At 34.3% G+C, this 69,893-nt stretch overlaps 7 protein-coding genes, 1 long non-coding RNA gene and 1 other non-coding gene across 21 annotated transcripts; 5 read left to right on the top strand and 4 right to left on the bottom strand.

Moving 5' to 3' along the window:
- Nucleotides 1-831: 831 nt before the first annotated feature.
- Nucleotides 832-1,968, bottom strand: LOC118039735 (uncharacterized). The gene has a single exon (XM_035046523.2). It carries the CDS (start codon nucleotides 1,644-1,646, stop codon nucleotides 957-959), a length of 690 nt encoding a protein of 229 aa, XP_034902414.1. The 5' UTR covers nucleotides 1,647-1,968; the 3' UTR covers nucleotides 832-956.
- Nucleotides 1,969-5,570: 3,602 nt separating this feature from the next.
- TRNAY-GUA (transfer RNA tyrosine (anticodon GUA)) lies at nucleotides 5,571-5,654 on the bottom strand. The gene is given in 2 exon segments: nucleotides 5,571-5,606; nucleotides 5,618-5,654. It is a non-coding gene; the product is annotated as a tRNA-Tyr (tRNA).
- Nucleotides 5,655-8,243: 2,589 nt separating this feature from the next.
- Nucleotides 8,244-10,081, top strand: LOC118039736 (small ribosomal subunit protein eS25). The gene is made up of 3 exons (XM_035046524.2): nucleotides 8,244-8,403; nucleotides 8,506-8,715; nucleotides 9,821-10,081. The coding sequence occupies exons 1-3, from the start codon at nucleotides 8,401-8,403 to the stop codon at nucleotides 9,932-9,934; spliced, it is 327 nt and encodes a 108-aa protein (XP_034902415.1). The 5' UTR covers nucleotides 8,244-8,400; the 3' UTR covers nucleotides 9,935-10,081.
- Nucleotides 10,082-14,289: 4,208 nt separating this feature from the next.
- LOC118039737 (glucose-1-phosphate adenylyltransferase large subunit 1) lies at nucleotides 14,290-19,216 on the top strand. Of its 2 annotated transcripts, none has more exons than XM_035046525.2 (15): nucleotides 14,290-14,435; nucleotides 14,835-15,070; nucleotides 15,270-15,392; nucleotides 15,480-15,650; nucleotides 16,133-16,225; nucleotides 16,342-16,425; nucleotides 16,513-16,568; nucleotides 16,669-16,762; nucleotides 17,070-17,255; nucleotides 17,525-17,605; nucleotides 18,008-18,094; nucleotides 18,176-18,280; nucleotides 18,376-18,482; nucleotides 18,635-18,695; nucleotides 18,800-19,216. In XM_035046525.2, the coding sequence occupies exons 1-15, from the start codon at nucleotides 14,324-14,326 to the stop codon at nucleotides 18,899-18,901; spliced, it is 1,698 nt and encodes a 565-aa protein (XP_034902416.1). In that variant the 5' UTR covers nucleotides 14,290-14,323; the 3' UTR covers nucleotides 18,902-19,216. The 2 variants fall into 2 exon arrangements, with proteins under 2 accessions (XP_034902416.1, XP_034902417.1); XM_035046526.2 differs by having other exon boundaries at nucleotides 14,309-14,435; nucleotides 14,722-15,070.
- Nucleotides 19,217-25,327: 6,111 nt separating this feature from the next.
- LOC118039738 (uncharacterized) lies at nucleotides 25,328-29,422 on the bottom strand. 6 transcript variants are annotated; one of them, XM_035046531.2, is made up of 5 exons: nucleotides 29,141-29,418; nucleotides 27,174-28,729; nucleotides 26,950-26,975; nucleotides 26,193-26,535; nucleotides 25,328-26,105 (listed from the first exon to the last, which is right to left on the bottom strand). In XM_035046531.2, the coding sequence occupies exons 2-5, from the start codon at nucleotides 28,591-28,593 to the stop codon at nucleotides 25,801-25,803; spliced, it is 2,094 nt and encodes a 697-aa protein (XP_034902422.1). In that variant the 5' UTR covers nucleotides 28,594-28,729; nucleotides 29,141-29,418; the 3' UTR covers nucleotides 25,328-25,800. The 6 variants fall into 6 exon arrangements, with proteins under 6 accessions (XP_034902422.1, XP_034902421.1, XP_034902419.1 ...); XM_035046533.2 differs by having other exon boundaries at nucleotides 25,929-26,100; nucleotides 29,141-29,420; XM_035046530.2 differs by having other exon boundaries at nucleotides 25,328-26,535; nucleotides 27,207-28,729; nucleotides 29,141-29,422.
- A 13,423-nt stretch (nucleotides 29,423-42,845) lies between these two features.
- On the top strand, nucleotides 42,846-45,612 carry LOC118039740 (protein RER1A). 2 transcript variants are annotated; one of them, XM_035046535.2, is made up of 4 exons: nucleotides 42,846-43,205; nucleotides 44,015-44,384; nucleotides 44,783-44,963; nucleotides 45,117-45,612. In XM_035046535.2, exons 2-4 carry the CDS (start codon nucleotides 44,035-44,037, stop codon nucleotides 45,168-45,170), a joined length of 585 nt encoding a protein of 194 aa, XP_034902426.1. In that variant the 5' UTR covers nucleotides 42,846-43,205; nucleotides 44,015-44,034; the 3' UTR covers nucleotides 45,171-45,612. The 2 variants fall into 2 exon arrangements, with proteins under 2 accessions (XP_034902426.1, XP_034902427.1); XM_035046536.2 differs by having other exon boundaries at nucleotides 44,012-44,384.
- Nucleotides 45,613-45,746: 134 nt separating this feature from the next.
- Nucleotides 45,747-48,885, top strand: LOC118039741 (protein RER1A). Of its 3 annotated transcripts, none has more exons than XM_073408886.1 (4): nucleotides 45,747-46,211; nucleotides 47,245-47,612; nucleotides 48,018-48,198; nucleotides 48,294-48,885. In XM_073408886.1, the coding sequence occupies exons 2-4, from the start codon at nucleotides 47,263-47,265 to the stop codon at nucleotides 48,345-48,347; spliced, it is 585 nt and encodes a 194-aa protein (XP_073264987.1). In that variant the 5' UTR covers nucleotides 45,747-46,211; nucleotides 47,245-47,262; the 3' UTR covers nucleotides 48,348-48,885. The 3 variants fall into 3 exon arrangements, with proteins under 3 accessions (XP_073264987.1, XP_034902428.1, XP_073264986.1); XM_035046537.2 differs by having other exon boundaries at nucleotides 45,747-46,486; XM_073408885.1 differs by having other exon boundaries at nucleotides 45,747-47,612.
- Nucleotides 48,886-54,790: 5,905 nt separating this feature from the next.
- On the top strand, nucleotides 54,791-57,785 carry LOC118039742 (uncharacterized). 4 transcript variants are annotated; one of them, XR_012169654.1, is made up of 6 exons: nucleotides 54,791-55,437; nucleotides 55,671-55,781; nucleotides 55,881-55,927; nucleotides 56,277-56,594; nucleotides 56,694-56,776; nucleotides 57,056-57,785. It is a non-coding gene; the product is annotated as an uncharacterized lncRNA (long non-coding RNA). The 4 variants fall into 4 exon arrangements; XR_012169652.1 differs by having other exon boundaries at nucleotides 56,277-56,776; nucleotides 57,056-57,784; XR_012169653.1 differs by lacking the exon at nucleotides 57,056-57,785 and having other exon boundaries at nucleotides 56,694-56,990.
- An 8,154-nt stretch (nucleotides 57,786-65,939) lies between these two features.
- On the bottom strand, nucleotides 65,940-67,183 carry LOC118039799 (phenylcoumaran benzylic ether reductase POP1). The gene is made up of 3 exons (XM_035046594.1): nucleotides 67,016-67,183; nucleotides 66,469-66,603; nucleotides 65,940-66,128 (listed from the first exon to the last, which is right to left on the bottom strand). Exons 1-3 carry the CDS (start codon nucleotides 67,181-67,183, stop codon nucleotides 65,940-65,942), a joined length of 492 nt encoding a protein of 163 aa, XP_034902485.1.
- Between the last annotated feature and the right edge of the window lie 2,710 nt (nucleotides 67,184-69,893).

Below are 69,893 nucleotides of genomic sequence, written 5' to 3'. Positions count from 1 at the left end.
TTAGTTACATTTGACGTCTTAGATTCTAATTTCTCCACATCTTTTAGACGTGTAAAGTCTTATAGAGATCCACTATATTTTCATCAAATATTAATATGGATGTAAATGATATTTATCCTCTATTAAATGCTATCAAAGTAAAATTATATTTTATATCTTTTTCTTCATAAAATGATAAGACTTATGACCTAGAAATACACAATGAAACTTTTATAATAAATGTTTATAATTTTCATTATGCATTGTATATATATATTTTAAGAGTATCTCTCTTTAGAATATCATTATATTTTCTCATTGTAAAAAAATAATTATTTAAAATTAAAAGAGATATTTTACATACTAACCACAAGTAATTTTAATTTACTAACTATCAATCAAAGAAAATCAATGTTGATTATCTAATTCAATAGCGTTATTTATAGACTATTTAGATTCTTCGGATATAATAAGTGAGGGATGAAAGATAAAGATGCCATTATTCAACATGGAAGGCCTCATAAGTGAAAAATAGAACAGCTTTGTTATCTTTCCTTTAGCCCTTGTTATGATCCTTGTTGAAAAATTCAAGACTAGAATCAAAGCATATTTTTGTCAGAATTTCGAGTGTAAATCTTCCAATTATGCCGTATCCATCCTACATCAAGAACATAAAAAAGTCTTTACACATCAGGGAATTCTTATCCGCATACAGACTTTAATCCATTCCTGAGGTCAGACTTGGCATCTAATTGACACTGCTGGAATTGCAAGAATTATCTTAGATCAGAGCTTGTACCTATTCTATTCAAGAAAATGTGAAGCACAAAGCTGTAAATAGTAATTCACACAGAAAAAACTAACAGGTAAATTTACTCTGCACTTGTGATTTAGCATTGTACACGCACCTATAGACTTATAGATGTGCAAACAAAAAGGGCAAAAAAGGATCTTGAATTTTTCTTAAACCACAGTTTTTACTCTAAGACATAAGAGTTCTCTTCATCTATTCGAAACCTCTTTTGCCTAGCAATGAAAGCCTCAATCGTGCATCGAAACTCCTCGTTGCTCATTTTATCCTCAGGGCATGGCCTTTTCTCCAATTCCTCATCGGAATCGATGCTTTTCCTGCATCCCTCCGTTGCTGACCGCCTCAGTTCCCGGCAAGGCTTGTTACTGTTTGGCCTATTCAATCTCTCAGATTGACTCCTGTGATATTTCTTGCTTTCTAAAGAAGTTGAATTATCCTCAGTGACTTTGTGCTCAGCATAGGTGACCTGTTTCTCTCTACATTCAGCTTCATAATGATGAGTTCCCTGGCTCTTTTCACTCTTTTCAACGAACTCTTCATAAAGGTCAGTGCTTGAATTCTTTCCATTAGAATCTTGACACGAAAACTGGCCTGACTTTGCAAAGAGAGTGATGACTATCACGTTCCCAAGAACGAACACGAACCGAGGACTTACAAGGGTGACTGTTAAGTCCTTGAAATACTCACTGGAGTTCCTGACAGCAACTGGGAGTTGAATGGAAAACCTGGAAATCAAGGCAAGAACAAGGCCTATTTCTATTAGCCTGAACAAACTTGCAATCTTTTGAATCTTCCTATGCTTCTTGATTGCGTTCACCTTCTCAATCTTGATGTTGGTGATGTTGAATGAATCCATTTGCGGAGTCGAGAATTGAAAGCAATAGCAAGGTAGCAGAGGAAATGGAGGATTAAGGGTTTTCACTCAAAAGAGAAGTGGTAAACAAGCAAAGCCTTGGTAGCAGCCATTTCTCTGTGTTGAGACAAGATGGAGACTACCATAGTTACAGTAGACAGTGAAGGTATTATGCTGCCAAGGAGCATGGAAGCAGATAGACAGAAAACAGTAAAAATAATAGGAACAGGGGAAACAGAGTAGCTCTGTTTTTCCCTTTTTTCTCAATCTACTTGTCAGCTAGAAAATCTTGCTCCTCTTGTTAAAACCGTTTAGTTGTTTAGGTAGGCCATTTATAGTCAGTGAAATATGTGAGACATAGTTTTTATTTTTTTCCCATTTTATATCCAATCTTGCTTTATTTTATTGTTTCTTTTAATTTTTGTTTTCTCTAGGAAAAGTATATATTCCATCTTTTTCTTTATTCGAAATGTGCAAGTTGTGGGATTTTCCACACCATTATTGCTCCTTTTTTCTTACCTTATTATTCCCACCTCCCTTGAATTTCATTCACCAAGCTTTAGATTTTACATTAAATAAATAAATCTGACACTTGCACTAGTAGAACACTCTCTTCAACTTCGGTGGAAAGTTATTCCACCCAAAATACCCACATTCTTTTAGAATATCCGATGAACAGGCTAGAAGAGCAGCCTTGCATTGCACAAACCATTTTCATTACCTCCTCGTCAAGATGTCTATAGAATTTAAGAATACATCAGCAATATTGTATGATAGAATACCATCCAGTTTCATCTATTCGCCAAAAACATCCTCATTTTCGCTAAAAACATCCTCATTTCAACATGTTCAGGTCCTATTTTGCCAAGATAAAAAGAAAAAGAAAAAAAGGAGCTCCTGGTGCTTGTTGAGGATGTTTTATTGAAGAAATTCTATGGAAATAGTGAAAGAAAGGTAGAGCAAGAAACTCCCTTGTAAATTCAAAACAGGAAACATGAAAGTTCTTTTTACATGATAGACAAAGGATCTGGTAATCTGGTAGATTGAATCTCTTCCAGGAGAATGACTTGATTGTCTCTGTAACAACAACACTAGTTTGTAGAATGTTAGGTAAAAAGTTTGGGACATGGCAGATTCAGACAGAAACCGTTTGGAAAGCAGGCCCGTTCCTTCCTCGCTAAGAAAAAGCTGCTTTCTCTCTCTTTGTCTCCATTATTTTATGAACTTTCTTCACCTTTAACTAGCACTCTGTTACGGAACCCCCCTGTTCTCCGAGACAAGACCCGCCACAGCCAATTATAGAGAGCTTGACGAGCCCTCTTTTTCCTTGCACGTTACATTCATCACGGTAGCGTGGCATTTTGATATGTTCTTGTGGGTTAGCTTCAATCTCTCTCTCTCTCTCTGTCAAAATCAGAACTCATTGTGTTTCTCTCTTGTTGTTGTTTGATTTGAGGCCATAATGATTCAGGAGGCATCAACGGTTCTTATCTTTTTCTTTTCCTTCTTTTACAAATAAAGTGAAACTGTTTTTTCTTCTTTGAATCCACTAACTGCAATAAACAGGCCCAAACCTCAAAAACTTTGAAAGTAATAAATTTTTTTAATATACTAATATAAAAAAAAATATTATTCTAACACATTTGAAAAATATTTTAAAATAATCATTACCATAATATTATATAATCTCGCTCCTAAGCACCAAGCTACAGCCAGTTTATAAAATGGGTCGTCACTGTTTTTTTTTTTTTTTAATGGAAACATAAGTTTATATGAACTTTCTCTACGTGAACAAAATCATGCATTTTTATTTTTAATATAATTTTTTTTTTATTCAATGTTGCTTTTGTATAAAGCAAGCGGAGTTCTATGGGACATTATGAATTTATCAAAGAGGGCAACAATTTCATCAAAGAAAATGGGATGACATTACAACAAAAATAATTGTATTTTCGTTTCAGGACTTTTCTTGATTTTGGATTTGAATTCCCCTGTAAATAAATATTAATTACAAACAATTTAAGAAAAAATAAGTATAAGTTTTTCTATTAAAATAGAATTGTGATTATTAAAGCAAAGAGAAAATTTTTAATCTAGTATGAGCATCTTTGTTTCTTTTTTTTATAGACCTTCGAGTACTTCCTTTTATTATAAGAAAAATGTTAGCTTGTTCAATCAGAATAAAATATTTTAGATTTGTGGTCTCATTAAAATAAAATATTTATAATTCATTTAAAAATGTTTGAGTTTAGTGCTTGGCTGAGTATAAAAAAAGAATTCTTAGCCCTTATTTTATATTGTGTTTCAAATAAAAATTAAATAAATTTTTTTTTATATTTTTAAATTAAAAAAAAACTTTACAAAATAACTGCTACAACTCTTCTGCACCCACCTTCTCATTGACACGAAACCATGTTTGTAAAATCTAGCTTGGGGAATTGATATCTATCCTGATCATCTTTATTTATTTATTATTATTATTATTATTATTATTGGATAAATGAATGAATAGTCCTAATCACCTTTATTTGACATAAAACTTGCCTTTGCTGCCCAGAAACGACGTGCCTCAAAAGGACCAAGCGGGAGTTTCCTTTCCTTTTCTTTTTTCCTTCATGAGATTGGTCCAAGTTTGTCTTATTAGAATAAAAAAAAAAGTAAATAAATAAATAATAAGAGGAAAAGTTTTTTTTTTTTTTAAAAAAAAAAACCACCTGACAGCCAAGTAAAATAATTGATTATTGGGGTTCACTTTAACTTAAAATGGGCCTAGATCTCTGGGCTCCATATGCTCTATTATTTAGAGCGTAACAAAGAAAGAGACAACAATAGCGGATCGAGCAAACAATAATAATATTATTTATAAGGGGTTTAAAAATATATTAAAATAATATTTTTTTATTTTTTAAAATTTATTTTTGATATAACACATAAAATGATTTTAAAAAAACAAAAAAAAATAATTTGAAGTTAAAATTTTTTTAAAACACAAAAAAAACAATAGAATCTGAGTTTTTATTAAATTGAAGATGGAGACGTGGCCACTAACAAATAAATCGAAATGGAAGGGGATCCTTGGAGCTCAAAGCAAGGAACTTCGAATCCCAAGCATAATCTTTCTTTTTACGATGTTAACAAAGCAAACTTTTCTTGCTTGTAAAGGTTTCGGAGTAGACGAGGCATCAAAATAAACTCGAAGCTCGCTTTGCTCTCTTAATTAATTGATTCCCAAGTCTTGTCATCTTTTTCAAGTGGATGTAACATCCACCTTCCTTTTTTTTTTGGCTATTTTTTTATTTAAAAATATTTTTTTATATTATTTTAATATATTAATATCAAAAATAATTTTAAAAATAAAAAAGTTATTATTCTAATATAGTTTTAAATAAAAAATATTCTCCCATTTTAATATCAATGCTGTACATACGAGTGGAGGCTGTTTCAGTGACACGGGGGCTAAAGATTCGGCCTATATTTTTGTGACACAAATGTTACAAATTTCTTGACATCAGTAGCTATGTGATATATGACGTCACTTGAAGAAATAAAAAAGAGGAAGAAGTTAATATGCCCTTAGTTTGGTTCCACGCCCACAACATCAACCACGTTGGATTCGGTGATTGATGAGATGGATTCCACTTGTTGTGTTTCTTCCTCAATTTTATTCCTTAGCCAAGTTTTTTTTTTTTTTTTTTTTCCTTTTCTTTTAAGACCCACCACCCTCTGTGTGCGTGTGTAATGGGCCTGGAACTTACGGTGTTACTAATTGAACCAGGGTGGGCTGAGTATATTTTTGGTCCATGATTGATTCATGAGCCCAATCTTTCTGTGGGGCCCAAAGTAGAAGCATATGGCTGGGCCGATGAAGTAAATGCTCATTAGGAAAAACTCTCCAGGCCTAAAAGGAAAAGCCTAGCAAAAGGAACATCCGACCTGCCGGATTCGAACCAGCGACCTAAGGATTACAGCTACTACTACAGTCCTCCGCTCTACCAACTGAGCTAAGGTCGGTTCTTGCAAAGGCTTGCCTTTAATTATATTTGAATCATACCTGGGTTCAGGATTGGATTACGAGTATATTGTTTACTTTGGCCTGTAGAGCAGTATTTTAACAAAATTGCGAGGTTTCATTATTGATTATTAGGGAATGGACATGTTGTTGGAAGGGCTTGTCGACGATTTTTATGTAATTATCAATATTTGCAGGATATATTCTAGCTCCTCCATTTCATCAATATTTGCCAGAGATATTCATGCGTGTTAACCTGTGACAAGTACTTCATTCCATTGACGACGCTTTTCGCTCTTTTGACATCGGGAGAGATAAGGTTTCCCTGCTCACTCTTTTCTAACTTCTAATCTTATTATTATTATTATCATAATCATACAAGAACCAATCGCCCCTGCCCACAATGAAACAGTGCCAATTTCTAGCTACATATACCAAGATAAAGTTTGTTTTCCACACAAAAACAACAAAAAGAATGGCCAAGTCGCTCTCCATCCTTACAACCTTAGTCAATAAACACTAAGGTAATGGATAGTGAGCGATACCAACATATGAAGCTTTCGGTTTTCAGAGACCGTGCTTAAGATCAAGTGATCATATGGTGCTATTGGGGCTCATCTGGAGAGACATGCTGGAGCCTGGAGAGCTGGGAAATGTGGAGGAGCGGATAGTTGAGAAATTGCAGCACAGTAGTAGTTGAAGATATATGGAGTGGAACTGGTTGTGTGCACTGGAGTGTCACCTGAGCATAACAAGGTCCGTAGGCTAAACATTCAAGTGTAGCTGATTTTGTGGCATGATTTGATCATCTGGCAGCTGGTTTGTAGAAAATGGGAGTAGACTTGAAGTGTTTGTATGAGCAGTCTGGTGAGATAAAAAGGATGGTAAGGAAGAGATTTCTAGTTTAGGAGGAGCTTGGAGAGAGGACTCTTTGTTGGTATGGAAACAAAGATTCGTAAAAAAATGACATTACGTGAGACATAAATTTTCCACGTGGCCAAATCAAGGCATTTGTATCTGTGGTGAGATAAATTGTAATAAAGAAGATGCAAGTTTTGGACCAAAAATCAATTTTATGCTTATTATAAGCTCCCAAGTTTGGCCATCAAGGATAACCGAAAACACCCATGAACATGTTATTAGGTTTCTTATTATAAGCTATTTCAAATGGTGATTTACCGTTGAGTGTTTTTCAAGGAAGATTGTTAATAATACAAGTTGCAATTAAAAATACATCTTCCTAATATGATTTTGACAAATGGGAGTGAGCAAGGTTAAGCCCGTTTCAACTCCATTTGTGATTTTAGGTTCAAATCTTATGGTTGTTCATATGATAACTATTAAAGATTTATGTGATCGTTAATTTTAAGGCTTGTAGAATTAGTCAAGATGCGTACAAACTTGATCCTGACACTCACGTTAAAAAAAAAAAAAAACCCTTTAATTTTAGAATTATAATATCGTTTAATATATTTTTGAGATTGAAGAAAGATATTCTCAATATAAAATTTTAATTTTTTTAAAAAATACTCATATTAATCTAGAAATATATCTAAAAAACAAATATCATAACAAGATCCATGGCTAGAAATAATAGAACTTGGTCTCCAGACATCATAATAAATTAATTCAAGTTTAGAAACAAAATGAATAGAAGAATAAAAATATAAATTGTGGCTTTTAGCCATCTCACCGGGATAAATAATTTGTCTATTATTAAAACCATCAAGGAAATTATCATGGCTAAGCACACATTGATTATGAGTATATTGTTACTTTGGCCTGTTGAGTAGTATTTTAACAAAAAAAGAAAAAAAAATTCAATTTTTTTAATTTAATTGATTTTTCAGGTTTTTTCTCACTCCAGTTGGCCTTCTGTGTTTATCAACCTTAACTTCCATGATAAATTAAATACCAATGTGTGGCATGTGGCGAGCAAATTTACTCAGATGCAGCTGGAAGATTAGGCTAATTTCATGTTCAAGGTGCACTAATAAAAATTCGATTACATTATTATTTTGGTAGTTTTAAAAGTATAGTAAGAATTACTTTTCAAGATATTTTTTGTTTAGAAATACATAAAAATAAGATATATTTTTTAAAAAATTTATTTTTAACATAAAAAAATTAAAAATTAATTTTAAATAAAAAAAATTAAAAAATTTATAAAATACGATTTCGACTACAATAACAAATGTCCAGCCTGTTCTTCTTGTTGATTTTTTTTTTTTTAGAATAGCTAGATAGCTTCTTTTGCAAAATAATGTTTTCTGTGTATGAGAAGATTGCTGAGGAAAATATTAAATCATATTTTTAACGATTTTTTATAAATTTAATTTTTTAATGTTATTTTTTTTTAAATATCATTTTATTAAAAAATATTTTCAAAAAAATATTTTACAGATTAACAAACACGCTCAGAAAGTGTTTTTGAAATAACACTTTCCAAGCAGTATTCACTGATACGGGCCCAAATATTATTGGGCTTGGGCTTGTCATTAGAGTAAACATATGCGGAGCTTTTCAACAAAACAGTCCTTTAAGCGTAGCTTGAAACAAACCCATTAGGCAAAATGAAATCCTACGTCGTCGTTTCTAATTCAGCTAACAATCCAAGAAACCCTAGATATATACTTGCTGCATAACAGCAACGCACGCAAAACGCCTACCTGATTTCCCTCACCACTTCCCTGCAGCAGCAGCAGCCTCTTCCCCCCTCCCTCGCCTAACACCGCATCAACAGATCCAATGGTAACCCTCTATTTCTCTACAAAATTATTCAAATCTCAACAACAATACGTTTCTCTTTACAAACCCAATTGAACTAACTTTTTTTTTCTTTGGTTTGTGTAGGCACCGAAGAAGGAGAAGGCACCGCCACCATCATCGAAGCCAGCAAAATCAGGTGGAGGGAAGCAAAAGAAGAAGAAGTGGAGCAAGGGAAAGCAAAAGGAGAAAGTCAACAACATGGTTCTCTTTGATCAGGCTACTTATGATAAGCTTCTCTCTGAAGCTCCCAAGTACAAGCTTATCACCCCTTCTGTCCTCTCCGACCGTATGAGGGTACAGTATTTCACTACGTTTTTCTCGAAAGCTTACGTCCTTTCCGTATTCTTAGTCACATCAAATCGTTGTTTTTGTGTTTACGATTATCTTAGGACATTTTAGTTACTGGGTTTACGACTAGGTGTATAGCACTAACGTATGCGTTATGCTAATTTCACTGAAATCTGTCTTGTCCGGGAGGATCTTAACCATTGAAATTATGTCGAGAAGAATTCATGTAAAATTAGCATTATTTCATATCTACTCTCACCAAAACATTTGCTCTGAGCAGTGTGATGCGCGGGTCCGTTTGGATTGTCGTCGATTAGGTGTTTAGGTCCGTTTTTATTCTCATTATTGTAACATTGTTCCTGGTGTTGTTTTATTTAGTTCTGACAATTGGATGAGCGTATTGGTTAGCCTATGTGTAGCGTATATCATGTATATTTTTTGTGTTTTGGTTGTATTTGAGATTTAGATGAGTGTGCAATTCTGTGCCTCAAAAGTTTCTGTTCTGTGGTTATAGTATTATTTTTTCCGTAATGGTGTCAAGATCTGTAAACTATTATTATACATGCCTTGGAATATTCTCATTGGTGAAAGTACATCAAGTTTGGTTGCTGATCAAGTAATGTGTCTGTCTACCTTGGTCTATTGGTATGGACTACGAGACTTTTGGCTGCATAATTATAGGTGCACCATGATCCTTCTTATCAACAGTAGGATCAGGATTCAAACCCAAGTTATTAGGTACCTTGCCAAGTGCTTTGGTCAGTTTAATACCTAACACTGATCAGTCATACATTGATGCGCACTGTCTGGTACTTTTTACAATAGAGTTCAGGCTACAAGCTAGGTATCATTGTATATTCTTATCATTTTGACTCTTGAGGTTCATGTTTAAAGGTATTTGTGTAAAAATAACATCGACCATAGAGTAACAACTGCTGTATGCTTGATATGATATAATTGTGGCCTTGTGTATTCTACTTGGGCATTGTTTTCTTAAATGTATTTTATTAGCATGCCAAGTATTAAGTATGAATGTCTAACCCTGCTTTCATGTTTTATTTAATTTTGTCCACATGTTTCATTTGATTTTGTATTTTAATGTACCTTGCAGATTAGTGGATCACTTGCGAGGAAGGCAATTAGGGAACTGATGGCTAGAGGTTCTATTAGGATGGTCTCTTCTCATGCAAGCCAGCAGATTTACACCAGGGCAACCAACACCTAGGTGTCTTATTGTATTTGGGGTTATTTAGTTTTCAGTAGCATGTTGCTGAGCTTCACTGCTATTACTTTTTATTCATGTGACTGTGATAACAATCTTTAGAAGGTTCCTATCTTTTGTGTTGAATGAATTTTTTCAGAGTTCTTGAGATGTTGGTTTTGCATCTTTAGATTATTTTCTCCCATGCGTTATGCACTTGTTGTTCCACTGGTTTTGGTCTTCTGTGCATGGCATTGCATTCTGCTGCCCTTCTTTTTCAGTTTTTTGGCTGTTTGTGGAAGTAGGTTGCGCTGCTAGTTTAGAAGTTAATGTTTTGATCAAGAGACAAGCTTTTTCTTTGGTGTTTGGTAAGCTGCTCAAGAAACGTATGTTCATTTGCCAATCTGCAGTTTAGAGAGTTTCATGGTTTTGAATATTCAGTTATGGAGGGTAGCAGAAAGGGTTTCGCTAGTTGTGACTAGTAGAATAGTATTTGTTGCCTCTCCCTCCAAGGTTTTATTAGTTTAACTATTATGAGACCAGAATTCGCTGCATTAACCAATACTGACGTAGATTGACGATGTCAAGTAAAACAAGACTTGCAAAAGCTGCTTCCTAAAAGAGGTGGGATTGCAAAATTACCCAATGGATAGATGGGATGGTATGAGGATTATTTTCCAATTACATAAATAGAAAACAGGGATGGGGCTCGGCAGCATCTTTCCTGTCCCATTGAGAAACTCATCTCTCCCGTTTCTGGTATTTCATGAAGTATATTTGTTCAACAATGATCTTTTAACGTGGATTTGTTGCAATGTAACTTTATATTTCGATCATTTGTATTCAATCAATTAATTATGTTGTAGTAAAATTTAATAAATCAATTATATTATTGCATTGTATTAACAATTGATTGTTATATTACCAACAAAAAAAAAAAATTGATTGTTATATTGTAATTCTAATAATGCATATGATTTTTTTAATAGTTAGGATTCTTCTAAGAAGGTGGGGATGAGGAGGTATAATCCGATGATATATGCAACATGGTCCCATATACCCAAATGCCAATATGCCATTCTGCAAAAAGGAAATGGCTCGAGCCACTTAGCATAAAAGTTGACTACTTTTCTTCCTACAAAATGGTCCCTCTTTCATGCATTAATTTCCAATTTCTTTGAGCACATCCCTAATCTCGAGATCTGTGGCATAGGGCAGCTTAGGGATGGTTTGTAAATGACACTTAAACTGAAAAAAATTATCTTTCACATGTTCAACCTTCAGAATTAGCGATTCTTTGTTTTCTGGTTCTTCTATACAGGGCCCCGATGGATTTTCAAGGCAGTTTGTGGACGAGAAAGGAGGGGTCAGGATATAATGTCAATGTCACCCCATAGATCTCAAGTGAGCAGGACTTGTTCTCATAATTCACGAGCATGCCACGTGAAATTTTTCCATCGAGCCTTTATCGTTTAGCTTTTGCTCGTGTGTTCTTGTTTTTGAGTGTTATCTCTTATCAGTCACTGCTGCATGGGACCCGAACAAAATTTGCCCTGGTTCCTTCCTGTCATCAATCCACACCACATCCATGGCGGAACCATTCAGTCATTTGATTCCACCTTTGGAAAATAGGAACGATCAATCAAGCTGATAAACTTTAACCTAGTCTAGCTGGTTTTTCTTTTCCTTGTTCTTGTTCTTGATACAAATACAAAAAGAACAAGGGATCATTTAGCATATATCTCGTGTAACAAAGTAATTATTATCTACATAGAGAATTGGATGAAAATGGATCCGTCTTTTTATTCTCCTTGTGCATAAAATTTGTCATATACTACCATTTTGATTAATGAACATATAAACAACTATTATATTATTATCAACAAAGGATAGTCAAACATAGTAAGCAAATAAGATGAATTGAAAGAAAATTGATGGTCAAGTGTACTATATATGTTTGCTGCTTAAAAGCTAATGACTAAAAAGGTTAAAGTTAAATACAATGTAAATATCTTAATATATCTAGATTTGATAAAATGTCAAGTCCAGATGACATTAGTTTGACTTACTTTTAAACTTAATATTCTTGGGTTCAATTATACACTAGGTCCAAGTGCACACAGATCTAAAGAGGTGTCAGGTCCAACATCCTTACATTTAGCACAATGTATTGGACCCAAAACATGTGGGTCTAGCGAGGTACTAGACCCAACACTCACTAGGTCTAAGTACACGTGGGTCTAGCAAGGTACTAGACCCAATACTCTTGGGTTCAACCACTTGCTAAGCCCACACACATATAGGTTTGAATAGATATCAAACTCAATACTTTTGGGTTTAGCTACACGGTGAGCTCATTTACTTATGAGTTTGGTAAGATGTTAGACTCATCACTCTCGAGTTAGGTCCAAATACATATATAGTTGATAATTTTTTTAGATCTCATGTTGGGTTACAATAATTTGTTTGTTTATCTTTATGTCTTTTAATATATATGATAGAAATATGATAGGTTCTCAAGAGACTCTTACGCACCTAGAGATATAGAGAGAAGTCAATTATTGACTTTTAATATTTTTTTTATTAAAAGACATAAAGATAAACAAACAAATTATTGTAACCCAACATGAGACTCTTATATATTAAATATATGGTATGCTAGTTAGAATAATTATGCTAATAAGGTAGTGTTAATTTTTGTGCACGTCGTATATGAACCCTAGTTGGCTGGGGGAGTCACCAACTTATGGCGACTGATCATCTCATAATACGGAGTGTCATGCTCATTGCGTTTTGATTTTCTGACAAACCTTATCTTATGATATTCTTATTATGGTCTATTTGAGAAACTTTCTTGCAAGAACTTAAAGCCATAGTTGTGTGTGTGTGTGTGTGTGTGTATTCCTTATTATTGTATTACCTTGTGTATGTACATTAATAGTTATCTATTCACCAAGTTGTTGAACTCGCCCTCTCATTATATATCTTTTTCAGACTTATAACTTGTTAGTAGACTGTTTTTATTGGACCTTCATAACCTTTTTTTTTATTGTAATTAGTACTTTTCTTTTATGTCTAGTCAGTGCTCTACAATTATGATATTTGTATTAACTCTTGTATTAAGATACTTAATTTATTTTATGAAATTAGTTATGATATCATGTTGTGTAGAACTTTGTTTTGTTTATACAAGGAAAATATTTGTATGTAAGTTTGGGTTCGCATATGTATAAAACCTTGGATGAGGACCTTGCTTATGCCGGTAATGGATCCGTGAATCGAGTGGTGACAATGACACAATAAAATGATCTAATTTTACTAAGGTTAACTTGTAAAACTCGTGATACGGGTTATGAGACTATGATAACTTTATATAAAACAAATCAAAACAAACGACAAAACTTAATTCATAGTTAACAAGATGTTGAATGATAAGACTGGAAAAAATGTCAATTAAAAAAACAAAAAAAAAAAAACTTGAGTCAACTATGCTAACCTACTAAACCCGTAACATGAGTCAACTATGCTAACCTACTAAACCCGTAACATGAGTCATGAAACTAAAATAACCACAAAGAAAGCAAATCATAACAAATTATAAAGTCCAATCTCCAATAAACTAAATGTTGAATGATGAAATTAAAAAAATTATAGATTAAAAAAAATAAAAGGTGAAAAAAATATTATTCAAGGAAGGGAACAAATAAAATGAAACTGGAACATCTTGACTGGAAGTTGGCCGAGTAATCCAGAATCGATCAACATTCAGAGCGAGATGAAATTTGTTTCAAGTTGTTCTGTTTTTTGAAATCATCAAAGATATTTTAGACACAAACATAACAAAATTGATAACTTTGCTTGAAAAATCATGAATACAGAAAGGCAGAAATGATGGAGGCAACAAACTAAGTGAAAAAAAAAAGGATGTTTGGTAGTGATGACAAAACGATATTTGTCTAAATTTTGAAACCGAGTAATCTAGAATCGATCAACATTCTAAGCGAGATGAGATTTGTTTCGAATTGTTCTGTTTTTTAAAATTATAAAAGATATTTTCAGACAAAACATAACAAAATTGATAACTTTACTTGAAAAATCTTGAATACAGAAAGGTAGAAATGATGAAGGCAACAAACTAAGTGAAAAAAAAAAAGATGTTTGTCAGTGAGACCAAAACGATATCTACCTAAATTTAAAAAAAAAGTTAAAAAAATTATTTATTTTTTTTTAAATTATTTTGATGTAGTAATATCAAAATTATTTTTTTAAAAAAATATATTTTTTTAATATATTTTTAAATAAAAATTATTTTAAAATATAATTTACATCTCTATCTCTAGACAGGCCTCGAGAGCGCAAGGGTCAGGAGAAGAGAGAGAGACCCCATTCAATATTTTTAAGGTATAAAAGAGAATGCAATGCAAGATTTCTCGTGAGGATTCACAAGCCAATGAAGCCATATTAACCACCCGTGTCAGCATCACTTCACGTTCACTCCTATTTCCACCTCCTGATAGCCCACTTGGTGTGTTTTCTAATGTGATCCTTTATGTGTTATTTCAGTCAAAAGTTTGATTCTTTTGCATTTTGCTACTTTAGATTCTCGATTCATGGTAGCATCTGTTATCTGGGTTGCACTTAAAGTTTGTTTTATATTGTTAAACTTGACTGTTTGGTTGCTTAGATTTGGTACTTTATCGATTCCTCTAGTGTGTAAGAGCATGTGACACAACAGTCATTGCATTTTCACCTATTTATAGTTGGTAACTTATCTTACGTGATCTTTACTTTACTTGGTTACTTGGTTTTAGAACCCAGCTTTTATAGGGATTCGTAGGCGGTGCTTTGGTGAGTGAATTAAATACTTATTGATTGTGATCCATCACGCGCGATTATCACTAGTGGGCTGCCTGTGAGAGTGCAGTAATGGATTCTTGCTGTGTGGCTTTGAGGGCTAATACTCATGTGGAAAAAACTAGCAAAGGTGGTTTTAACAATGGAGATAAAGAGTTTTGGGGTGAAAGGATCAGAGGGAGTTTCAATAACAGTGTTTGGGACAATCAGTTTGCAAAAAGCTTGAAAGTTGACAAGAGTGTCAATAAGTTCAAGCCTGGTGTTGCTTTCGCTGTTTTGACATCAAATAATGGCAAAGAGACTGTGGTAAGTTGATTTAATTATATAATCAATTTTTGCATTCCTTGGTCATTCTTTGATATCCTCCATGATCAAAATTTCTTATAATAAGAATAGTATAGCCATCTTAGTTTCTGAATATGAATGATTTTGATTTTTAAACATGTGTGACTTTGATCATAATTTGAAGTATACTCGTCCCTGAACGGTTCCTAATTGATGTTAGACCTTACAACCGCCGCGATTCGGGAGAAGAAAAGCAGACCCAAAAAATGTAGCATCAATCATATTAGGCGGAGGTGCGGGGACTCAGCTATTTCCCCTTACCAGAAGGGCAGCAACTCCAGCTGTAAGAAAATATGTTTGATTCATAGAAGATGATGAGTAAAGATTGTAAGTTTTGAGGTTTAATAATGCAGTTCATTGTATTCTGCAGGTACCAGTTGGAGGGTGCTATAGGCTTATAGACATCCCGATGAGCAACTGCATCAATAGTGGAATAAACAAGATTTTTGTGTTGACGCAGTTCAACTCGGCTTCCCTGAACCGGCACCTTGCGCACACGTATTTCGGAAATGGTATTAACTTTGGAGATGGATTTGTGGAGGTATGATTCCAGTCTTGGTGTGTTTATTATGCCTTCGAATTTCTGATTTCGGAATCGGAAATTGAACTTCCTGCAATACAAAATCCGGGATGCCATATGATATTTTTTCCTATCGTGTAGGTTTTTTGTGCTGGTAAAACTTTATGTAATTGTGACAACATAAACAGCAAGCAATCAAAGTTTACTTGAACTTGGTTTTTTCTAGTAATATAACAATCAAATTCCAGGTTTCCTAATTCACTTGATACGAGAGCAGAAGTTACTTTTGGTAAATTTTCATGTCAATGATCTGATCAGGAGATTGCAGATCATCCAATTCTGGCAGATGAGTTATAAGAAAATCTCAATGATAACATTGACAGCACGTTATTCTAATCGGACTTCTTATATGTCAAGGGATTTAATCAATAAAAATCGCATCAAATTTCTAACATGATTTCTTCATAACGAGGTGTTGAATTGTGAACACATATGATTAACAGGTTTTAGCTGCAACTCAAACGCCTGGGGAAGCAGGAATGAAATGGTTCCAAGGAACAGCAGATGCTGTGAGGCAATTCACATGGGTTTTTGAGGTGAATATGAAAACTTATGAGGAAATTTCATCTGTAAATAACTAATCACACTCCACATTGCTCCAGTCCTTGCTCAAATTGAATTGAAGTCTTACAAATTATGTTGGCTTTTGTAGGATGCCAAGAACAGGAGCATTGAGAATATTCTTATCTTGTCTGGAGATCATCTTTACCGAATGGATTATATGGACTTCGTGCAAGTATGCCATTGTTTCTCTAATGAAATGGACTTTAAATATATTAACATATTCTTAACTCTGGCTTACCTGTTTGCTATGAATCAACAGCATCATGTTGATAGTAATGCTGATATTACAATTTCATGTGTTGCTGTGGGCGAAAGGTCTGTTGAGTCTTTATCTTTGCTTCAAGTGATATTTTTTCTTGGTTTGCTGGTTATGGAAACTTTTGTTTTATAACATTTCATCTTGATTGCTTTGCAGCCGTGCATCAGATTATGGACTGGTTAAAATAGACAGCAAGGGCCAAATTTCCCAATTCACTGAAAAACCGAAGGGTTCAGAATTGAGGGAAATGGTGAGGATTTCAGAATTCTCATGTTTAGACTTACTTTTTTCATAGCATCCTTTGAATCTACACCCACAAGCATGCCCCTCTTATATTCTGGCAAGAATAAGTATCTAGGTGCCTGCCGTGTCTAAATCTCTGGCATTTTCCTCAAGACTGTTAAATAACATCATAATTTCTATATAAAATCTGAAATTTTGATCATCTGGCTTCCTTACGCAATTACCTTATGTTATAGTGATAAAAGTACTATGAAATCCAGATCATACTGAATTACTCCAATTTGAGCATATATATTTTTGTTGATCCTCTGCAGCAAGTGGATACGACTCATCTAGGGTTGTCTCCGCAAGATGCCTTGAAGTCTTCCTATATTGCATCAATGGGGGTCTATGTGTTTAAAACAGATATTTTATTGAAGCTTCTGAGGTGGAGGTATCCCACATCAAATGACTTTGGATCTGAGATCATTCCTGCAGCTGTAATGGAGCACAACGTCCAAGTAAGAGAACTTTTATAGGTTTAAATATTAGTTCTTTTAATATGTTTCTCAATCTGTTTTGACAGAAGGATGATTTGTCAGCCTAGAGCAAAACTTACCGTCCACCTTGCTCCCTTTTTCCTACCATGGAGTATAAGAAGAATAAACAAGCTTATAACGAAGATCTAAAAAACTGAGCTCTTTTCTTGCTCACATTCAATTTGTTTTACTCTATGCAACATGTACGCTTCCTGTAGAAAATATAGTTCTAACATAATATTGCTTCGCAGGCATATATTTTCAAAGACTACTGGGAGGATATAGGAACCATTAAGTCATTTTATGAAGCTAACTTGGCCCTGGCTGAAGAGGTTAGTTTTATAATTATGACTCTTGACATTTTGGAATTAAATTCCATACCACTCTTTTACTTACCATGCGATCGAAAAGGTATATAGATATGTAGCGGATAATGTCATCTGAAGAAAATATGAAATTTTTCTGCAACTTCTTTTGTCTCTCAATGACACCGGGCACCTTTTCTCTTGCCTTTTCGTGGCACTTGCTATTGCTACCATATATATAAGATGAGAAGATATGTGAAGCATTACTGCCTTGCAAAGATTTCTGGCTTCAGATGCAATATAGCCATCTGAGTTTCCATGCTTCAGTAATTTGTAATTAGCTTTACATATTATTTCAAGCATATATGCTTGAATTTCTTTTCACTGAAAAAAGATTCATGTTTTTGATTGACTATATATTTTCTGCAGCCTCCTAAGTTTGAGTTTTATGACCCAAAGACACCCTTCTATACATCTCCTGGATTCCTACCACCAACCAAAATTGATAAATGCCGGGTATGCTGGTGTACATTGAGCTCCAATTTGTGGATTTGATGAATTACTTTCCTTCTGATGTTTTTTGGGTTGATTTTTCAGATTGTAGATGCAATAATTTCCCATGGATGTTTCTTGAGAGAATGCACTGTCCAACACTCTGTGGTCGGCGAACGCTCCCGTTTAGATTATGGCGTTGAGTTAAAGGTGACCCGTCATCTTTTCTTCCATTCTTTACATTTCCTTTTTCCTTTCTGGTTACTTGAGTGAGCTACAACCATCTCTCTTTTTTCTGTCTCCAGGATACCGTGATGCTTGGGGCAGACCACTACCAAACTGAAGCTGAAATTGCCTCTCTTCTGGCAGAGGGCAAAGTCCCAATTGGCGTAGGAAGGAACACAAAAATCAGGTACTGGACTCAATATTGGAAAATAGACTGAAAACTTAAACGAAATATATGGATGCCTCCCTCCTCCCACCACCTCCTTTTTTTTACTTCTTTAATAAGACTACTACATAAATGGTTATTTCTGACAAAAAGTATGTGTTTTTTCTCTGAAGGAACTGCATAATTGACAAGAATGCGAAGATAGGGAAAGATGTGATCATTACGAATAAAGATGTAAGTAACACCACTCATTCAAACTATGCTCATACACACAATCCTTCTCAATAGACTCCTATGAAAATTTTGCATGCATGTATCTCAATGCTTTGGTTTTGCAGGGTGTGCAAGAAGCAGACCGGGAAGAAAAAGGGTTCTACATTCGATCTGGAATCACGATTATATTGGAAAAGGCAACAATAGAGGATGGCACAGTTATATAAATAGATGTTGGATCTCAATTATTTATCAAGGACTTGGTTCCAATAGGGTGTTGAGACAAGAACATTTTGAAGCTCTTTATTAGTGCCTATTTAAGAATGGTAGAGGCAGCATTTTGGTCTCAAAAGATAGAAGCAAGCAAGCTGCCCCTGCATTATCCTACGTAAACCACAGGATCCCTCCTTGCTTGTAAAAATAGAGCCCGAGTTAAGATCTGATACAAGTCCCTAGTTATCAGCTGCTTCGGGTCCTTTTGAAGTCTGTACTTGTACTTTGTTTGAAATAATGAAATAAGCCTGCTAATGCTTGCAATAAAACCTACACTCACCATTTATATACGAATAACTTAGACAGAGTCTCGTGTAAGATAAAAGGAGTCGTGAAGTGAAATAGTGGATCATTTCTATGTATCCAGTTTCCACATGAAAGCAGAAGAAGCTGCTGCCATCTTATTATTCTTCTTTTAAATTTTTGTTCTAAGCATTTTGAGTGCTTTTGGGATCAATTTTTACATATTTAAATTAAACCTCAAACTTCACATATGGAGATTAAATTTCTCCAACTTGGATCCTAAATATATCATTATAAAAACTTCACAGCTTATATCTAGATTCAGATTCAAAATGACATCATCATAAGTTTCCTTAGATTCAAAACCCAAATGATAAAAAGTGACAACACTTCTTCGTGATTTTCATCTACCAAATCTAACATTATGTCACACACTAAACGATGTTGTTGTCGAGTGCCGCTCAGGTGTTGCCCTCGACAGTATGATTACAGGACCCCTTTAAAGACCGAGTCCTCAGTGGCAATTCATGGGTTGCAACAATTCCTTCAGTGACACCATGGAGCTTCTTTGCAATGCAACGTGTCAAATATGTTTTGTTATTCATGTTTTACCCCATAAAAAAATCAAGAAACAAAAATCTAAATACAAGAGTACATACACTAAAAAAAGCCTAAAAGATTGCCCAAGTTTGATGATGGAGGATCGAGATGGCAAATCAAAAAATTGAAGGACTAAAATGTATAAGATTTAAAAAATTGACAACTCAATTCTGACTGACAAAAAACTATATTGGTGAAAATTTTTTTATCCATGGTAAAGAAACACATATTTTGATGGATAAGAACTCAATGAAAATTTTGAAATTGACGACTTAATTGAAAGATAAATAATTGTTTAGAGTCAATTTGAGTGTTAATTGAAAGAAATTGAAGTTTGAGGAATGAATTTATACTTTGAAAGGTTTAATTGGTTAAATCAAGAGCTTAATTATATATATAAAAAATAAAGTTTAAAGGTCATTTAAGAACTTGATTGCAAATTCTTAAGACTAAGGACCAACCTATAAGTGGCGCACAATTTCAGGGGTAGAAATTGGTGAAATCAGGGGTCAAATTGAAACAAATTGAAATTTTGATGGTAAATTAAGGATGAAATTGAACAAATTGAAAACCAATGACTTGTTTGTAAAAGGCACTAAACTTTGGGGCAGATATTTGAATTTGACAGGGGTGCAATTGCATGCATTTAAAAGTTAGGAGACAATTATGAGTGCAATTAAAAAGGATTGGAAGAGCAGGGACCAAATTGAAATTATCCAAATCCTAAATTAAAAAATGCTAATTTCTAGGGTTTAACCTAGACGGCGTGTTTTCACCCACTATTCATCTTTTTTCTTAACGATTTTGGATGGTTGAGTAGGCATTTTTAAATGAATAAATGTGGTATTTTCGACCACCTCAAGAGTTGTAACCACCACCATTCAACTAAGAAACATTCCCTTTACAATCTCATGACCATAAATTTTAACGTTTACACCCAAATTCTTTCATAGAAATCTCCATCATCTTGTCCCCGATCAGCTTTCCTTGCATTTTTAAATTCTAAAATGATCAAGTTGGCACCTTTGGATGAATAAGGGTGAAGCTACATACCTTCAAATTGAGCAAAATTGGATCTAAATGAAAAGTGTGCACCTTTTCTATCAATGTTCACATTGAAGTTGCTCTAATGAGGCCTTGAAAATGATCAACCCAATTAGTCATGACAATGACATCCATTTGGCAAAACCACTAACTTTTTTCGTGTGTTCACACTCAAAACTTTCTCAATAGGTTCTTATCAAGGGTTGACCACATTTCTCTCAAAACAAAATGGCCCAAAAACAACTCATTGGTCTCTAAGTTTGGCAAAATCACTAAAATCCTCAAAACCAAAACCACCACTACAAAACAAGCCAAGCACAGAGATTCCAACTTGTAACACCCCAATCCTTTAGAGGATATTAAATATGGAAATACTACAGTGATTTCACATTTTAAACTGAGTATGTATTTTGTTTGTGACTTTTTTTGTGGTATTGTTTTTGTATTTATACATATAATCATATTCCTCTATTGATAAACAGTTCTAAAGAAATTTTGACAGAGTTTTCTTTATAAATAGGCATACCAAGTTATTGACTAATTCCTTCATTGCACAATTATTATAACCACATAGACCATTTATCTTAGAACTTATTCCATATCATCTTAACCACAAGTCAATCTCAACCTCATATATATATATCACCTTTTGATAACAACACCATATTCATTCACAAGAATTTAACTATAAATAATTGCTAGGAAAGGAACATGTTAAATCACACATACCTACTGATTTTGAGATATATATAGATAAAGGAGCATAATTTAAACACATGAAAATTTATATGGAAAGTACATAAATGTCATCTTACATAAAATATTTTACTTAAGGATTTCATTACATAAATCCACATAGATATGACAATGTCATTGAAAAAGAGAGGTAATAGAAAGAGTTTTTAGTTTAGTTTACAAAATTAATTACATGCACAATGAAAGTTTTGAAATCCTAAAGTACATCTACCACATAATTACTTGGTCCACCAATACATAGAGTTCTTGCAACAAAGATTAATTAAGCATAAATTTGTATTTCAAACACAGTTTTACTCCTCAGTATATACGATGAGGGTACTTATTATACCTATACAATCCATTAGAAGATTTCATGAATGATGGTTACACTTCCATAATAATACACATGACATTTACACATCCATTCATAAAACAACCAGAATATACTTAATCATAAAAAATTTACGAAGACTTCGCCATACTAGTTTTATTTCGACAACTCATCTCCCCCTATTGATTTTTACCAATCTAGGGAGAACATTCCTAACATTGAGCTTTTGTATATTTCAAAAAGAACCTCAATTACATGGTTTCTAAAAACTTCGGTAATGGTCCTAACATTGGCTTTTGCTTATTGTGAAAACAACTTCATTACATTGGTTTCCGAAAAACTTCAGAAACAATATCACCATTAGCTTTCTCTCATTGTGAAATTAACCCAATTTCATTTGGTTTGCAAAAAATTCAGAATGATCTCAACATTGGCTTCCATCCATTGTGAAAACAATTCAAATTCATTGGTTTCCAAAAAGTTTGGAAACGATCTCAACATTGGCTTTCTCATCCATTGTGAAAGCAACTCAAATTCATTAGTTTCCGAAAACTTTGGAAACAATCTCAACACTGGCTTTCACTCATTGCAAAAGCAAATCAAATTTATTAGTTTCTGAAAACTTCAAAAACGATCCCAACATTGACTTTCACTCATTGTGAAAGCAGCTCAAATTCATTGGTTTCTGATATTGGCTTTCGCTTATTGTGAAAGCAACTCTATCTCATTGTTTTTGAAAAACTTCATAAACAATTCTAATATTGGCTTTCGCTAATTACAAAATCAACTACATCTCATTTATTTCTGAAAAACTTCAAATATGATTCCAACATTGGCTTTCACTCATTGCAAAAACAACTCAATTACATTGATTTCACATCATATTTACGATTCATCCATATTACTTTCATACTTAGCATTCATAATTACAACCAAAAGTTTAAATTTAACCTCATAAGTTGTAAGTGAGATTTTAATTACCTTCTTCTCTAGTCGAATGAGCTCCACCGATCGAAGATCCTGTTCTTGATATTTCCTTGAGACAATATGAATATTTTTTTTATCAGTAAGGGTTATATTTGTATTTTTTGTTGTTGTGATCTTGATTCTACATTTTAATATTTGTTTTTAGGGTGTGTTTGATGTTTTTAATGTGCCAAAAGCTTTCTAGTTAGGTTAGTTTTGATAAAACAATGTTGGGTTGTTTTGTTTTGTTTGATTAATTCATTGTAAAGCAATGTTGTTGATCCTATGTTTACAAGGCTTGTTCATGACCAAAATATGTTTAGGAAACTAATTTTGAATCCAAATTGCATAAATATGTAAGCTAGATAAGATTTGGCAGTTTTAGAAATTGAAACTTCATGCATCTTATTGATTATTTGATGTTATTTATTAGTTCTTTAGATTCAACTATGCTTGATATTGGTAATGTTGTTTGTGATAACTAATAGCAATGTGTTTAGAGGTCTAGAATGCTAAATTTAGGTGGCAACTCCTTGATCCCGACGCCACAACGTTGTGTGTACACATGCAATAAAATAACGACTCCACTCGGGATTGTATATTTTTGGTAGTTTTGGACTAGGATTTGTGTGTTTTATGTGGTTTATGTGACCTGATGTATTTAAATTTTTGCATTTGAATTTTTTTTCTTATTTATGCTTTAGTGTTTTAATCTTGCTTGTGCATATATGTTAGATATCGATGAATGTCTTCGTGCATCACTAGTTTATTTGTGATATATCGCTCTAGAATGCATACATATGGAAACTTGAGGTTAGGTGAGAGAGTAGTGGATTACCCTATGACTTTCAGTCAAGGTTTAAGTTCATGAAACCATCCGACTCTTTGTTGAGTGTTTAGACTAGTAGTGATTGATATATGTACCATTTCACCACCTACCGAGCCCCTATATTACCTTTACAAGGGTAATCATTGGGACAGTAAAAGATCCTTTTAAGTCTAGATAGTGCCTACCTCAATGTCTCGCATAAAAGGACATAGAATCTGCCTATAGTCTACATGTTTCATAAATAAACATTGTTGTATTAATACATGCTTAACCCTAAAAAGCATCTTGAATTGTTGGACTTAAAGCTGATAACATGGACACCATTAAAGAGATGAACTCTGTTGAATACGGGCTGAATTCTAAATCCTTACAGTTGTTAGAAGGGGGGATTGCCTAAGATTGGATGATAGTAAATTGCTACCCATAAAAAATGTGAGTTGCTCCAGAAACAACTTGAAGAAGCTCATCTCACACATGAAAAGCATTCACGAGGATGAGTTTTTGAAGAAATATGAGAGGAAATTACGAAGGCGTCAGTGCAAAATTTAACAATTAAAGCCTTGATATATTTTTTTGGAGAGCAAGTATCCTACTTTTGAGAATATAAACATGTGTCCTACCTTGAAAGAGTATGGTTTTCTAACTAAATTCCCTCAAAATCTATACAAAGTGTACTTCCACTAAATGCATGATAAAGTGTTAACTGAATTGGCTGAATTGATCAAGGTTCTAGATCCCTATAAGATATTAGAGAAAAGTGTTACAAGACTAAAATAAAAGATAATAAAAAAGGTATTCAAAAAGAAGAAGAATAAATCTAGATTTGTTGAAGAAAATAGTAGAATACTTGCTTTAAAAATCTTCGGGTTAATATTATTTTCAAACCCCACAGGAATAATTAATTTAGAGACGATTGCAACTTTTGTTATATATGAAAACACTCAATAAATCCATGATCTCTCATTCAATGTTATTTCAGGAATAATCAAGAATATATTACAGACTTGTATTGATACATTATAAAACGAATTTTGAATTTTCCTGCAACTCTTTTTTTCTTCTGATCTCTCAGTCCATGTGAGAGAGAACTAGAGAAAGCAACTCCATTCAACTAAATATTAATTGTGCACAATATTTCTTTTATTAGAAATGCTCAAACTTGGATTAGGAGACAGTAGAGAAGAATTATATCTTAAGGGAAAGGTTCACTCATGAATTGGAAGGCCTGCGTTTTATAGCTCCCAGCTCGTGGCATAATCAAAAAGATAAAGACACCCGGACAGCACAATAAAGAACAAACCTAAATGTCAGACACGACTGCCTCTTAGAAGATGAACTCTGAGAAACGCAATTGCATATCAAAGCTCAGAGGAATGAAAAACACTGTTCTGAGAGAATATGGAAGGAAAATTGAAACACCCAGGTTGTTCTTCTCTCTTCTATTCATGCATTATTCTTCCATTTTCAGCCTAATGCAGGATATGACAGCCCCACTCAAGTAGATCACATTAAAATATCAAAAGCCAAAGACCATACTTGTGTATGCATGACAAGTACAGCTGATGTGAGGTATGGTGATGTATTTCTGCATGTAACTGCATGTGTGTAAATAATTATTAAGCATCTAAGTTTGAAGAAGTACAATCCCCTCCAGTTAAATCTTTTATTTTTAGCTTCTGGTTCCAGATATTACAGCATTACTCCAGTTTGCTTGCAGTACATATGGAGGGTCAATAGGGGCATGCTCGAGTGCGGTCAAGTCCTCTCAGATTTGCACTATGAAAAGCAGCAGAGGCTGGGTTGCCCCTTTCTCAACCTAAACAAGACCTCTGTCAAATCTCTCACACAAGTTCCATCGACAATACCTATTCTGATCATAGGAGGAAAGCAAGCAATGTAAACAATTTCAGGCAGGATAAATACCAAAGCAACATTCAGGCTATACAAAATTCGTCTGCAGTCCATTGATCTGATGGAGGATTGATCGTCAAAGATTTCAACTTGCTGCGCTAATGGCAACCAGTAAGATAACCAGCACATCCTGCGCACTGCCCATCTCACTTTCCATTCCTAGCATTTTCTTAAGAAAGCTTGTCCCTGAATCACTTGGTATTCCAGACTACAGAAGACCCACTTTTTCTGTATTCACATGGACAAAAACCATTCATGGCCTTCCCCATCAGAGCCATGGCAGCAGTGCTAGGAAACTGCTTCTTCTGGAAGTCTAGTGCTGCCTCTGAACTCTCTGGCTTGGAAACTGCCACAGCTCCAGGATTCTTTTTCGGAGATGCAGATGGATTATGAAACCACCTCTGAACCCAAACATGAGACAGTGTTATTTCTTGAATTTTCCTTGCTGGGTCAGTTGAATAGGATTCAGCATTCCTCAGTAACTCTGCAGTCTGATCTGACATAGACAGTTTACCATCAGACTCGCTTGTCTTTGGTTCTGAACTAGTCTTACTATGTCTTAGCATTTTGTTGAACAACTTACTAAATTTCTGGTGGGATGATGCTTCTTCAACTTTTGAAACACTTGCTTTGAGACGCTTAAACCATCTGCTGCAGGGGTCCAGTCTCACAGGAGTGTCGGGGCAATCACTAGATTTTGAATTTGTGGAGTGCTCGGCATGGGGAAGGAAGCATTCCGCATCCAAACTCTGGGTTCTTGAGGTGCTTGTCTCCATGTTATCTGGTGACCTTGCCAAACCTGGAAGTACAGTAAGTTCTTGGTTTATATCAGGTAATTCGGTGTTCATCTGTCTGCCCTTGGTTTCTTGTCTGACTGAAGGCATTCCAGCTTGAGAAGCTGGCAACTTCTGGCCCTCGTTGATGTCCTACAAAGTTTATAACTAATCATGTGAACAAATGAGGCGACGGCCTTGTAAGCCTTTGATTCTGGAAGTTTTTACAGAGTTATGAGCTCTTACACAAATTCCTTGGCTTAAACCAAAGAGAAAAACTAACAAAACAAGGCAAAACACTTGTAGAATATAACTATTATTTGTGGTGGCATGATTTCAAAGCCTAAAGATAAAAAATCCACCAAAATCCTGGGTGGCAATGGCAACTAAAACAGCTGTGTGAAATGCTGACCTAACAAAAGTAAATGAGCAGATCAAATATGTTGTCTATAAACAATGTGCATAAGACAATGTTTTTACCTTCACTAGTTTTTGTAAATGCAAGTGACCTTAGAAAATCACTCGAGGGGACACTATAGCTTAGAGATCAGAAAGTAGTAAAGTTACCTTATCTGATTGCAATGAAGCCACACCTGTAACACAAAAGAAAAAAACTCACTAATTTGCAAGCTAGGACTACGCTAAAAAGATACAAAACTCATGAACACTGTTCAGATTAGGTAATTATATTTAGCAACTTCATTTGAGGGCTGTGCTCCAAAGCATAGATTGTCAACACTACAGTCTAAGATTTAACTAAACCATCCATACAAGATATGGACCATACATACCAGATAGATGGTTCTCACAGAAAGCATCCATACCCATGGTGTCAGTTTCAGCAGATGAATCACTCTCTTCATTGACAGCAGAAGTACTGGCATTCTTAGTGTTTTCTTTTCCTTCAGCCAATGAATCATTCTCCTTAACAACTGCAGAAGTCCTAAAATTCCCAGTGCTCTCTTTTCCTTCACTCCCTGTGGAACTGTCCAGAGGTAGTAGCTTCACTCCTTGCTTGATATCGAAACCAAAATCCGGAGATATTGCAAGGAGTTCAGTCACCATTTTTCCCTTAATTTCAGTGGATATTGCTGACTCTCTAAACATCTGAGCACCATCAGGTAAGTTCACGTCAGTCTTTTTTTTTATGAAAAAGCGATGAGTGGTCTGAGTGTACGTCGGAGGACCTCTAGAAAATTCTTCTATGGAGTCTATTGTAGTACGTATTCTCATTGTCTCCCCATCATGAACGGAGGGCAGTGTTGGTAGTGCATATGATCCATTATATAATTTTTCTAATTGGCTATCACCTCTGGTACTGATCTGCCTAGGAAGAAATTCAAAACCAGAACGATTTGGCATCAAGTGAAATGACTCTCTTAGCTGATTATTGCTGGTTGAGGGATCACGAAAGAGAAGACCTGCATTTTTATTCATTTTCTTCTCATGAACCAAAGATGTAGAGCCTGATTCATTAATGTGATCTAACCTAGAGAAAAAGGGCTGAATTGGAGATCTTCCAACTTCAAATTCATATGGCACAATATCTGAGGTTGACCTTACAAAATCATCCTGAACATGTGCAGAAACAACTCTGCTACTCCTTTCTAGTAAACTATTAGACTTGACTCGCTGCTCTGGAACCAAGTTGAGATCTTCAGCCTGAAACTGAGATTTTCTTTCATGAATTTCCACCTCAGGAAGAGCCTGTGCCGGTATTGAGGGTAGGTGATCCTCATTTCTCCCGAGGGAAACATCATATTCAGAATTGGCACCAATTCGTGACTTTAAGACTCCTTCACGATTGCCAGAGGACACAACATTCTCCAGAAATAAAACACTTTCCCTATCTTGAGAAGGTTTGAACATCGCAAAAGAAGACTGTCCATCAAACATTTCATTCCTCAACCTTTTCGGACTCATTGTAAGGTTATCGTTCATGACGTTGATCCTTTTCCCCTTGTTTACTTCTCCAAGTCCCGTGACAAATTTAGAACTACCAGTTTCCATCTCTGGCCCACTAAGTAAGCTGTGATATTTGTTACCATTACCAACTTCCGGAGGATCATGACCTAATTGTTTTGGAGCTTCATTTGCCTTCCTGCAACTCGCGCGCGTCCAATGAGACATCCAAATAGACTGGCGCTGCTTCGTGGACTTTACGGGAATATCATCCCTATCTTGATATGACTGTAGCACGCGATCAGACATGATGAAGTGAGATTTACAGAAGAATGCTTCAAAGTGTCACAGAATTCCTCCAAGGCTATTCACGTGAAGATGCAGTCAACCAAGCAATGTTAAAGTTCCAGACTTTTTGATGGCCTGCTTCAACCGGGCTATGGACCTAGCCACCACACAAGCAATCATAACTACCTGAAGGTAATTAAAATGAATATAAGAAAATAAACCCAATTTGTCGAAATTATCTCAAATTTGCAAACTTTAAAGGTAGCAGCAGCGTCACAACATGTGAATCGTCTAATTTTATTTTATTTTTCAAACTTTTTATTCAAAAAGAAAATAACAAAAACAAGATTTCACCGCAAGCATCCAACTTTAGTACATGTTAACCAAGAACAAAATAAATCCCACTAGAGGAAATAATAATAATAATAAAAAAAAGATCTCCACTTAAAACAAACTTACACTACGAAGTACAAACCTAAAAGTCGAAAAAAAATATTACTTTATCTATATTACTTACACGCTCATTCATGATCAAATAAAAAGGGGTAGAATGTGTAAGCAAACTTACAGTTTTATCAACTTCTTCTCTGATTCCCTCTGTAATCATAGATCCATGGATGAAAACATCACTAGGGTGAAGATCAACTTCTTACTAACTTGAAGCCCTTTTCGGAGAGTCTGTAGAAGAGAGGATAGATGTATGAAGCGGTGAAGAAGAAGAAAGAATCTAAGGAGGGGTTGGTTGGTGCTTGAGTTGCTTCGAGTCTGTGCCTTCTTTTTACTTTCTTTCTTCTTGCTTAGCCACAGACTCATAAGCCGACGACATAAAACTGACCCCACTTACCTGCACTTTTCAATTCCTCTTTCCTCTTTCCTCTATTCTTTTTTATTTTAATATTTTGGCATCTGTTTTGCTTTTTTAAAAAATAAATAAATAAGCAACAGCCATAAATCACACATGACAGTTGTTTTTTTTTTTTCCATGTCATTCCTAAATTATAAAGCTTTAGCGTAATAAAGCTTTTACCAGAACTAAAGTTTTATTAAGTGGATATTAAAATTCTCAGAAAGCTGCAGCCATTTTATAATGTTCTAGGAGTCAATCCTACGTGGCAAACACCATTTAGTTAGAGGTATCATCTCCGTCGTTTGAAAACAATGGATGTATGTATTGATGCTTTATTGCATTGTAACTTACTGTGTAAAATAATTAATTGTTTCAAACATGGCTGGAGTGCCGGCGGCGATGCCTCAAGAGTATGGTTTTTGCATCAACGAACCATGCACAACCTTTATATAATCTACTAGCTTTGATACCCGTGAGATGCTACGGGTTATTTTTTTTTATATAAAAAATATTTTAAAAAATAAAAATTAAAAAATCTTGGGTTTTTCTGCAAAGTTATATCCAAGAATCTTGAATTTGGCTGCAACGCCTGACCTAAGAGTAATATGTATAATATTAATAATAAAATTAAACTTGCATGACCCAAGTTTAAGTGAGCCTAACTGTAACACCAGATCCAAAAATATTAGATGTGGGTTTAGCTTTAAGGTCGTGTCATAAAAGTCTGATAATTATATAAATTAATTAAAAAAAACAAAGAAAAAAAATCAACAAAAAGGAAAAAACCTAATGAAGAAAAAGAAAAAGAAATTGAATTAATTGGGTTAACCCTTTAAATCAGGTTATCTCGTAAAACCTGGAATTTGCGTCGTGAAAGTTTGATAACTAAATAGAAAAAAAAAATGACAGGTTTACCCAGAATTAACCGGGTTAACCCAACAAACCAAGTTAACCCGTCAAACCCAGGATACGTGTCATGAAAATCTGAAATTAAATAGAAAGAAAATTAACTTTAACAAACTAAATTAAATGAAAAAAATAACTCGTCAAATCAGGTCAGTCCATCAAACCCGAGATTCGTATCATGAAAATATGATAACTAAATAAAAAAAATTAACATTAACAAAATAAATCAAACAAAAAAAATCATTAAAAAAAATTAAAAAGAAAAAACAAAAGAAAAAAATAGTCATATAATATAATACAATATAATAATAATTATAATGAAAAAACGTGGGGAAAGCTAAAGCTTAAAGCTAAATTCTCAACCAACTCAATATTAAAAAAATAAATTTAACAAAGATAATTTAAAAAATAAACATGTGGGGGAAAGACTGTATCCAAACAAAAATCATGCAAGGGAAACACTGTAATAATCCATAGTGTTTTTTTTTTTTTTTTGAAAAAAGCTACAAAGCTAAGTTCTTAACCAACTTAATATAGAAAAAAAACCGAGATTCGTGTAATGAAAGTATGATAACTAAATTAAATTTTTTTTTTCACATTAACAAACTAAATTAAACAAAAAAAATTCATTAAAAGAAAAAAAAAACACAAAGAAAAAGGCAAAAAAAAAACCCATGGGCAAAACGAAAAAAAAAAAAAAAGTCAAGTGTTTCGCTATGTGCACAATGATACATTATATGTAAAAAAAACAGAAGAAACAAAAGCGAGGAAAAAAAAAGTTGCTACAGTGAAAAACCCATGTGTTAAAAAAAAATGTAAAAAAAAGAAAAAAAAAAAAAGAGGAAAAACTGCTACAAAAAAAAAACCAAAACAAAAAAAAAATGCCAAAGAAGAAAAAACAAAAAAAAAATTTTAGAGTTCTTATTAATAAAAAAATAAATTTAACAAAGATAATTTAAAAAATAAACATGTGGGGGAAAGACTGCAACCAAACAAAAATCATGCAAGGGAAACACTGTAATAATTCATAGTGTTTTTTTTCTTTTTGAAAAAAGCTACAAAGCTAAGTTCTCAATCAGCTTAATATAGAAAAAAAAAACCAAGATCCGTGTAATGAAAGTATGAAGAACTAAATTATTTTTTTTTTTCACATAAACAAACTAAATTAAACAAAAAAAAATTCATTAAAAGAAAAAAAAACACAAAGAAAAAAACAAAAAAAAAACCCATGGGTAAAACGAAAAAAAAAAGAAAAAAAAAGTCAAGTGTTTCACTGTGTGCACAGTGATACATTATATGTAAAAAACAAAGAAAAAAAAGCGAGGAAAAAAAAAACAAAGCTTAGCATAGTGAAAAACCTGCGCGTTAAAAAAAACTGTTACAATGAAAAAAAAAAAAATAAAAATCACAAGCCAAAAAAACAGGACTAAAAAAAAAAAAAAAAAAAAATGCACAGACAAAAAAAAAACTGAAAAAAAAAAAAAACTGCAGAAAAAAAAAAAACTGCAAAAAAAAAACTGCAGCAAAAAAAAAAAAAAAAACAGTTTAGCTACAGTGAATTTCCTACGCGTTTTAGTATATTACTTAATTATCGAAGACAATAAAACACAATTCAAGTTTTGTGCTTCTAGTCATCGTAGTCGTTAACAAGAAAGTTATTTGGGTTCAACAGCCAGACAACCGCATAATTAATAGATCACATTTTCTATCTGCTTGATTTGTTGGTGGACGTTTGATTGGTTTGATTTAGTTCCCGTAGCATTGTGTCAGGTACGATGTAGTACTTGTCGAAACAGTGTTCAGCGAATACATAGTGCTCGCATCAGTGATCAAAGCATATCTTCTAGCTACCGACCCGACCAAAAGCATCCTTGCCCGCGCTATCCCGTCTTCGATGCAAAGACATGCTGAACCTGTTGAAGGAACCACGATACTTAGCATGAGTGCGGGGAATGTTTTTCCAGATTAAAAAAGGATATTTTTTAGTTTTCGGTTTTCTTTTTTATTTTATAATTAATAATTAGCTTCATGCAGAAGCATATCCAATATCAAACCCGATTTGGAGTGAAGTTCAAGTTCCGGAAAAGGGGATTAATTCGGGTTAATTAATTTTTTTAAAAGAAAATCAAAAGGTATGTTTCTAATAAGTCAAATCAAATTAATTCTACATTGATTTTTCAAGAGGCATCAGCGGGTCAAGGAATGGATCAGCCAAGTCTCAAAAATATCTTCGTGGAGATTGTAGTTGCAGTGCTGTTGCTGACTCAATGAGTTACATAAACTGCAACTGCCTGCTCCTTATCTCTTGGAAGGGGTCTTCATCGGGTTCTGCTAGCAGTGGAGCCCTTTGTAAAAGAAATATTCTTAGGTTAAGAAACAAAAACAAAAATTTTGCAATCGCTCGATTCATTAGAAGATCTATTGTGATAGATTATGGTCTTTTATAGGTGTTTTATTTTTATATAAAACTCATGTCTACAAAACCTAAAAGAACCTAAAAGCATTTGCTTTACATTTTTTTGGGTATTTAACCACAAAACTCCACTTGTTTTTTCTCGTGATTTTTAATATAAAATATTAAAATTAAAATTATTTATCTTTATACATTCCTTAAAAATCTTATGAATCATTTAATGAAATGAGGTCTACAATTTCAATTTTTCACTACATATTTATTTTTAGAATTTTTCTTTAAAATAAATAGTATATATTTTTTAAAAAAAAATATTTACTTAAATATTAGAAAGTTTTAAAATCCACAAAAAAAAAAAATTATAGGCATCGATTACTAGTCATCATGATCAATAAAAATAAATTAAATTATTAAAACTAAAAAATGAGTAATTCATCAAGATATAAGTATTGCTGATAGACTACTAAAGTTTTTTTAATTTTATAATATCACATCATGTTTTTCTTATCGATTTAAAGAAAAACTTAATTGTTAATTTTAAATACTTGAAATTAAGGGGCTCCTCCTACTATAGTTTTGAAGTTTTAATGGCATGATTATGAGTTTTTTTTTTAAATATGATAAATATTATTTTTTTAAAATATATTTTAAATATTATCATATAAATAATAATAATAATTTAAAATTAAAAAAAAATAATAACAGGCAAATACCAAATAGATCCTGTATAAAATAAAGAAGTGGACAATTTTCAGTTGAGAGCTACGCAAACGTACGACGACAAGTTTTAAAAACACTTTAACGATATTCTCCGAGAAGGGTTTCATTGACAAAAGTGAAGGAACGTGTCAAGAGTTAATTGGTGAATCCACTGAGTTGTGGGGCTGAGGTTACAAATGATTATAGCAAGAGCTGTTAAATCGATCAACGATGGGATTAGGAGCCAAATCCGGATTGGGTTAAGGGGCTAGGCTTGGCTTGGAAGAGCCGAACCGAGCCCAGGAAAAATATAAAAAGGAAATATATTTTGGTTAGACGACGACTCGAACATGATTTGATTAATTGTGCATATGCTGGTGGGTTGAATGGCTACGTGGATGGTTCATCTACCGGAAAAACACAGTTTTTAGTGTGGCTGTGTTTTGTCCACGTATGACCCGTCTCTCTTCTTTGCTTATCTCCAATGCCACCAGCTTCGTTTCACACGACAAAGGGTTTGTTTGGAATTGTGCGGTGATAATTATTTTTTAAAAATAATTTTTATTTTAAAATATATTAAAATAATATTTTTTTATTTTTAAAAATTATTTTTAATATCAATACATAAAATAATCTAAAAATATTAAAAATATATTAATTTAAAATAAATAAAAAGTAAAAAAATTAAATTTTTAAAAAAATACTTTGGAAAAGCATTTGCTACTGATCTCCAACAATAATTGAAAGGAAAATAATGGCATTTGAAATGGGTGTTGGTTAGGGATTTGATGTCTTGTCTCATTTGGATTTTCTCTTTTAATTATCACCGACCACGGGCACATGATTTGTGCCTAACGTGCAAGAAAATAAAGCATTAACCAACACTAATCTCATTTTTATCCCTAATCTGATTGTAAATTAAACAAATAATATCTCTCCCTAATTACCTACCTTGGCCGAACCACTCATGTGTGGTGAGAGGCAAATTTCTTTCTTAATTCTCATCACTATCTTATCATCCTTGTCAACATATCATTTACATTTCCAATCTAATATAACAGATGTCTAGCTCATTTAAAAAATAAATAAAATAAAATAAAATAAAAACATGGAGGCCTTTGAAAGGAACACCTCATACGTGTGTGCTTAATTTTATTTCATTTAAAAAGACAAACAACCTAATCATTCATCTTTTTTTAATAAAAGAAAGTAGATGAACAACATATCATCTATTTACCCAAATTTCAGAAACTACAATTATAACTAAAAAATCAGAGTTATGAGTTTTTAACCCTAAAAACTCATTTTTCAACTTATTTAAAGCTAAAAATACTCTACAAACACCTTTAGAATATGTACAAACCAATTTAACAAAATAATAAACCCAAAAAAAAGCTCAAATAAAAAAATCAAACCAAATAAATCTTTCCATCCTCGAATTAGATATGTTTTTTAGGTAATATCAAGGCTCAAAACAATCATTATAAGATTCTCATTATCAAATGAAACCTGGTAACACAAATTTCAATTATTTTTGTGGTCAAAATATGTGTCAACGATGACTTCTTTTTTTTTACATTGAAATGTAGTGGATTTATCTCTCTCCTCTCACTAAAAAAGTTCCAAAAAAAAGTAGAGAAATGAAGTTTGGTATCAAATTGAATTTCTGACAATTAAAGGGACTGCTCACCAATAAACCAAAAAAGATTTAGGACCAAAATAAAAAAAAAATGTATGAAATTTGAAGTTACCACTTATTTTCTTCACCTTTTTTACTCTAGTCCTCTCTTTCAATTCAACCTTTTCTTGAAAAAAATAATAATCGGATACTTCAAAGGATTCAATTGTGTAAAAATAAAGTTTGAGGATCAAATTAAAATTTTTAAAAAATTAACTATTCTAATCTATAATGATTTGTAAACAAGGACACAGTCTATAATAAAATCACCACACTTAATTTATTTATTTTTAATTCCATAATTTTTGAATTACTTAGTTTGTAATGGTGGTTCATTCGGCCATGGCTTGAAGAAATAAGGAATTGAACTTTGAGTTTTGTTAGTGTGGAAATCTATTACTAATGACTGTGAACGCATGGTAGTACATGAAGTATGTATGAACTTGTTGGAAATTAATCAAGCAAATATGTTCTTAAGGGAAAAAAGGACTTAATTTTTAAGTAAATAATGAATTTAATTAATTGAATTCAATAGGATTATGTGTTAAATGAAGCACTAAGATGTATTAAATGGGAATGATTGTTATGAATAATATAAAAAGGTGTGGAAATACTTGAATGTTCATCAAATTGCTAAACTTAAATCTCAATGTATTTAACATTTAGCTTTCAGTTAAAAATAAAGATAGTAAATGAAGAAAATTGAGACATGCTTCTTCATGGATGTGATAGTTAAGTGTGGTAGCTTTCAATTGAAACTAATTTTTCTTAATTTGAAGCTATAAAACTCTAGATATGAAAGGAAATTAAAACATGGTTATTTATGGGTGTTATAGTTAAAGTGTGATAGCTTTCAATTGGAATTGATTTTGCTTAATTTGAAGCTATAAGACCCTAAATATGAATTAAAAAACAGATAAAGATTAAACTAAATTTTGGTAGATAGATTTCATCAAGCATCTTTAAAATGGGTAGTGTTAAGAGTGTTAATGGTTGAATTATATTTTCTTCTTTTCAGAACAATTATAAATATATCTTATCTTTTCAAAGAATTAAACCACATTTGAAACTATGTTTTCAAACTCTAGTTATAAAAAAAAAATACTAATTAATGTTCTACATGATTGGATCAAACAGGCTAGAGTAATCAATTTCAAATTTATTTAGGATTTCTATTGATGTAGAATTATATTAATGACATGTAAATTATAGTGGAAGAATCTATGATGTTAATGGAGAATAAAATTGTAAATATGTATTATGATGGTATAGAATAAATATGAATATGAGAAATTGAATGACCTAAGAACTTCAATGGGTGAGTTGGCTAAAGAAAAATAATTGAAAGTTTAAATTAAGTAGGGATGGATTAAGATTTTACTAGAGTTCATATATATAATAGATTTTATGGAATATTAATAATGACGACTCCTATTTTATTCAAGAAATGTGCTTGGAGTGAAATCATTTGTATTTGGAGGAGCCACTTCTTTGGAAGAGCTAGTAGATGCATTGCACCTTGTCTTTTTAATTTAAATATTTTATTTGTTAAATTTCAAATTTGATAATATATAGTTATGATGAAATCGAAATGGAACATGTGATCTCACCATTTGTTATCAATTATTTTCTTTCACTATCTCATTCCTATGAACATGTTATTTTTTCCTTTTAAAAAAATATTTCATACAAAAAAAAAAATACATGCGTTTTGTTATCATATAAATCTATTAAATGAAAAATAATCTTCATGATTAACATTTTTTTTTATTGAAACTAATGGTATGCATAACTTGTGTCAAGAGTTTGGTTGGTTCATTTAAGTTCACTTAGTTTTTTAAGAAAAAAATTGTTTTTTTTAATTAATTTTATCATTCAATATTGAGTTAATTGGAAGATTTAACTTCATAGTTTATTTTTTTCAAGATTATCCTTCATAAGTTTTGCATTGCATGTCAACCATGGTTGATCTAAATAGATCTAATGTTTTCTTTTTATATATTAGATAAAAATACCATTTACTATGCAATTATTTTTAAATATATGGTTAAAATCTATTTTTATTTTAAAAAACACATTAGCAATGTCTAAATTTTAAAATATAAAAATTACTTTGACCTATGACCTAGGGCATGATAGCATGCTAGTCTTATCTAATGCCTAATTGCAAGATAATGCTAATCTTAATATAATTCAATTGATTCGTATTTATACCATTATTTTAAGTAAGTTTATGGTTTTAGATTCAAACCAAAAAGTAAAAAAAACCAAGGCTGTGAAATTCACCAATAGAGGCAGTCATATAAAGCCAACAGTGCAAGACTGTACAAAATTCCTTGTTTTTTTTTCCCTTCAGAAATTCATCCACTGTACTAAATTCCCTTTAATGGCTCTTCCAGACTTTTTTTAGAGCTGATATTTATCCTTTTATTTTCTCTGAAATCATAAATAGAAAAAAGCTGTGAAAAATACTAGCTTCAAATCTCTTAAAAGATAGATCTTAAGATTTAAAATTAACAAAATCAATAAAAAATAGAGTAGAAGAGTCGATGCGTTTCGTGCTTCATGCCCTTCTCACCTCCACCATTCATGGGTGCTTCATGGCATTTTTCACTTTTTTTTTCTTGCAAAATCTAAATTTAAATAAAAAATTTAATTTGCTGGAAGAACCACTTAATTTAAGTGGCGAAGCTTATTTGGTTGAGGCGTGAAAAGACCGCTTCAAATCACAAGTTGTGTCCATCCCACTACTTTTACTGGTCCTGTGAATGGAAATGAATTTGTTGGCGTTTTGCTAAAATGATTGCCTCCATTTCTGTCATCTATGTAATTATTGCATTGAAATTCTTATATTTTAAAAGTTTATATAAACAAATTTTAATTTTTTTAAATTTTAAATTAATATTATTTTAGTGTTTTCAAATCATTTTTATACACTAACATCAAAAATAATTTTTAAAAAATAAAAAAATATATTATTTTAATATATTTTTAAATAAAAAAATACTTTAAAAGTAGTCCGTAATCACATTCCTAGATAAATATGTATCTGATTTTACACTAGATTTTCAGTGAGTATAGAAAATTTTCATGTATTTCTGAATATTTTAACATAAAAAACTTAATATATTTTTAAATAAGAACCAATCGCAATTATAATTGCAAACATATTGTTAATAACATAAAAACTGTTCGAAGATCCGACTCTTCCAAGGATGAGAAGATGGCTACACTCATGCAAAACAAAGAATACAACTGGGGTAAAACACGTTTTTCTGCTTCTAAAAATCATTAGAACATATTAAATGGCCTGTATGTTGGGCCTATAGCTTACCCTGGCAACCACCATTAATGGGCTTGAATGACTCAGCTCTGTTTGTGCAAGGTGCCCCAGGGCCCAACCTAATTTTGGCCCCTTCTCCATTTATTAGACTCTGTTTGTTTGTTGGAAAAGTAGTTTTTTTTTAAAAAGTGAATTTCCGAGAAAGTAAATTCTGAAAAAGTATTTTTCAATATTTTGATAGTGTAATGAAAAATGAATTGGAAAATATTTTTCAGTGTTTGGTTATGTCATGGAAAATGAGCTGGAAAATAACTTATTAATATTTTATTTTTCTCAAGTTTATTAAAATAATAAGGAACAAATCTTATAAATTAAAAATAAGTTGAATGAGAATGAAATTGAAAAAAAATATAATTTCATAAATTATATCAAATAAAATAAATAATAATCAAAATAATAGAGATCAAATCTAAAAAAATTAAAAAAAAAATGAAAGATGAAAGAAATTAAAATAATAATAATCAACATTTCATAAATTATTTCAAATAAAATAAGTAACAATCAAAAGAATGAGGACCAAATTTGATAGATAAAAAATTTCAATAAAAATATGATAAGGAAAAAGAAAATAACAATTATAAAAATAAGACCAAAGTTAATATAAAAATAAAATTTTAAGAGATGAAATTGAAAAATAAATATTCAAAACAAAATATATATAGCAATCAAAAGTTTGAGGATTAAATTTAATATAATCAGCAAATAATGACATTTCTAAATTTTTTACAATTTCCAGAAAGTGTTTTCCCACTAAATTTTTCAGGAAAACACTTTCCTGAAAACCAAGCCAAATTTTCCTTTTACTGGAAAGTGTTTTCCATTGACCAACTTTCCTACTGGCAAACAAACACAAGAAAGTTTAGAAAGTGATTTCCCGGAAACCATTTTCCGGAAAACAAACACAGTTAAAAGGAAAACACTTTCCTGAAAACCAAGTCAAATTTTTCTTTGACTGAAATTAACTGGAAAGTGTTTTTCGTTGACTAGAAAGTATTTTTCGTTGACCAACTTTTCTAATGACAAACAAACATAGAAAAGTTTGGAAAATGGTTTCCCGAAAACTATTTTCCGGGAAAACAAACATGGCCTTAGAGTGTTTTAGGACTCAGCTTTTCACTTATTTTTTTATTTATTTTACCCGTGCTCACTGATGATCAGAATTTTTTTTCTATATAAAAAAAAGTATATATAAGCTTTTTCACGTGTATTTATACATAAAAAAATTATAAGTATAAAATAAAAAAAACTTATACATACATATAATTAAATAAATTAAGAATAATATGTGTAAAAAAATGAAAAAAAAATCATTAATAATAAATGAAGATGAGAATTAAAAAAATCGAATAAACATATATAAATCAAGTCATCTAACCTTGCAATACGTGTTTTTGATTTAATTGTGTTAAATAACTTTGTTTATAAAAATTAAATTTTTATTTAATCAAATCATATATACGTGAAATTAATTTAATAAAAAAAATATATTATATAAGGTTAAGTATATTAGAAACATTATCCAAAAATAAATACTTTTTATTTATATAAAACATAAAAAAATATTATAGATGAATTAGAATAATTATTTCAGAAAAACAAATGCATACAAAATAACTAAAAAATAATCATCATTTAAAAAAAGCTATATGAACAAAATAAAAGAGAATAGGGGTGTTAATAAATATAAATAAAAATTAATTTAAAAAAAACATATAAAAAATAATTAGAAAAAAAAGAGAAGGAAAATGTTAGTCATTGATGGGTCTGGCAAGCTAGGCCAACTCACTAACTTATTTAGTAAGAGCTCGTGTGCTTGGACCCTTAATTTTTTTTATTGCAAAAAGAACGGGTGACATGTCATCTGTCCTATTTTTCTTTAAACAAATTAAATTAGATGACACGTCGTCTAATTTTGCTCAAACTCGGTCACTATGATGACCAAAAAACAGGGTCAAATGTTCTTTGGCCCATAAATCTATTTTCAACCCATTTTCTACCAAAAACACCTAGAAAACACACTAGAAACTTTGTTAAATGAATTCATGGGCTTAAAAAACCTAAAAACCACCCCAAAACCTCAAGTCAACCAAAAACCAGAAATCTTCTCGAGCTCATATGTGTTTTTTTTTTTTTATGCATTTCAAGGTAAAAAAAACTAAGTTGAACTTATCTAATTTTATGGAATCATTTATATAAAAATTGATCGTTTTGTTGGTCGAAACTAGTGCTAATGATATTTTTCTCTCTCTAACATTGGAATCCAGCAACTTTCTTTCTCCTCTCTCAACCCAAAGAACTAAAAAAAAAGAAAAAAAAAGTTTTTGATTAAAATTGATTTTTAAAAAAACTTTAAAAATTATAGGGACCTAATTGTTATAATTAGTATAGAGTTAGGACTAAGTTTAAGATTTAAAAAAACAAATTCTAAAAACAGTGTGTTTTATTTTAGTCATTTGTCTTTTAATTTCACTCTTATTGATCAATTTTAGCTAAATTAGCCTCTAATTAGGCCCTTGAAAGGTAAAATTAAAAAACAAATGATACAAAAACTCATGGGTATAGTGAATCCATAATGCCAATGACTTTAAGTCCACAATATATAGGGGAATAGTATTTCCCCACTCCTTTTAGAATATTTATGATTCTAGGATAATTTAAAACTACATGTAGCAAATATTTTGATCACTTTATTTTAGCACTCAGCAAAATTACATCAAAGTTCATGGCTATATAAAAATATATAAACTATAAATGTAACATCCTTAAGTTTTGTCTCATTTTTAAAATTCAATATGTTCATAACTAATAAAGTCTGTGTGTGTGTATTGTAAATCTTGGCAACATTTTCTCTATTTGGTAATGTTATCAAGTTATTCACATCATCAATACTTGCATCAAACATTCTTTTTATCACACAAATCAGTCAATATAAACATCTTATCAATAATCATCCCACACATTTAACCATATTCATTTACAATTACTCCATAAACCTATTATATATTACAAATATCTATAATGTATTACTAATTATCTTATGGAATTATAGAAATTATAACTATATAATTAAGGGAAATATAAAAGCATCACATTCCATCTAATTAAATTACATGCCATGAAAGATAAACTAAAAATTATTCATAAATTCAACATTTTAAATTATCATTAAGTTAATAAGTTTTCAATCCTAATACATCAATAATAATAATTAAAAAAAGAGTTATATAACTCCCTAAACTATAGCAAGAAAAAGACTACAAGCATAATTCACACTAATATAGACAAGTCTGGAAAGAACTTACAATACAAAACATATGTATAAACATATAATTAATAAGATACAATGGTTGGCTTAGAAGATATTTAATATCATGATTGTATATCTTTTTTGTTTATTAAGTAATATAGGCATTAATATATATATATCAATGTCTCCTTTATCATTGCAACAAAACAAAAAACCTTTTTATTATCCTTTGATTATTAATAAAAAATATTTATAATATTTTTTATGATTTGAATTGGAGGTTTACCTTACCGACAAATATATTTATTATTATTAATTTTTCCATCTCTCAAAGGACAACTCAATTTATACTGATATTAATATTTGTGACATCATTAATTTCTATTACTTGATAATTAATTCATGTCAACAACGATATTCATCATCATCATTGGTCATTTTCTTTTTTAAGTGTCTAATTTATGCTGACATTAATACATTTGATATCATTAATTATCCTTGCATGATAATTAATCCATGCCAACAATAATTTTTATTTTTATCATTTATCATTTTCTTTCTCAAATGACTAATCAATTTAAGCCGACACCAATATTTTTGATATCATTAATTACAATTTTTTGGTAATTAATCTATGCCAATAATAATATTCATTGTTATTATTAGTTATTTTTTTTTTCTTAAATGACTAATCAATTTATGCAAATTATCATAATATTACTATCATTTTTCATTCTTACTTTAAATTACCAATTTATTATCTATCTGCCTTCCTATAAATCATTTTCTTTCACTTCGATTAATCTATTATAACTGATATTAATTTCAGTACTATTATTAGCCTCCAAGTTTCTTGGATGACTAATCTAATTTTCTTCTTCTTCAATTGTTCCTGCACTAAAATTTTAAAGTGATCTAATCATTTGATATTAATCTAAAAATAAGATAAAAAATAATCAAAAGATAAAACACATGGCTAAATTATTTATTTTAGGCATCATATGTCATACCAAAACTAAGATTATTAATATTTCCATGAATACAATTAGATACTTTGTTCGCACCGTCCTTTCTTATCTCATAAATATTCAATAATTTTTAATGGACAGTTTTATTCTTATAGGTGCTCTAAATCTCTCTGAATTGATCAAGGACTGATAAACACATTACAAGAAAATTGAAAAATAAAATAAAATAAGGACGAGTCTTCTGGGGTGTCCCCCCACAGATTCTCCTTGCCATCACCTCTTATCTTTCGAACACCCTTCACTGTCCTCAATCAATACGAGCACCCTTACTTCGTTTCTTGGTTTTTTTTTTTTTTAATGGAAATTCAGAAATAAAGACAAAAAACCAGGAAAATACCAAACCTATCCCTGCAAGCAGGCACTGGCTCTCACTGATCGATCTGCACATATTTCGCCTCCAAATATTACCTTTGTTCCTCCTCCGCTGTCTCTCACAGTCCTCGGCCATCCATAAAACAGAAGTCCATTTAAGGTCAGCTTCTCTTCTCTTCATTTTCTTTACTATCACAATCGATTTTTTTTTTTTTTTTATTTCTTTCCCCTTACATTTTTTTTCATTTTTTTTACTTGGTTTTCTTTTACATTTACTTTCTGATTCTTTGCTGCCTTTAATCCCATATCTGTTACCATCCAATCAGCTCGTAAGTTTATGGTTCTTGATTCTTATGCTCTGTTAATTATAGATCTGTTTCTTGTATTTTTTGGGGTTCTTGAGAGTATTTCTTTGTTTCCTGATTGCATAGATCTTGTACTGTTTATTTTTTTTTTGGTTGCTTAAATGAAGCTTATTAACTGCATTTTTTTGTTCATTTATTATCTGGGCTTCTTTCAAATTTGTTAGATTTTCATTTTTTACACACTCTGGGTTCATAAAAATGGGGAAAGTGAGGGGTTTTGTGAGTGTTGGATAGTTTTTATGTTTCTTGCATCCATTTTGGCATGTGGAGTAAATTTTGAACATAAGTTTGGCAAATATTTATCGGTTTTGCAGTTTATATATTGCTTCATTTCATGAGATTTTGGTAGCAATTGAGGAGATTCATGCTATTTTTTTTTTCTTTTTTCTGTGGTGATTGGAAATCGATTACTTATCTGGATTATGATTCGTGAAATTGAATGGGTATTGATCAAAAGGAAGCAAGTTCATGCTTTTACAGTTGAAATGAAGCATGGTAGTATACAATGTAGATAGGGGCAGTGGTATTTGTTGCATTTTCTTCCTTTTTTAACGAGTTTGTGTGTGTTGTTGGTTTAATTTGTTTTGTATTATCAAATCAGCAGGATTGTGAAGATTAAATTGGATGGAGGGAGTTGGGGCTGAGGGTGCCTCGGTTGCATCGCCTGTTGCACAATGGGGACATGATGTTTGGAGGATGTATCAGTATTATCTTGATAAGAGTACACCTCATACGGTCTACAGGTGGATTGGCACTCTTGTTGCAGTGGCTATCTACTGCTTGCGAGTTTGTTACGTTCAAGGGTTTTACATCATTGCCTATGGGCTTGGAATATACATACTGAATTTGCTAATTGGGTTTTTGTCACCACTGGTTGATCCTGAAATTGATCCTTCAGACGGTCCTTCACTGCCAACAAAGGGTTCTGATGAATTCAAGCCCTTCATTCGCCGACTTCCTGAGTTTAAATTCTGGTAATGAAAACAATTTTGCCACTTGTGGCATTTAATCTTGTAACTACCCCCATGCTGTTGGTATGCTTATCATTTCAGTTGTTCTGTTGAGTAATTGCTTCCATTGTTCCTTATAACCTGATAAATGATTCCCAGTAGTCTTTTGAGACTTCAATCATGAGTGATTCACTTGGACACCTGGCAAGATACATTGATGGTTCTCATAGCTCTTGCAGATTCTTGTTTGCTTTTAAGAATTAAGTGGTTGGAAACCTAAATATTTTTAGTAGTTTGTTTGGTTAAGTCCAGATGTTTCTCTATCCCAAGCCTTTTCTCAACTACTTAGGGCTGCTTTTGAGGATCCATCTTTAATACATCTATGCATGCCAATAACCTGCTGTTTCTGCCATTACATTCAGGTACTCCTTCACTAAGGCATTCGTCATCGCATTTGTTATGACCTTCTTTTCCATGTTTGATGTTCCTGTCTTTTGGCCTATTTTGCTCTGTTACTGGATTGTTCTTTTTGTCCTTACAATGAGGCGCCAAATTGCACATATGATCAAATACAAATATATTCCATTCAGTTTAGGAAAACAGGTGAGTTTCCGAGTGCTTTACACCTCTACTTTTCTCTTCCATACAACCACCTTTTATTCACACCTTCAATAACTGTGGTTGCTGTAACTTCCTTTCTTATAGTAGGACCGCTATTATGTGAGATAACATTCTGGTTTCTTTGGTATTTAACAGAAGTATGGTGGTAAGAAATCTTCTGCAAGTAGCAGTGGCTCCCGTGGGGACTAAAGCCTGGCTGGTTGATAGGCAACTAGAAAAGGACCAGATGGAAGGAGATATTTAGACATGAAGATTCATGACAATTGATTTTTCCTTTTTAAGGGACATGCCTTCATGTTGCGATGGACTTTAATATGCACTTACAAACCTAAAGTTCAATTGTGCCTTGGCATTTTATGATGGCAGAGTGCTGATGTTGCAGAAGTGAAACTTTATTGTTTATATTCAAACGAAGAAGATTCATTTACGTTTCTGAGAATGAATGTTGTCTATGTAAAGTGCTTGATTCCGTTGTATTAGTTCCCTCTATGGTAGTCATGAAAAGTGGCATTGTAGCCATTAGTGTATGCTTCTGTAGTACTGGAAGTTATGACAGACAGACAGTAGTGGACGACTCTGTTTCAAGTTAACTTTAAATTCGAATGGTTTATCTTATTTTTTTCTGGGTCAAGCGCGTGTTCCAACTGATATATTTGGAGCGAATTGCATTGGGTGATACTGAGATTTCTTCCGTACTTGCGTTGATACGTAAAATGGGTTGGTAAATCCTCTCCTTATGTTGATTGCCGTAACTGGTCTGCAAGATCCAACAATCTTTGCTTATGGTTGAATTCATTTCTTCATGCAAGGAATTGAATGTTTTGTCCTTTTCCAGCTGCCTCTTTCTACATCAGCTCAGTGCATGCACCTAGGCGTCTGTAGCCTATCCGGGATGTAGGTTCGGCTTTGTATCCATCTACCCCTTCATCCTCGAGTCCTTTATCATGGCGAAGGAGATTAGGGACCTCTGCCAGCCCCATGTTCATTGGTTGAAGTTGCCCAACATTTTGAGATCTCTGTCAATGAAGCCAAGACCATGGAGTCTGGACACCACCATATAAATCTCTGGTGTACATCACTACTCGGCCAGGCCCAATTCAGTGAAATCAGTTTAATGACGAAAGGACAAAGAAAGAAAACAAAAAACCCTCCTTAGAGCTCCAGGCTCTGTACCTTCTCTCACCTGCCACTTCCGTCTTCCTGTCTTCTGAATTTCACACCAAAGAGACGGTGACCCTCTAAAAACCCATCAAAATATTCATCCAAGATATTAACAGACGAAAACAAGACTTGGAAAGATGCATTGACGGAATTTTCTGTAGAGAATATAGAATTTATACACTTTCTGTATAGAAAATTCTAACAACGCATCTTTGCGTACGCTTTGGGGTGGTTATAATTGCGCGAGTATCAGGTGTTACAATTCTTGAAAGAAAGTAGATTCACATAAGAAAACAAGTTTTTGTTGCATTGCTTAACAAACGCCAAAACAAAGTCTATTCGAGGTTAACCTCTACTCTCCATATTTTCCTGACAATTTGGACCGATTTCCCTTCTTCTACGCCCTTTTTTCTGTTTAGGAATTTACATTTTGGGGATTTTCTTTGTTTCTTGATTCTAAAACTCTGACTAGATTGATTGAGATATTGTGCTCATTTTTTTTTTACCATATATATTTTAGTTACTTAAATGGAGCTTGGTAACTACATTTCGGTCCCTAGAAGGTGGGAAGTGAAAGATTTTTGGGCTATTGGTTTCTTTTTATGTTCCTTGCATAGTTGCATATATTTGTCATCTGGGTTTCTTGGGCATTGGTTAAATATTGATCTTTAAGGGCCCTTTTCTTTTGTATATTTTGGTGCGTTTATGTGATTCTATAGCTATTCGTGCCTTCTTGTTTTCAAATAAATGGGTGTATATGGTGGATTTGATTGGAAAGTGGAGAGTATGCCTGAAGATTTTGATTCTTGAAATTGATATTTCCATGAATTTAAAACATTTACATTGAATAGGAAGCTTGAATTGAAAGAATATTTTTCACTTGCAAGTTTATATAGTCATTAAAGCATTTCCACGATCTTGGTACGTGTATATCCAGGGACATGTTCTGTTCTGCTTTATTATGCCTTTTTTATTATCTTTGAATATGCGGATTTGTTATTTAGAAGCATACATTGATGTACATGTTGGTATTTGTTGTATCTTGTGCATTTCCACCTGTTTGTTTGCTGGTTTGATTGGTTCTGTACTGTAAAATCTGCAGGTGCGAAGATCAAAACTAATGGAAGGATTTGGGGATGAGAATGCCTCAGTGGTGTCACCTGTTGCTCGATGGGAACATGATGCATGGATGATGCATAGATTTTATCTGGATAAGGCTACACCTCATGCTGTCTATAGATGGATTGGGACTCTTGTTATAGTGGCTGTCTATTGCTCACGACTTTATTACGTTCGAGGGTTTTACATCATTGTTTATGGGCTCGGGGTATACATAGTGAATTTGTTAAGTGGGTTTTTGTCACTTCTGGTTGATCCTGAACATGAACATGCAGATGGTCCTTTGCTTCCGATAAGTTGTTCCGATGAATTCAAGCCACACATCCGCCGGCTTCCAGAGTTCAAATTCTGGTAATGAAGTATCTATGTGCCATTACGGTATTTAGTCTTTTTATTACTTTCATCCTGTTGATATTAATTATCGAGTAATTCCCTCCACCGTTATCTATAACCTGATAAACGATTTCAAGTAGGCATTTGATAATTCGATCATAAACTATTCTCTCTTAGTTTTATATTTTACTCAGTCAGTCGGCAGGAAAAATGTTGAATGTTGGAGGTTCTCATAGTTTCATACAGATTCTAGATTGCTTTCAAGAATCAAGTAATTAGGGAGGGAGCTAGTGATCTATGGTAGTTTGTTTGATCGGATAAATTACCACCCGAACACTTTCCCCAGCACCATAGGGCTGCTTTTGCGGATCCATCATGGATATATCTGTTCCTGAAAATAGTTTTTTGCTGTCATGTATCTAGGTACTCCTTCACAAGGGCATTCATCATGGCTTTTGCGATGACATTCTTTCCAGTGTTTGATGTTCCTGTCGTTTGGTCTATATTGCTCTGTTCCTGGACTCTTCTTTTTGTCGTCACAATGGGGTGCGAAATTAGATACTTGATCAGATACAAGTGTACCCTATTCAACATTAGAAAGCAGGTGAGCTTCAAGTACTTGCATCTGGAACAGCTTATCATGTAGTAGGATTACTGGCACATCAGTTATAAAATCTTGGTTTCCTTTTGGTCTGACAGAAATACAGTGGTAAGAAATCACCTGCAAGTACCAATGTTTCCTGCATGGCCTGAAAGCTTGGTTGGTTCATGGGGGCACTAAGACAAGGACGAGATGGTGGCAACATGTAGACGTTAAACGTTTTCTTCTCGAAGGGCATGCCTTCATGTCATGATGAGCTTTAACTTGCACTTACACGTGTAAACTTCAGTTTTGCCTTGGCTTTTTTTAATGGCAGACGTTCTGGTTTTATCAATAAATTCGCATGATTGCCTCCATTTTGGTTTCTTCAATGAGACTTGAATCCAGTGATCAAGGACTTAAATCTATAGGCGTGTTAAATGGGCCAAGACCAATCTAATGAAACCTCATTCCTTAACAATCTAAGCCATGGCTTTGAATCCAGTGGGCTTAAAATATATCCATATATAATTCTGTCAACATCTTTTGCTTCCCTCCCTCCCTCCCTCCCCACTCTGTGACACTTCTCTCTTACCAGCATTTATCAGAACCGAAATCTCCCTTCAAAATTCCCCAAACCCGTAACTCACAATGAGAAGAGAAAAGGGAAAGCATCGTTTGGATAAATTTTACAAATTAGCCAAAGAACATGGTTACTGTTAGAGGTCTAGGCGCGGGGCGCGCCAACGAAGGCACATTGCCTAGGAATTCGGCAGCGATGGACTGCGGCAGAATCGAATTCGGCAGGCAGCGTGCAAGGGTCTGTGCAAGTCTTTGAGCTGGCGACTTGGCATGGACGTGGGGCTTAGATGATGGACTTTCTAAGTCAGCAGCTGACATAGCAAGGCAGACAAATGGGACTGCCATGAGGGCAAGCAGAACATAGTGGAGGGGCCGAAAGTTGGTGAAGAAAGTGCTTCACCAACCCACTAAAGATAATGGTGGGGATGATACTCCATTAGGCCATGTGAATGGGAATCATGGGGGAAGGTAGTGCTCCACTATGCCCCGAAATTGGGGGTGTTAGGTGAGAATGGAAGCTCATCTTTGGCTATAAATAGGCTGCCAAGCCTCCTGCTGTGTAGCATGCAAATTTGTGCATAGCACACACCAATTTTGTGTATTTCCTTTGTTGATGAGATAAATAAAGGTTGAGAGGGATTCTTGTAAAAGCTTGGTGTGTTTGCTTGTGTTTGCTTATGCTTGCTTGTGTTTATTCATTGTCTACGACAAGGGTACTTGGGAGAACCTCCTTGAGTGTGCGAAACACATAGTCGTAGGAAAACACGAGTGAAAGGGTGAGGCAAGGCTGAGTCTAGCGGGACTAGGCTGCCGCACGGGTTTATTTGCGAGGCGAAAAATTAACCCCGTGACAATTGGTATCAGAGCACGGTTGATTTAACAACGTGCAGCCCGAAGCCATGGAAGCCATTCGGGAACGGTTGACGCGTCTGGAGACTATGATAGGGCCAGACGACGAAGAGGAAGAACGCACTATAATGGATCGCTTGAAGGAAGCAATGGAAAGCGCTGAAAGGGCTGAGAGCTTGTACATCTCGCTTGCGGCAGAATCGAGTGAACGATTGGCTGCTGCCGAAGAGATGATTGCTGTTCTAAAGAGGGCAGTCACAAACACTCCCCTTGGGGTAAGTTCCTCTAAACCTAAGTTGCCTGAACCAAAGTGCTTTGGTGGGGCAAGAAGTTCCAAAGAGCTGGAAAATTTCTTATGGGACATGGAGCAATACTTCAGTGTTGCAAGGATTGGCGTAGCGGAACAAGTTGATCTCACCGTGATGTATCTCACGGGTGACGCAAAGCTTTGGTGGCGGACGAGAACTAAAGACGATCTAAGTGCGGGACGTCCAAAGATTGAGACATGGGAGCGTCTCAAGAAGGAGCTGAAGGAGCAGTTCCTCCCAAACAACACTTCGTGGATTGCACGAGACGAATTGAAAAGACTCAAACAAGACAGGTCAGTTCGTGATTATGTGAAGTCTTTTAGTTCGTTAATTCTCAACATCGAGAATATGTTCCGAGGAGGACAGATTGTTCAATTTTATGTCCGGATTACAACCTTGGGCGCAAGCGGAGCTACGACGACAGAATGTGAAGGATCTGTCTTCTGCTATTGCGGCCGTGGACAATTTGGTGGACTATAAAGCTCCTACGAGAGAGAGCTATAAGTCAGCCTCCTTCAAGTTGAAGGGAAAGAGCAAGGAGGAAAGACCAAAGGGGAAGAAGTATGGTGGGGGTGCAGGAAAGGCTACTGCCGCGGAGAAGGGCAAGGCCAAATTTACGCACACACCAGGTAATGGTTCTAAACCAAACCTTACTTGCTTTATTTGCGACGGACCTCACTTTGCGAGGGAATGCCCAAAGAGGGAGAAGCTGAATGCTATTCGGGCTGGGAATAGTGACGAAGAAGAGGGGATGATTACGCTTGTCAATCCCATGCGTGTGTTATGTTGCTTGGTAGCGGAATCAGAGGATGCGGCTGCCGAAAATTGCCATGTGGAGACAGACTTGGCAAGGATTGAAACCTTACGAAAAGGGAAGCCTGGGGCAACGGACAGCCTCATGTATGTAAAGATTGAGATAAACGGCAAGGGCGTAACAACTATGCTGGATTCAGGCGCAACCCACACGTTTGTGGCAGATCGGATGGCGAAGGAACTTGGCTTGCGGCTGAGTGACAGCCAGACATCCATGAAGGCAGTAAACTCGAAGGCGCAAAAGATTGCTGGGGATGTCTTATGATGTGCCGATAGTGCTGGATCAGTGGAGAGGTAAGCATGACTTGCTTGTCATAACTCTTGACGATTATGATCTTATTCTTGGCCTAGATTTCCTACGGAAAGCCAAGATTGCTTTAATGCCGTATCTCAATGGAATAATGATTGCGAGCGAGGGATGCCCATGTTTTGTTCCCTGCTGCAACGTCGCAGTTGCGAATGTTGCGAAAGGTAAGAGAAGCTTAATATCGGCAATCGCAATCGAGAAAGCATTGCAGAAAGGAGGGGAAGTATTTCTAGCAACAATAGTGGAGGAGAAAGCTGACTATTGTGAGGAGGTGCCGAACGAGATTGCTAGCGTGCTGCAGCAATTCAAGGATGTTATGCCGCCTCAGCTACCAAAGAAACTTCCGCCTAAGAGGGCTGTCGATCACCGAATTGAGCTGGTGCCGGGGACAAAGCCACCATCTCAAGCTCCTTACCGAATGTCGCCAAGAGAATTGGCAGAATTGCGGAAGCAGTTGGAAGAGTTGATTGAGTCGGGATTTGTTCGACCTTCCAAGGCTCCGTACGGTGCTCCGGTTCTGTTCCAAAAGAAGGCGGATGGGAGCCTTCGCATGTGTGTGGACTACCGAGCGCTAAATAAGGTAACCATCAAAAACAAATATCCTGTTCCTTTGATTCAGGATTTGATGGACAGATTGTGTGGCGCTTCGATCTTTACGAAGTTGGACTTGCGATCGGGGTATTGGCAAGTGAGAGTTGCTGACGGAGATGAGCATAAGACGACTTGCGTGACGAGGTATGGCTCGTACGAGTTTCTAGTTATGCCATTTGGCTTAACAAATGCTCCAGCAACATTTTGTAATTTGATGAATGATGTGTTGTATGATTTCCTAGACAATTTTGTTGTAGTCTACTTAGATGACATTGTAATCTATAGTAGAGGAATCGAAGAACATGTAATGCATCTTTCAAAAGTTCTAGGTAGATTGAGAGAACATGAACTGTATGTAAAGAGGGAAAAATGTGAGTTTGCAAAGGCTGAAATTATGTTCTTAGGCCATTTAATTGGGGAAGGACAGGTGAAGATGGATCCACGAAAGATCCAAGCCATCATCGAATGGACAGCGCCAAAATCAGTCCCGGAATTGAGATCATTCTTGGGGCTTGCAAACTACTATCGACGGTTCATTGAGGGATATAGCAAGAAGACAACTCCTCTCTCAGATCTTCTCAAGAAGGACCGAAATTGGGCATGGACAGTCGACTGCCAACAAGCTTTTGAGAAGCTAAAGACAGCGGTAGCGTCAGCTCCAGTCTTGGGGCTGCCTGATTTTGAGAAGCCATTCGAAGTGCATACTGATGCTTCAGATAGGGCTATTGGTGGAGTGCTCGTACAAGAGGGACATCCGATTGCTTTCGAGAGTAGAAAGCTAAGTGATGCGGAGCGGAATTACTCGACCCATGAGAAGGAAATGACGGCAGTGGTGCACTGCCTTGGCATATGGAGAGTATATCTGCTGGGGCCGAAATTCGTTGTCAAGACCGACAATGTTGCCAATACATTTTTCAAGACGCAAAAGAAATTGTCGCAACGACAAGCTCGGTGGCAGGAATTCTTGGCCGAATATGATTTCGTATGGGAGCACAAACCAGGGAGCCACAATCAGGTGGCGGATGCACTCAGCAGACGCGAGGTAATGGCTACTATCTTTGCTATTGTTCAGGTGGAGTCGGATATGCTGGATCGACTTCGCAAAGCTGCTACGGAAGATGCAGCGTACAAGAAAATGGTTGAGCTTGTACGAGAAGGAACAATACGGAGGTATTGGTTGGAGCAGGACCTACTCTATGCAAAGGGGGGTCGAATCTTTGTGCCAAAGGGAGAGCTGCGAAAGTACTTGATGACGGAGACTCATGATCCGCAATGGGCTGGACATCCAGGACGGGAAATGATGGTTGCTCTCTTGTCGCAGACTTATTACTGGCCGAAGATGGAAGACGATGTGGAACTCTACGTAAGGACTTGTCTAGTGTGTCAACAAGACAAGACTTTGCGGCAGCGAGAGGCAGGCTTGTTACAGCCGCTGCCGATTCCAGAGAAGCCTTGGGTGTCAGTTTCAATGGATTTCATTGTTGGTTTTCCAAAGGTGGATGGCATGAACACAATCATGGTTGTTGTGGACCGATTCACCAAATATGCGGTGTTTGTCGCTGCCCCCGACGGTGTGTACAGCCGAAGTGGCCGCAGAATTATTCTACCGCAACGTGGTGAAGTACTTTGGAGTGCCTTCAGATATTGTGAGCGATCGCGATGTGCGATTCACAGGCCGATTCTGGACAGCATTGTTCAACATGATGGGAACAAGGCTGAAGTTTTCAACTGCCAACCATCCGCAAACTGATGGGCAGACGGAAAGGATAAATGCTTTGCTTGAGGAGTATTTGAGACACTACGTGACAGCGATGCAACGAAACTGGTTGGAGTTGCTTGATAGTGCGCAGTTTTGCTACAATCTCCAAAAATCCTCGGCAACGGAAGCAAGTTCGTTTGAGCTAGTTTTGGGAGCTCAACCCCAAACCCCTGCCGAGATTGCAGTGCAGATAACGGGTGGGAAGAGTCCAGCAGCATACAGGTTTGCGATGGAGCGGCAAGAGCTATTTGAGCAAGCGCAAGATAGCTTGCGTAAGGCAAGGAAACGAATGCTCAAATATGCCAACCAAAAGCGGAGATTGCTGGAATTCAGTGTGGGTGACAAGGTGTTGCTCAAGTTAACTCCGCAGATTTGGAAGAAAATTGTGGGAACAACGAAGCACCGAGGGTTGGTGCCAAGGTACGATGGACCATTCGAAGTCATCGAAAAGGTAGACGCTGTGGCCTATAGGTTGAAGCTGCCCGAACGGCTGAAACTTCATCCGACGTTTCACGTAAGTTACTTACGGCCTTTTCATGAAGACAACGAGGATCCGAAAAGAAGCAAGTCACAACGAGCTCCTCCTACCATTCACAAGCAATTTGATGATGGGATCGTCAAGATCATGGACCATCGTCGACTTGGCCAACATAGAAAGAATCGGCGGATAAAATGGAGGAAAAATGGAGGAAAAATGAGGAGGTTTCATGGGAGAAAGATACTGACTTGTGGCAATTTGAGGATCAGATACAAGACTACCTCACGTCCATTCCGACGAGGACGTCAGACTCTTTTAGTGGGGGTGGTTTGTTAGAGGTCTAGGCGCGGGGCGCGCCAACGAAGGCACATTGCCTAGGAATTCGGCAGCGATGGACTGCGGCAGAAACGAATTCGGCAGCGATGGACTGCGGCAGAATCGAATTCGGCAGGCAGCGTGCAAGGGTCTGTGCAAGTCTTTGAGCTGGCGACTTGGCATGGACGTGGGGCTTAGATGATGGACTTTCTAAGTCAGCAGCTGACATAGCAAGGCAGACAAATGGGACTGCCATGAGGGCAAGCAGAACATAGTGGAGGGGCCGAAAGTTGGTGAAGAAAGTGCTTCACCAACCCACTAAAGATAATGGTGGGGATGATACTCCATTAGGCCATGTGAATGGGAATCATGGGGGAAGGTAGTGCTCCACTATGCCCCGAAATTGGGGGTGTTAGGTGAGAATGGAAGCTCATCTTTGGCTATAAATAGGCTGCCAAGCCTCCTGCTGTGTAGCATGCAAATTTGTGCATAGCACACACCAATTTTGTGTATTTCCTTTGTTGATGAGATAAATAAAGGTTGAGAGGGATTCTTGTAAAAGCTTGGTGTGTTTGCTTGTGTTTATTCATTGTCTACGACAAGGGTACTTGGGAGAACCTCCTTGAGTGTGCGAAACACATAGTCGTAGGAAAACACGAGTGAAAGGGTGAGGCAAGGCTGAGTCTAGCGGGACTAGGCTGCCGCACGAGTTTATTTGCGAGGCGAAAAATTAACCCCGTGACAGTTACCATCACGTGCATCATGGAAACTAGTTCAACTAGACACCAAATTCACGTTCCTCCAATCCTCTCGCGCCGCATTCGACCTTTGTGCTGCACCCGGTGGATGGATGCAAGTGGGGGTGCAGCGCGTGACTCTAGGAGGCCTTGTCTTGGGCATTGATTTAGTGAACATAGCGCCTTTACGCGGGGCGGTCTCGATATAACAGGATATAACTAAGCCTGAGTGTAGAGATAAGGTTAAGAAAATTATGGGAGTTAGAGCTTTTGATTTGGTTTTACGCCAAAAAAGAGGATACAAAAACTCAGTTGCTTCGTGATTTGAACAATGAAAAGGTATCTAAGGATTTGGTAGAATGGAAAAACTTTGAAGAGGAGATCAAACGAGCAGATGACATGATGGGTCTCCTAATATTGGTGGTGCTTGGGCTCAAGAAGCTATGACTCAAAATTCTCTCGTTATTGATGCTGTCAGATTAGCTACTCAGTTCTTGGCTCCTAAAGGAACTTTTGTTACTAAAGTAAGGTTTATTTTCTTGGGTTTTGATGAATTAGCAAATTATACTTGGTTGCCGAGAAAATTAGAGGCTAAAATCTGTTTGTAGTTTTTGACGTTGTGTTTTGTTGTTAGTTTAATTGGAAAGGAAGCAGAGAAGTTTAACTATTTGTGACGTTCATTTGATTACTTCTGTTGGAAATGAATAATTAGCTAAAATGATATATGGATGGCTGACTAAATTATTATTTTTTCCAGTTTTTTGTGTAGCTATTCATTGCGTTGTTGAGAAAATTGGAGGAGAAAAAGGAGGGATTTTCTGCTGTTTGCGATGTTTCGTGGTTGGTGTTGTTATAAGTGAGTAACCATGTATGATAAAATAAAATGTATTGAGTTTACTTTCTATTCATTTTCCCCCTCAGTTTACCGTGTGTGCATGCTAAGTGCTTGTTTGTTGTGTTGCTTTAGGTTTTCAGGTCCCAAGACTATAGCTCTGTCATCTACGTCTTAATCAGGCGAGTTTCAAATCTCTTTCGAAAATCCTTGTTACGTCTCCGTGACATAGTTGGTTTAAGTAATCGTTGTATCTGTTTATTTAAATCCGAGTCTGCGATAACTGAAGTGGCATTTGGTCATAGAAAGTGATTCAGTGAACTGGAAATGGACAGTCCCAATAACTGTTTCTTCAGACAATTGGAAAACTTTTTTTTTTCCTTAAGCAAAATTCATCATTTTGAAATGTTGAATACTTATTTGGGACTGCTAACCTACATTTTAGCTGGAAACCGCCTCGTTAACTATGCCACAATCTCAAACACAGTCACACTTTGATAGTGTTAAATTTCTTTTACTATTTTCCTTCAGGGAAAGAAAGATTTAGTAGCTGTTGATACTGCTGGCTATGATGATGAGAATGGTGGCTTAAGGGATAGTGACAACGAAGAAACCCAGGAGAATTCATCCAGCGATGTAGATTCTGATGAGGAACGCAGAATATATTTGCATGACAACTGATGTAATTTTGAGGAATGCAGCCTCTGAAATCATTCTGTAATCCATTGTTGTGTTTTTGTTAGATTTGATGAACAAATGGAAGACATCCCTGATCAGGCTTATGAAAGGTTTGTGACCAAAAGGGAATATAGCCTCGGAGACGCGGCGTCAAGGGCGCTCCTTCTTTCGGTGATAATCTTACTTTCTCCTTGCTCGAGATGATTAATCTAAGCTCAGGAATATTTTTGGGTTATTTAAGGTTATTAATAGGTTTGTCAATGCATGTAGATGCAATCATATTATTCGATGGTAAGTACAAAGCAGCGGAAATGTGCTGTGCAAAGCAAGCGAATGCTGAACAACCTTTGGAGGTATAAAGCTCTTGTAGTGTGCTGCTCTACTTATGAGTGGCAACAGGACATTAATTCACCCTCGTGTCTCCATTTAATGACTCTGAAGGGGCCACTGTTCCTCAGTAAAATGTGTCCTACATCTGTGCATTGATTTCTCTTATATATATATTTTTAATTAACATGGATACATGGACTAGCTTGCGTGTTTTGGTTGTGCATTTAGTGTTCAACGCAGCATAGACATTAACGCATCACTGCCTGCTATAATGCACTTAAGTTGGTCTTTTGGCTGTACAGGGTGATGATCACAGTGATACTGTTCTTTCAGATAAAGAAATATGTGATCATGAAGCTCAGAGGCCTCTACGCCAAATGATGGTTCAATTTCAAAGCTGGTTTGATCTCCCTTCACAAATGCAGAGTGATCATATGATAAAACCACATTGAGTGGAGCACAAGCTTCTGCAAAAAAAAAAAAAAAAAAAAAAAAAAAAAAAAACAGATAGGAAAAGAGAAGCGATGTCAAACTTAATGACTTCTCCATACAAACTTTTAAAAAATCTGATACTAAGATCAGTGCTGCTAGACATCGTTTAAACTCAAGCTGACAGAGGTCTGACAGATGATACCATTACCAGTGTTACGAGTACAATTCTACATATGAAGCTCTAATGAAATGATATTCATACCTTGAATGTCTGCAAAAGTTGCTGCTCTGGCACTAAGGTCCTTTCTAGGGTTTACCATTCTTCTCCCACAAATATATTAAATCGAAGGGAAAACATATCTCGCAAGTTATATTTGTTTGCAATATTATAAAATAAATAAATAAATTTTATTTTTAACAAATTATATTCATGACAAGATTGACAACATACTATAAATTCAATTAATTAAAATTTATCAAATCTAAAAAACACATACAATATACTAACAAATAAATTAAGAAAGTTGGAATTTAAATTACTTAGCATCACCTAATATATTAATCTAATACTTGAAAAGGAAATTCTAAGGTCTGGTCAATTAAGTATAATTAAGTATACGACATACAAAATATGAAGATTTTCTTCCCTACATACATAACAAAAAAATGATAAATTACATACAAAATGTAGTCTTTCTTTTCTACATAATCATAACACAAAAAGTAATAATCATAAGCTCCATAATTTGCACATTTCAAAAGAGATCCTGAAATGTAAATATAGATTAACATGTATCAGTCCATCATTAAATCATTTATAGACATATTAATAATATTTAAGTAAAGTTATTCACCTTCTAAAACAATTTTTTTTTTAACGTTACTCAAATTTTCAAAATTTTAAATATTCGATAAACATTCATAATAACCCAAGAATTTAATTCTCTAACTATGCATTTAACCTTAATTTCTTTAATTAAGAAATTGGCTTCTAAGAGTAGCCATTACATAACGTATTAATTTTATTTACCAGAAGTCAATTTTAATAGTTGTCTAGTCAACAAGACATGAATTTTAATTAACTAAGGTATAATTAAATATCTACCCATTCAACAAGGGATCAATTCACTATTCAAAAACTAGTTTCAACAACTACCCATACAATAAGACAATGATTTCATTAATCAGGAAGTAATTTTAATATCTATTGATTCAACAAGACACTACTTTTATTATCTAGGAACTAGTTTAAACAACTATTCATTGGACATGACAATACTAAGAATCAATTTCAATATCTGCCCATTTGACATGACACTAGTTCTATTAACTAGGAACTAGTTTCAACATCTAAGAATATATTGATCTAATCAAATTATGAAGATAACATCTAAAATGTATTTCAACTTAAGAATTTTTTAAAGAGTAAATTTATAATTTTAAGGTGTTCAACACCTTTCTACTGCTTGAGACAATCCAACTCTTCTTGATAAATATCTTGCTTTAGTAACTTCTCCTAAATCAACAAGATTTCATCACATTTTTAACCCATCAATAATTTCAATGTGTCTAAATTCAAAGTGCGCATAATAAAAATTCTTTATTTTGATTCAACATATAATTTTTTCATTTAATCACAAAATCATTCTAAAAAAATTATTCTTTTATTTTATTTCCTCATTATTTCCTACCAAAAACATTTCCTACATTGTTTCATATGCCAATGCACTCTAAACAACTTTCTTTTCATAAACACAACATGACTAAACTCTCACCACAAATAACTAATATTTATTTGTTTTCTTCGTCACTTAATTGTTTTCATCTTCATGAACTCTAAAGTGTACCTTATATCACACTTAATAAATATACTATCAACACAATTTTTTCACAAAGATAGATTATCAAGGTTAGTAAAGTTCCTAAAGCAAACATAATCAAATTTTCTTCACCACCAACATTTGAGTTCTAATTTCATTTCAAATCATCACCATTATAGCTACACACATTCAATACATACCAATTTATAACTTCCAACTACATTATAACATATCCACATTTTCCCCCTCTTTGGCAACCATTAACATCTTTGCGCACTAAAATTCTCGCTTGAATGTTATTAAATTCCTTACTTTATCTAATCTTTTAATTATTCATTACACCAATTTACAACCAATTTCAATTACCTCCAAATTTTATACTAGAACTCTATATCCCAATTGTAAGAGTTCAATCATTGTATGAGTTCAATCAATTTAAAGCATTAATCTACAACAACTTATGCAAATGTGTTAGAACAACTTACCAAGCAAGGAATTAAGGCTCTAACACTTGCCAAAAATCAAAATTTCCAATTCTTCTTCTCCTTCCCACTTTGTCGCCTACTCTCTCTCTCTCTCTCTTGTTTTTTCTTTCAAATTTAGTGTTTGATTTCATGTTTTTACAAGATTTTCTCTTAATTTTTATGTTTTCCTAATGATTTTTATCAGTTTTCTAATCAAGATAACAAAATTTTCTTTCCTCTTGTCCCTTTTCTCTTCAAGGCCAGCCATTATATATATAGTTTGTCAAATTCCCACTATGTCCCTCAATAGTACCCTTTTATGTTTTCCGGATAAAATTCTCAGATCCTGACATCTATTTATAACAAATTCTTACTTGGGTTATTTTGAATTTTATTATTTTGTTACATACTAGTAATTACAATTCTGTATAAATCACTTTCATTATATTTTTATTCGTGTTTATGTGTTTTTCTATTTTTCAAGTATTTTTTATTTTTCATTTTTTGACCCGTACATAACATTTTACTTCAAACTCCTAAGACTATTATCATTCCATAATGTCCAGGAGTTTATAAAAATATTGTTACTCATTTGTTTTGTTTATTTATTTTATTATAAATTAAATTTATTTTCCCAATTAAATTTTCATTAACTTCAAAATCCCATTTGAAGTTTACATTTAAAAATAAAATTCATAAAAAATTACAGATGAATTAGAATAATTTATTAAAAAATTAGATACATACAAAATAATAAAAAGGTTAAATACAAAAAATAAAAAATGAGATAGATGGGATATTAATTGAAATATGACATTAAAGATTATTAAAAAAAAAACATATAAAAAAGCATGAATATTTTTTCAAAAAGGAAAAATTACAAAAGAAAAAAAAAGGAGGCCAGGCCAGTGTCTGACCCATTAAAGGAATGGCCCATGCATGTGCAGACCTTTTCGATTTAAAATGTCGTTTGCCCTAATGTGTTTTGAAAAACAAAACTCTAGAGGATGCTTTGTTTGGGATTTCCAAGATTCTGACAATTGTGGTGGCCGAAAAAAATAAGATATATATTTTTTTTACCCAATAACCCATTTTCTAATATATTTTTGATCTCAAAACACCTAGAAAAGAGTTTGAACACCTTTACAAACCCATAAATGGCCTTAAGAAACCAAAACAACCACCAAAAAAACTCGAAAACAAAAATCTTTTCAAGTTTAGATATGTTTTTTTAGGTCATTTTAAGGTTAAAAAACACATAAATAGAACTCCCCTCACTAAATGAAATCCTTTAACATTAAGATCAATTATTTTTGTAGTCAGAATTGATGAAAACACAGATTTTCTCTCTCTATTGCTAGATTCTGACAACCTCTCTCAAACCATGGATTAAAAAATAACAAAAAATAAATTTTTATACCAAATTCAAATTGAAAAAATATTGAGAGACCAAATATATATAGGTACTAAAGTTCAAGGATTTAAATATACATTTTGTATGAACTTTGAAACTATCAGTCATTTATGATGTCCTTTCTAGTTTAGTTTTTTGTCTTTTAATTTTGATTTTAGTTAACAAATTTGATTCAATCGTCCTTAAATTTAGTCCAAAAAATAAAATAGCATAAAAAAAATTTGATTTTTTTTTTATAAAATTCAAACAATATATGAGAGGGTGAATAGCGTTCTATGTGCACAATACTTTGCCCACGCTAGGTAGACAATGATGTAAATTCATGAACAGTAAATAAATCTTCATACAGTACTAATTGCTACCGAGATTTTTCACTCTTTGTACAGCCTTACTATAAGATGGGTGATGCTAAACACAATGGTCTATTTTTTGGTAGGGGACATGGAGGGATGAGATTCTCCATGCTGTAAGAGCGAGGACATGACTGAAGCTTACAAATTTCTTCGATCGCATGTTTGCATTAACATCTGATAACATGGAAAAGCAAGAGGAATGCACCACAATTCTAGAACATATTCTCTGTTAAGATAATTCAGTATGGCCTGGGGCAGAGCTTGAATGATATAATAGGGAGTGTCAAAACTCTAGATATAATTTATTATTAGAAATTTTATCTATTATAGAATAGGATTCTAATATAGGATGTTGTAATCATTACAGTTACTCATGTATCTATCAGAATATGATTCTAATATAGGATGTTGTAATCATTACAGTTACTGTAGTGTTCTGCTGCCCTATATAAATAGGAAGGTTGGCTAAGGCACAACCCAACACATTCCATTATTCTAAACTTGGTATCAGAGCCACAAAACCCTAAAATAAATTAAACCTACTTTTCTCATAGCCTCCCTTCTTCAATGGAACAGCCGCCACATACATCATCAAATTCTGCAGCACCAGTAGTCCAGCTTTCTTCTTCTCTGACAGTGCAGCCCTTTTTTCTTGTAGCGCCTCCTCTGCTTTCCTCTGCTGCGTCACCTCCTGGATTCTCCTTTACCATGGCTGGTGAATGACTCCTCTTGCAGCCTATGTCTACTACCTCTGCTGCCTCTACTGCCGCAAGCATTATCTTCCTTTCTCACACTCATCAAGTCATCTCCCTCAAATTAACAAACACCAATTATTTATATTGGCGTATGCAAATGCTGCTTTTTCTCCTAAGCCAAGGAGTTTTTGGTTTTGTTGATGGCTCCAACACATGTCCATCAACACATGTTCTTGCCCATGATGGTATCTCTCTTCAGGTAAATCCGCTTTTTCAAACCTGGAAACAACAAGACCAACTCATTCTAAGTGCTCTTCTTTCCTCCCTATCTATGGAAGTTTTGCATCTTGTTGTTGGCTGTCAAAGTTCTTGTTCAGCGAACTCTTGAGCGAGCTCTCGCTTCCACCTCCAACTCTCGTATTATGCAACTTCACGGCTCTCTTCAGGATCTTCGACAGGGTGATGAATCAGTAACTCAATTTATGCAAAAAGTGAAGGCTTTATTTGATGAATTGGCCGCTGTTGGTCGGCCAGTTTTGCTTGAAGATTTCAATTTATATGTGTTTCGTGGTCTTCGGGGAGAGTTTAAAGACTTAGTTACCAGTCTTATTACCAAGGCTGAACCTTTATCATATGCAGATCTTCACAGCCATCTCCTCATACATGAATTTCTTCACAAATCTTCTGTTGCCATACATGCTCCTCTGTTGCCCACACCCAGCATTCCATCTTCTGCTCTTATTGCGCAGCGCTAGACTTTTGGCAATTCTGACCGCAACAGGGGCCACTTCAACGGTGGCTGGCGTCCTAACCAATCCAACAGCAGAGGCAACCGATTTGCTGGCTCCAGGCCTGATCATCGCAGCTTCCAAAACTCCTCCTTCGGTAACAATAGGCAGGGCTCTTGGCAACGCAATAAGGGGCAGAATCCACGCTGCCAACTGTGTTAGAATTTCGGCCATACAACTCCCCATTGCCCTCAATTCCAGAAGCGAGGTTATGGCCAACAACCTAATGCTAACCTGGTGCAACACAATCTCTCCTCAACACGTCACACCTGATCTTGCCACCTTGACCACTTTAGAACCGTATCTTGGTAATGATAATTTGCATGTTGGTGATGGTAAGGGCCTTCCTATATCTCATCTTGGTCATACAAAAATATATACACCACATCGTTCTTTCACCTTATCTAATGTTTTTCATGTTCCTACAATCACAAAACCTCTGCTTTCTGTTCAAAAATTTTGTCTTAATAATAATGTTTATTTTGAATTTTACCCTCGTGTGTTTTATGTCAAGGATTTCAACACCCATGAAGTCCTTCTCTCAGGTCAGAGTAAAGATGGTCTCTATGCCCTGACCAAGTCTTCCTTCACGTCAGTTCCTCAAGCATATTGGTCTCCCTGCACTTCTACCTTTGCCGATTTATGGCATCGTCGACTAGGTCATCCTACTTCACGTATTTTTCAATTGTTAATCTCGAAAAATAAGATCATTTGTAACAACAAACGTCTTAATTTTCAATGTCAAAGTTGTCCTTTAGGAAAATCATCGCGTTTGTTTTTAGGACTTACGGGTCACAAAACTTCTGCTCCACTTGAATTAATTTTTAGTGATGTATGGGGTCCTGCTCCTCTTTTTTCTTCAGATGGCTATCGTTATTTTGTTATCTTTGTTGATGCTTATACTAAATATGTATGGTATTATCCTCTCGTTGCCAAGTCTGATGTTTACTCTATTTTTCATCAATTTCAGACTCTTGTCGAACGTCAATTTTCATTAAAAATAAAATATGTTCAAACTGATTGGGGCGGTGAATACCGAAAACTATCCACATTTTTTCAGACCATTGGTATTCATCATCGTCTGATTTGTCCCCACACTCATGAACAAAATGGAACTTATGGTTGATTGGGGCAGTTTTAGTCTCTATTTCCAGCCCCTCCTCTACTGACAGTCCTGTGTTTGAGGCTGTTTCTTTATCATCCTCTCCCGCTGGTCTGCAACTTATGGTTGATTTGTCTTCTTATCAGCTGCCACAGGTCTTCTCGCTACAACCGTCTTCCCCTGCGTCTCCACCAGCACACAACAGACATCCTATGACTCTTAGACCGTGGCAGCCGAAGACAGCTAATCTGGTTGCTTCCGCTGTTGCTACTTCTACCTCCACACGGGTACTATATTCTCCCTCTTCTGAGCCTTTTGCATTCTCTGATGCTGACCGGTATGCAGTTTGGCATAATGCTATGTGTGATGAGATCGCCGCTTTACGCGAAAATCACACTTGGTCTTTGGTTCCATTTCATCCTTCGATGAACGTTATTGGCAGTAGATGGGTATATCGGATCAAACGTCATGTTGATGGTAGTATTGAGCGCTATAAAGCGCGCCTTGTTGCTAGAGGTTTTACCCAACAGGAAGGTATTGATTATTCTGAAACCTTCAGTCCAGTTATTAAGCAGGCCACTGTCCGATTGGTTTTCTCTATCACGGTTTCGTGAAATTGGAAGATTCATCAGCTTGATATTCATAATGCCTTCCTCAATGGTGTTCTTACTGAAGAGGTCTACATGAAACAACCTCCAGGTTTCGTTGACTCTTCTCTTCCATCTCATGTGTGCAGATTGCACAAATCATTGTATGGTTTGAAACAGGCACCGAGAGCATGATACACTCGTCTAAGTGATTTTTTGCTCTCCATCGGTTTCCGAGCTTCCAAGGTTGACACCTCCCTATTTATCTTATCTGATGGTACTAATATCTTTTATCTCCCAGTGTATGTTGATGATATTCTGCTCACGGGTAGCAACTCTGCTATGCTCTATCACCTTATACAGTTACTCAGCTCTAAGTTCAAGCTTCGTGACTTAGGTGTTGTTCACTACTTTCTGGGTATTGAAGTTCAGTCTACCAGTATGGGTTTAATGCTGCGTCAATATAAATATATTTTTGACATCCTCACCCGAGCTGGTATGACTTCCTGCAAATCAGTTGATACTCCAGTCTCCCCTTCGAAAGTCATTTTATTACCGGATCATTCATTCGCTGATCCTACACGATTTCGTCAAATCGTGGGTGCTCTTCAATATCTTACCTTCACACGTCCAGATATATGCTTTGCTGTTAACAAAGTTTGTCAGTTTATGCATGCTCCTATAGATTCTCATTGGACCGCTGTCAAATGTATTTTACGCTATCTTAAAGGTACGACATCTTATGGTTTCCATATCACTCGAGGCTCCTCTTTTGCTCTACATGGCTTTACAGATGCAGATTGGGCTGGTAGTATTGATGATCGCAAGTCTATGGGCGGCTATCTTGTCTTTTTTGGTCAGACGCCGATTTCTTGGAAATCCGGCAAGCAACACACTGTTGCTCGCTCCTCTACTAAGGCTGAGTATAAAGCCCTTGCTGATGGTACCGCTGAAGTCATTTGGCTTCAATACTTATTAACAGATTTGCAGGTTCCCTCAGTCTCTGCTCCTACCATTTGGTGTGATAATCTTGGTGCTACCTATCTCTCAGCAAATCCCATCTTCCATGCTCGTACTAAGCATGTTGAAGTGGATTATCACTTTGTCCGTGACTGTGTTGCCAAGAAAGAAATTCAAATTTGTTTTGTTTCCTCTCGGGATCAACTTGTCGATGTCTTCACTAAACCGCTTCCTGTTGCATCCTTTACTGCTTTTTGATTCAAGCTTCGGGTTGATCCCCCACCCTCAGCTTGAGGGGGCATATTATAGAATAGGATTCTAATATAGGATGTTGTAATCATTACAGTTACTCATGTATCTATCAGAATAAGATTCTAATATAGGATGTTGTAATCATTACAGTTACTGCAGTGTTCTGCTGCCCTATATAAATAGGAAGGTTGGCTAAGGCACAACTCAACACATTCCATTATTCTCAACTTTATCTATTTAAATTAAAAATATATTATATTATACTATATTTAAACACTAAAAATATAAAAATTTAAAATATTTTGCAGGGCCCGGGCCCCTATCCATCTCCCTCTGGTTCCCGCCCTGAGCATGGCGACTTGGGTAAGCTTTCAGGTTTGCCGACCTTGGCTGATGTGCTCAGGGGCATATCAAAAGGAGTTTCTATACGAAACAATGCATTAATAGGCGCTAAAACACCAAAGATCACTCCAATTTTGAGAAACGTAACCTTATAGTCAAAAGGATACTACTTTGATAGTGATATAATTATACATAAAGTAAATCCCAGCTGGTCCACAAGATGTCTACTCTTGGAGGTAATTTAATAACGTATATAAGTGCAAGTATTACGACCATCTACATGATTATTTATTAAGGCAATGCTGCTTTGACGTAGAACACTCAGACAAATTGATTCAGGTATTCATCCACAGTAGTGTATTTGACGTCAGGATAAAGCTCTAAAGCCTCCACACCAAAACCATGATGGTTCTATCTAGAAGTTGGTATGATCTCCCTTCAAAAACACATGTCAATTAAGCAACAAGTCATGATCACCCAGACAAAGTTAACTAGGATATAAATACCTTAACATTTCCAGCTTCTTTAATAGCAGCAATGATCCTGCCTTGCTCAACTAACTGAGCGTGACCCACTGTAGAGATCACCACATCCACTTGCTTTATAGCCTTCACCAAACTCTCATGATCAAACAAATCTCCCTTCAAAACCGAAAACACAAAAGCAAATACAAAGAAATATTAAAATTTCCCAGTTTCGCATTTTCTTTTTCCAGGAAAAAAAACAGTTTAATTGGAGACGAACCCTATTATTCTCCCTATTATTATAACTTGTTGCTGTAACAACTAATAAATCGAGACAAAATTATTAGTTAATCTGCTCCCATAATATATAAGAATTTCTCATTTATAACATGGATTTTAAAAAAAATTATCCCTAGGGAACATAAATTTTTATTATATGAATCACCGGTCCAACAAGTAGCGAAAAAATGGGATAGCTAACTGGTGGCACATGCCCCTGAATCCACGTTAAAGAATTAAGGAAACCCTTGTAACCCCCAAAAGAAAAGGGAAAGAAAAAAAGAAACACTTACAATATGAGGAAATTGACCCCAAGGTTCTTGAAGTTGTCAATGACATTGGATTTACCAGGGTTAGAGAGAGTGGAGTCTCTGACAAGAACAGAAGTAGGATGGCCTGCCTTAGCACTAGCTTCCACAATGAATTTTCCTATGTATCCTGTCCCTCCAATGAACCAAATCTTGCTTTTCGTTGCCATTGCTTAAATTTTCTGTCTGAAGAATTATAAGCAGAAATTGCTGTCTTCAAGTGTCAAAAGAGATTCGATAAACGGGAAAAATTTAAAGTTGCGGAGGGGATTGAGAGTCACTGGATCACAAATCATAGTGAGAGAATGCATGGCGATGTTTCTGTATTTTGGTAAGAGAATCTGTCTATGATCAAGTGGGTTCTTGTGGGAAATATTGGAAGGTTTGCAGCCGTAGTAAATTTGGGGATTAATGGGAATTTGGCCTGTTAATGGGTATTGATTCATTTGCTATCATGTATCTACCCATTTTATGGCACATCATTTGGAGCATTCCAACAAATAATTTAGGTTTTGAAATAGCAAGTATCCATCTTTTTTAAAAATAATAATTACAAAGCTTCAAGCTTCTTTCTAATCATGATAATCTAAATCTAATTTTAGATTAAATAGTTAATGATCCTCTAGAATTAGCTGGAAGAATGCTTACTGTCTTGGCAGTTATACCATATTTTTTAGCATACTGTTTTCCGTAGCTAAGCCGTCAAATTCAGTTCTATTCCATGAGTTACTAAAAAAAATATTAATTTGAGAATTCATTTGGATCATATACATATTTGAATTGGTAAAAAGTTAACTAAATTAAATTTGATTAGTTGAACAAACCTAATCACATTAAAGTAATGTGTAATTTTTTCATCCCAGGACCTTGAAGCATGTATAAGTGGATGCACGTCACCAATGATTTACCCGGTTGTTTTTTTCAAGAGTTGAAAAACAATTTGAACTCTGTGTTTTTTTTTTATTAAATTCACACAAGACACCATTTTGAAACGCGGTGCAAACCATGTTTTCAAAAAAATTAATTTTTTTTTGTATTTTAAATTGTTTTGACATGCTGATATCAAAAATAATTTTTTTAAAGTAAAAAAAACATCATTTTGATGTATTTCAACATGAAAAACACTTTAAAAAAAACCCGCAATCACGCTTCCAAAACAGACCCTTGAATCAACATTTGTGAAAATATCTAGTTTTAATCTCGACCTGATTTATCTCTTTTAAAGATATAGCTTCTATCTATTTTGTAAAATAATCCATGACCACTAATACATGCATGGTTTTTGCTAGAATGGATTCAAATTTCTAAATTTAAATCCATTCCCAGCCTCTCAATGACCAAAGTTTTATTACAGAGTGCAACTTTGTAGCTAGTACGTTAAGTAAATATCCATGCTTTTGACATGGTTTACACTCTTTTCACATAGGTATTGCAATCGTCCTTAATCTTAGGCCAATAATATCCCATTATAGAATACTCTAAAACATGTGGGCTTTTAAGGTTTTTTTTTTTTTACATGTTTTTTTTTAACCCAAAATTGACTTTTTCTTCTTTTTTTTTTCTTTTTTTTTTTTTTCAAAATTATCTTGCTAATTTTTTTTTTTAAATATTGAGCTGGTTGGAAATTTAATTATGTAGTTTTTTTCTTTAAAACATTGTGGATTGCTATAATATTCTCATACATTTTTTTTTTCTTTTTTTGATTTATTTTTTTTTCTTTTCAAAATGGTCTTTGTAGATTTTTTTTTTTTATATTAAGTTGGTTGAGAATTTAGCTTTGTATTTTTTTTTAATATGAATTGCTATAATGTTTCCCCTACATAGTTTTTGTTTTGCTGCAGTGTTTCCCCATATATTGTTTTAAAAAATTATCTTTATCGAATTTATTTTTTCAATATTGAGCTGGCTGATAATTTAGCTTTAGCTTTCCCCACATGTTTTTTTTATTTGTTTTTCTTTTTTTCCAAAATTGTCATTTTTTACATTTTTTTTGTTTTGTTTTTTTTTTTAGAATTATTTTTGTTGATTTTATTTTTTTTTACTATTAAGCTGGTTGAAAATTTAGTTTTTTTTTGTTTGTTTATTTAAAACACTGTAGCTTTCCCCACATGTTTTTTTTTTCCTGCTTTTGTTTCCTTTTTTACATGTTTTTTTTTCATTTATTTTACCCAAAATTGACTCTTTTTTTTTTTTGAAAAATAGTCTTTGTCGGTTTTTTTTTTATATATATATTGAGTTGGTTGAGAACTTAGCTTTGTAGCTTTTTTCAAAAAAAAAAAAAAAACACTATGGATTACTACAGTATTAGCTTTTTTTTTCTTTTTTAATTTTTTTTAATGAATTTTTTTTTATTTAGTTATCAGATTTTCATGACACGGATCTCGGGTTTGATGGGTAAACCTGATTTGACGAGTTATTTTTTTCATTTAGTTTTGTTTGGTAAAGTTAATTTTATTTCTATTTAATTATCAAACTTTCATACTTTCATGACACGTATCTTGAGCTTGATGGGTTAACTTGGTTTGATGGGTTAACTTGGTTAATTCTGTGTAAATCCGTCATTTTTTTTTTTCTATTTAGTTATCAAACTTTCATAACGCGAATCCCAGGTTTTACGGGATAACTTGGTTTAAAGAGTTAACCCAATTAATTCAATATTTTTTCTTTTTTTTTATTAGGTTTTTCCCTTCCTGTTGATTTTTTTTCTTTGTATTTTTAATTAATATATTTAATTATCACACTTTTATGACATGACCTTATAGCAAGACCCACATCCAATATTCTTGGGTCTGGTGTTGTAGCCAGACTTACTTAAACTTGGGTCATGCAAGTTTAATTTTATTATTAATATTATAAATATTACTTTTAGGTCAGGTGTTG

This window comes from Populus alba, chromosome 4, assembly GCF_005239225.2.
Source record: "Populus alba chromosome 4, ASM523922v2, whole genome shotgun sequence".
Classification (NCBI taxonomy): Eukaryota; Viridiplantae; Streptophyta; class Magnoliopsida; order Malpighiales; family Salicaceae; genus Populus; species Populus alba.
The sequence above is the reverse complement of the archived record's forward strand: the minus strand, read 5'-3'. Positions and strand labels throughout refer to the sequence as shown.

Coding starts and splice junctions, on each gene's coding strand:
- LOC118039736 (XM_035046524.2), top strand. Junction 8,716..9,820: donor TCCTCTCCGACCGTATGAGG/GTACAGTATTTC, acceptor TGTACCTTGCAG/ATTAGTGGATCACTTGCGAG.
- LOC118039741 (XM_073408886.1), top strand. CDS start 47,263: ATGGAAGGATTTGGGGATGAGAATGCCTCAGTGGTGTCACCTGTTGCT. Junction 47,613..48,017: donor CTTCCAGAGTTCAAATTCTG/GTAATGAAGTAT, acceptor TCATGTATCTAG/GTACTCCTTCACAAGGGCAT. Junction 48,199..48,293: donor TATTCAACATTAGAAAGCAG/GTGAGCTTCAAG, acceptor TTGGTCTGACAG/AAATACAGTGGTAAGAAATC.
- LOC118039735 (XM_035046523.2), bottom strand. CDS start 1,646: ATGGATTCATTCAACATCACCAACATCAAGATTGAGAAGGTGAACGCA.
- LOC118039740 (XM_035046535.2), top strand. CDS start 44,035: ATGGAGGGAGTTGGGGCTGAGGGTGCCTCGGTTGCATCGCCTGTTGCA. Junction 44,385..44,782: donor CTTCCTGAGTTTAAATTCTG/GTAATGAAAACA, acceptor CATTACATTCAG/GTACTCCTTCACTAAGGCAT. Junction 44,964..45,116: donor CATTCAGTTTAGGAAAACAG/GTGAGTTTCCGA, acceptor GGTATTTAACAG/AAGTATGGTGGTAAGAAATC.
- LOC118039738 (XM_035046528.2), bottom strand. CDS start 28,593: ATGTCTGATCGCGTGCTACAGTCATATCAAGATAGGGATGATATTCCC. Junction 26,976..27,173: donor CTGTGAGAACCATCTATCTG/GTATGTATGGTC, acceptor TTTGTGTTACAG/GTGTGGCTTCATTGCAATCA. Junction 26,536..26,949: donor CTTCATTGCAATCAGATAAG/GTAACTTTACTA, acceptor TAAACTTTGTAG/GACATCAACGAGGGCCAGAA.
- LOC118039737 (XM_035046525.2), top strand. CDS start 14,324: ATGCAATGCAAGATTTCTCGTGAGGATTCACAAGCCAATGAAGCCATA. Junction 16,763..17,069: donor GTTCAGAATTGAGGGAAATG/GTGAGGATTTCA, acceptor GATCCTCTGCAG/CAAGTGGATACGACTCATCT. Junction 18,095..18,175: donor CCAAAATTGATAAATGCCGG/GTATGCTGGTGT, acceptor TTGATTTTTCAG/ATTGTAGATGCAATAATTTC.
- LOC118039799 (XM_035046594.1), bottom strand. CDS start 67,183: ATGGCAACGAAAAGCAAGATTTGGTTCATTGGAGGGACAGGATACATA. Junction 66,604..67,015: donor ACAACTTCAAGAACCTTGGG/GTCAATTTCCTC, acceptor TCGGTTTTGAAG/GGAGATTTGTTTGATCATGA. Junction 66,129..66,468: donor AAGAAGCTGGAAATGTTAAG/GTATTTATATCC, acceptor CTATCAAAGTAG/TATCCTTTTGACTATAAGGT.